General features: G+C 38.9%; 3 protein-coding genes and 1 long non-coding RNA gene across 8 annotated transcripts; 2 read left to right on the forward strand and 2 right to left on the reverse strand.

Moving 5' to 3' along the window:
• Positions 1 to 20692: 20692 nt before the first annotated feature.
• On the reverse strand, positions 20693 to 33170 carry NPY5R (neuropeptide Y receptor Y5). 4 transcript variants are annotated; one of them, XM_081564165.1, is made up of 2 exons: positions 32787 to 33170; positions 20693 to 22358 (listed from the first exon to the last, which is right to left on the reverse strand). In XM_081564165.1, the coding sequence occupies exon 2, from the start codon at positions 22347 to 22349 to the stop codon at positions 21009 to 21011; it is 1341 nt and encodes a 446-aa protein (XP_081420291.1). In that variant the 5' UTR covers positions 22350 to 22358; positions 32787 to 33170; the 3' UTR covers positions 20693 to 21008. The 4 variants fall into 4 exon arrangements, with proteins under 4 accessions (XP_081420291.1, XP_081420351.1, XP_081420464.1 ...); XM_081564225.1 differs by having other exon boundaries at positions 33006 to 33108; XM_081564338.1 differs by lacking the exon at positions 32787 to 33170 and adding an exon at positions 29892 to 29985.
• On the forward strand, positions 30800 to 38570 carry LOC145536089 (uncharacterized). The gene is made up of 2 exons (XM_081564680.1): positions 30800 to 34004; positions 35214 to 38570. The coding sequence occupies exon 1, from the start codon at positions 32259 to 32261 to the stop codon at positions 33015 to 33017; it is 759 nt and encodes a 252-aa protein (XP_081420806.1). The 5' UTR covers positions 30800 to 32258; the 3' UTR covers positions 33018 to 34004; positions 35214 to 38570.
• Positions 37588 to 48862, reverse strand: LOC145536126 (uncharacterized). The gene is made up of 4 exons (XR_014075662.1): positions 48655 to 48862; positions 47778 to 47883; positions 47159 to 47240; positions 37588 to 43032 (listed from the first exon to the last, which is right to left on the reverse strand). It is a non-coding gene; the product is annotated as an uncharacterized LOC145536126 (long non-coding RNA).
• Positions 47768 to 57634, forward strand: NPY1R (neuropeptide Y receptor Y1). Of its 2 annotated transcripts, none has more exons than XM_081564536.1 (3): positions 47768 to 48051; positions 54621 to 55470; positions 55577 to 57634. In XM_081564536.1, the coding sequence occupies exons 2-3, from the start codon at positions 54772 to 54774 to the stop codon at positions 56027 to 56029; spliced, it is 1152 nt and encodes a 383-aa protein (XP_081420662.1). In that variant the 5' UTR covers positions 47768 to 48051; positions 54621 to 54771; the 3' UTR covers positions 56030 to 57634. The 2 variants fall into 2 exon arrangements, with proteins under 2 accessions (XP_081420662.1, XP_081420570.1); XM_081564444.1 differs by lacking the exon at positions 47768 to 48051 and adding an exon at positions 48407 to 48526.
• The last annotated feature ends 14455 nt before the right edge of the window (positions 57635 to 72089 follow it).

A 72089-nucleotide genomic window follows, 5' to 3' on the forward strand; every position in this document is an offset into this window, starting at 1 on the left:
CCAGAAATAAACCATTGTATTTATGAGTGAGGGTACCAAAACAATTGATTCTGACAAGGGTAAAATCAAAACAATTCAATGGGGAAAGAATAGTCTTTATCAACAAATATTGCTGGGACAACTGGATATCCACATGCAAAACGATGAATTAGGACATTTGTCTTATAACATTTACAAAAATGAACTCAAAATGATCACAGAATAAAATACAAGACATAAAACTATCAAACTCCTAAAAGAAAACTTGGGAGTTAATGTTCATGATCCTGGGTTAGGCAATGATTTCTTAGACCCTACACCAAAAGAACAAGCAACAACAAAAACTATATACAGTAAATAATTTGTACTTCATTAGAATTAGAAAACTTTGTACTTCAAAGGATAGCATAAATAGGGTAAAAAAATAAATCACAGATGAAAAAAAGCGTTTGCAATTTCTATATAATATGAGAGACTTTTACTCTGCATATGTAAGGATTTTTTACAACTCAACAACAGATAGACAAATAACCCAATTAGAAAATTGACAAAGATTTGAGTAGACAAGTATCCAAAGAAGATATACAGCTGTCCAATGAGAACATGAAAAGATGCTTAATATCACTGGCCACTGTTGTTGTTCAGTCTTAGTCATGTCCGATTCTTTGCGACCCCATTGGACTGCAGCACGCCAGGTTTCCCTCTCCTTCACCATAGCCCAGCACTTGCTCAAACTTATCTCCACTGAGTCAGTGTTGCCATCCAACTGTCTGGTCCTCTGTTGTCCCTTTCTCCTCCTGCCTTCAACCTTTCTCAGCATCAGTGTCTTTTCTAATGAACTGACTCTTCACATCAAGGGGCCAAAGTATTGGAGTTTCAGCTTCAGCATCAGTCCTTCCAATGTATAGTTAGGATTTATTTCCTTTAGGATGGACTGGTTGGATCTCCCTGCAGCCCAAGGGACTCTCAAGAATCTTCTCCAAAACCACAGTTCAAAAGCATCAATTCTTCGGCGCTCAGCTTTCTTTATAGTCCAACTCTCACATCCATACATGACTACTAGAAAAACCATAGCTTTGACTATATGGACCTTTGTCAGCAAGGTAATGTCTCTGCTTTTTAATATTCTGTCTAGGTTTGTCATAGCTTTTCTTCCAAGGAGCAAGTGTCTTTTAATTTCATGGCTGCAGTCACCATCTGCAGTGGTTGTGAAGCTCAAGAAAATAAAGTCTGTCACTGTTTCCATTGTTTCCCCATCTATTTCCCATGAAGTGATGGGACTGGATGCCATGATCTTAGTTTTTTGAATGTTGAGTTTTAAGCCAGCTTTTTCACTCTCCTCTTTCACCTTTATCAAGAGGCTCTTTAGTTCTTCTTTGGTTTCTGACATAAGGGTGTTGTTATCTGCATATCTGAGGTTATTGATATTTCTCCCAGCAATCTGGATTCCAGCTTGCACTTCATCCAGTCCAGCATTTCTCATGATATGCTCTGCATGTAAGTTAAATGAGCAAGGTGACAATATACAGTCTTGATGTACTCCTTTCCCCAGTAGCTGAGACTGTAAAGCGTCTGCCTGCAATTCAGGAGATCTGGGTTCGATCCCCGGGTTGGGAAGATCCCCTGGTGAAGGAAATGGCAGCCCACTCCAGTACTCTTGCCTGGAAAATTCGTGGATGGAGGAGCCTGATATGCTACAATCCATGGGATCGCAAAGAGTCAGACACGACTGAGCAACTTCACTGGTTCACTGTACTCCTTTCCCAATTTAGAACCAGTCTGTTGTTCCATGTCCAGTTCTAACTATTGCTTCTTGATTTGCATACAGGTTTTACAGGAGGCAGGTAAGGTGGTCCAGTATCCCATCTCTTGAAGAATTTTCCAGTTTGTTGTGATCCACACAGACAAAGGCTTTAACATAGTCAATGAAGCAGAAGTAGATGTTTTAACAAATCAAAACTACAAAAATACCACTTCAAGCCAACAATCCAAGTGCTCATCAACACAGGAATTGATAAACAAAGTACTGTATACCAATACAAGGCAATGTTAATTGCCAATAAAAATGAATGAAGTACTGACACATGGTACCACATGGATGAACTCTGAAAATGTAAATTAATGAATTAAATCAATAAAAGACCATATATGATTCCATTTACATGAAAGGTCCAGAAAAAATAAATCTATAGAAACAGAAAATAAATTAGAGATTGCTGGAGGAAAAGAGGAGGGAGGCAATGGGGAGTGACTCCTATTGGGATTTAGGATGATGAAAATGTTCTAAAATTAGGTAGTGATGATGGTTGTACAACTTTGTGAATAACATAAAACCACCAAAATGGTAGACTTCTAAGGGTACATTTTAAAGATTGTTCATTATGTCTCAGTAAAACTATTACAAGAAAAACAAATGGGACCTAATTAAGCTTAAAAGCTTCTGTGCAACAAAGGAAACTGTAAGCAAGGTGAAAAGACAGTCCTCAGAATGGGAGAAAATAATAGCAAATGAAACAACTGACAAAGAATTAATCTCCAAAATATACAAGCAGCTCATGCAGCTCAATACCAGAAAAAGGAACAACCCAATCAAAAAGTGGGCACAAGACTTAAACAGACATTTCTCCAAAGAGGACATACAGATGGGTAATAAACACATGAAGAGATGCTTAACATCACTCGTTATTAGAGAAATGCACAAATCTAAACCACAATGAGATATTATCTCACACTGGCCATCATCAAAAAGTCTACAAACAATAAATGCTGGAGAAGGTGTGGAGAAAAGGGAACCGTCTTACACTGTTGGTGGGAATGCAAAGTAATACAACCATTATGGAGAACGATATGGAGATTCCTTAAAACACTAGGAATAAAATGACCATTCCACATAGCAATTCCACTACTGGGCATATATCCAAAGCAAACCACAATTGAAAAAGACACAAGTACCCCAATGTCCATTGCAGCACTATTTACAATTGTTAGGACAAGGAATCTCCTCTTCGTCACTCCAGCACGGTGCAGCTGTCTAGTCAAGGCTATGGTTTTTCCAGTAGTCATGTATGGATGTGAGAGTTGGACTATAAAGAAAGCTGAACACGGAAGAATTGATGCTTTTGAACTGTGGTGTAGGAGAAGACTCTTGAGAGTCCCTTGGACTGCAAGGAGATCCAACCAGCCCATCCTAAAGGAGATCAGTCCTGGGTGTTCATTGGAAGGACTGATGTTGAAGCTGAAACTCCAATAATTTGGCCACCTGATGTGAAGAAATGACTCATCTGAAAAGACCCTGATGCTGGGAGAGATTGAAGGTGGGAGAAGGGGACGATAGAGGATGAGATGGTTGGATGGCATCACCAACTCAATGGACATGAGTTTGAGTAAACTCTGGGATTTGGTGATGGACAGGGAGGCCTGGCGTGCTGAGGTTCATGGGGTCGCAAAGAGTCGGACACTACTGAGTGACTGAACTGAACTGAGGACAAGGAAGCAGCCTAGATGTCCACTGGCAGATGAATGGATAAGGAAGTTTTGGTACATATATGCAATGGAAAACTGCTCATCTATGAAAAGGAATGCATTTGAGTCAGTTATAATGAGGTGGATGAACCTAGAGCCTATTCTACAGAGTGAAGTAAGTCAGAAGGAGAATGACAGATACAATATATTAATGTATATACGTGGAATTTAGAAAGATGGTACCAATGTTTCTATATGCAGGGCAGCAAAGGAGACGCAGATGTAAAGAACAGACTTTTGTGCTCAGTGGAAGAAGAGGGTGGGAATATTTGAAAGAATTGCACTGAAACATATACATAACCATATGTAAAATAGATAATCAGTGTGAGTTTGATGCATGAAGCAGGATACACAAAACTGGTGCTCTGTGACAACCTGGAGGGTTAGGGTGGGGAGGGAGGTGGGAGGGGTATTCAGGGTGAAGGAGATATGTATACCTATGGCTGATTCATACTGATGTATGGCAAAAAACCATCACAATATTGTAAAGTAGTTATCCTCCAATTAAAAAAATAAATTAATTAAAAAAATAGATTTTTAGCTTAGTTTTGGAAAAATATAAAATGAGTATAATGCAGATGAGTTGACTTTTTTCCTATCAGGTAATTCAAAGCTTTCTGTGGCTACATAAATGACTCAGTGGAAGTATCAATTTCTGGTATTGATCACTGTAAAACTTTTATCACCCACCTAAGCAGTAGGAAGCCTTCTCCTTACCACTCCTTACGTTACCTGGCATAGTGTTCTTAGGTGAATAAACACAGCTACTTTGTCAGGATTCTAAGCAAATTTTTTAAAAAGTACACTTTCCAAAGCAAAAAAGGCACAACAAAATCAAGTAGGCATTACCTTTGGATTATCTCTCTCTCTAGGTCAGCCCTCTCTGATTCCTATTCCTTTAGATTTTATATGAAATTACTACAGCTTTTCAGTTCAGTTCAGTCGCTAAGTCATGTCCAATTCTTTGCAACCGCATGAACCAAAGCCTGCCAGGCCTCCCTGTCCATCACCAACTCCTGGAGTCCACCCAAACCCATGTCCATTGAGTCGGTGATGCCATCCAACCATCTCATCCTCTGTCATCCCCTTCTCCTTCTGCCCTCAATCTTTCCCAGCATCAGGGTCTTTTCAAATAAGTCAGCTCTTCACATCAGGTGGCCAAAGTATTGGAGTTTCAGCTTCAACATCAGTCCTTCCAACGAATACCCAGGACTGATCTCCTTTAGGATGGACTGGTTGGATCTCCTTGCATTCCAAGGGACTCTCAAGAGTCTTTTCCAACACCACAGTTCAAAAGCATCAATTCTTCCGTGTTCAGCTTTCTTTATAGTCCAACTCTCACATCCATACATGATCACTGGAAAAACCATAGCTTTGACTAGATGGACCTTTGTTGACAAAGTAATGTCTCTGCTTTTTAATATGCTCTCTAGGTTGGTCATAACTTTTCTTCCAAGGAGTAAGCGTCTTTTAATTTCATGGCTGCAATCACCATCTGCAGTGATTTTGGAGCTCAGAAAAATAGTCAGCCACTGTTTCCACTGTTTCCCCATCTATTTCCCATGAAGTGATGGGACCAGATGCCATGATCTTAGATTTCATCAGAGGCTCTTTAGTTCTCCTTCACTTTCTGCCATAAAGGTGGTGTCATCTACATATCTGAGGTTATTGATATTTCTCCCAGCAATCCTGATTCCAGCTCGTGCTTCCTCCAGCCCAGCATTTCTCATGATGTACTCTGCATATAAGTTAAATAAACAGGGTGACAATATACAGTCTTGACACACTCCTTTTCCTATTTGGAACCAGTCTGTTTTTCCATGTCCAGTTCTAACTGTTGCTTCCTGACCTGCATACAGGTTTATCAAGAGACAGGTCAGGTGGTCTGATATTCCCATGTCTTTCAAAATTTTCCACAGTTTATTGTGATCCACACAGTCAAAGGCTTTGGCATAGTCAATAAAGCAGAAATAGATGTTTTTCTGGTACTCTCTTGCTTTTTCGATGATCCATCGGATGTTGGCAATTTGATCTCTGGTTCTTCTGCCTTTTCTAAAACCAGCTTGAACATCTGGAAGTTCATGGTTCACATATTGCTGAAGCCTGGCTTGAAGAATTTTAAGCATTACTTTACTAGCGTGTAAGATGAGAGCAATTGTGCGGTAGTTTGAGCATTCTTTGGCATTGTCTTTCTTTGGGATTGGAATGAAAACTGACCTTTTCCAGTCCTGTGGCCACTGCTGAGTTTTCCATATTTGCTGGCATATTGAGTGCAGCACTTTCACAGCGTCATCTTTCAGGATTTGAAATAGCTCGACTGGAATTCCATCACCTCCACTAGCTTTGTTCGTAGTGACGCTTCCTAAGGCCCACTTGACTTCATATTCCAGAATGTCTGGCTCTAGGTGAGTGATCACATCATCATGGTTATCTGGGTTGTGAAGATCTTTTTTTGTGTAGTTCTTCTGTGTATTCTTGCCACCTCTTCTTAATATCTCCTGCTTCTGTTAGAACCATACCATTTCACAGCTTTTCAAATATTTGCAAATATGAAGAGAAAGATTCCAGCTATCTATGGATATCTAAAGTGATCTGTCCTATTGGAAGATAAGAAGGAAAGAAACTTGAATTTTGACTAACTAGGGGCAGAAAGAGTGGAGTACATTTCTTAAAGGATTTAGGAATGGAAGGACAAACCCAAATCTAGGTGTCTGCTGTTTAAACTCTGACTATCAATAAGGTGATCTGAAAAATGGCACTGTTTCTGGCAAAGATCATCCATGAAAATGGTCAGGTTCAAACAAGAAATAAATCTTTCCTTTATCATGTTCTAAGTCAAAGAAGGAATCTCTTTCTGATAAGAACCCTTAAAAAGATCATCAACATGAGGGCAGGGAAAAGCTATCACAGAAGATGTAGAAAAAGTTACAGAACAAAGAAAAAAATGAAGTGAAAGACGCTTGACTAACTCTAAGGAAAAAAGAAGTGAGACAGATTAAGTGGGGAAGAGGACTTCAAATCCGTTATTCTTGATGCAAGGAGCCTGAGGCAGCACACTTGAATGGAGAAAAAGAGCAAACAAAAAGCCCACAATTATGATGAGTCTATTTGCCCCTTTGTTTCCTATCTTTGGAATTGCCACCAAAACTCTTAGCTCGGCACTATGTACATATCCACAAGAAAAGTACTCGTAGAGACCACCAAAGCTGCTACCTAATATAATCTTTTTATGGTATTGTATTGTATTGCATTTTAGGAGCATGAAGATATTATTTTAAATGAACTTTAACAATATTCACTACATCTCTAGAGAGATTTAGGGTTTTTTATATCTAACACATAATACTTTCTTACTTTAAAATAAGTTGGTATAACTTCACCAATTAAAATGTTTTTTGATGATAGGTGCATTTTAAACTATAGATTTAAATGCAACTAAATGTTTATGATGTCAATAATATTGTAAAATTTCCTGCTTTCATAACCTGATTTTGGAACTGCTTCAATTTGCACTTCATATATTCAATTTTTTTAATAACAATACTTTTGTGCCTTTATTCTAAATGATTAAATATATTAGACATTTAGGTTTCCATTTATAGAGCATTTTACTCCAAAGCTGCAGCTTTTGTTTGGATACTCTTTATTCCTAATAAATCAAGTATCAAATAGACCCAGTTATTTTCTCATTTTAATAATGTTTTTATTAGGCTTAGAGACATCTTAGTGTGCCACATAAACTTTTAAAGTAGATAATGCAAACTTCTAAAGCTGCTGAGTAGCATCCTGAGACAGATTTGCAAAATTATCATCATGTTCCTCCTCATTAAGTTGTAGTTTAACTCAGTGTTCCTTCTGCTTCCTATGAAACAATGGTGTCTATTAACCTAAATCTAAGACTAAAACCAAAAATTTTATAATGGTCAAAGTACCACTGTGGTTTCGGGTGTCCAGCCAAGTGCTTTATCAACTGAATGACTGAGTCACCAGCATGCTCTTGCCTCAGCTACCAGCCTGAACTTGCTCTCAGAACTGATCTAATAAAAGAAAAGAGAGCAAATAAAACATATTATTTAAGCAAATATTTAAACAGCATCTATTTGTACCTTTAGTGATTTTTAATGGCCTCAAACACTTCATAAGTGCCATGAAGATTTACAGACGTAGTAAGGAACCCCTGGGTCCAATGCCGTGCCAGATAGCACTGTCCTTGAAGGTGAAGTTGCAAACAAAATCATTCACATTAAGAGCCAGAAAATTTTAAATTGTGTGACAGACCTACTGACTGAGTGCTCAGTCTTTCAGGTGTGTCTGACTCTTCGCAACTTCATGGACTGTGTCCTGCTAGGCTCCTCTCTCCATGGGATTTTGCAGGCAAGAATACTGGAGTGGGTTGCCATTTCCTTCTCCAGGAGATCCTCTCGACCCAGAAGGATCAAACCCGGGTCTCCTGCTTGGAAGGTGGATTCTTTACCACTGAGCCACCTGGGAAGTAAATGCATACAAACATATGTATATAAGGGATAAAGACATTATTCAAAGAAATTATTTGCTAAAATGTGTTTGATGGGGAATAAGTGGTAGATGCATAGATTACATAGACACAAACTTTCATCCAAAATCTGGGGTCAGATGTGTTTAGAAAAGTAAATATTAGAATATCTATACCATATATTATTTGCTACCACCAGTATGGTCTGAGGCAGCATTCCATAATAAAAATATTAATATTTCTGCAGGAAAATGTGTGGCTATATCTGTTAAATGGTATGTGTAAGGCTCATTACTAGTTTTATGTGGAGCTTAGATAATTTCACGTCAAAAATTGTAGATAAGAGTTTGTTGACATCTACTCCGGATGAAATACTAGGAAGAATTTTATTGCATAATCTATGAGAGTATAGTTCCAATATTTTGGTATTCATTTATCACTGTGAAATAATAATAAATATATATTTTGTCTCCTCTCTAGTTTCTGACACAGAGCTCCTTAATCCCTTGGAATTTCCTGCATAATAGAGACATCTTTTGTTCAAATGACACTATTTTTGGTGGGCTACTAGATAGCTTTGGGATGGGGCTAGTCACCAGAAAGACTATGACATAGTTAGAAATCATCTTCTGGGAGGGGGGTATGAGAGGCTGGAAACTGAATTGATGATTGATCATGCCTACATGAAGAAGTTCCATAAATTATCTCCATAAATCTGTAAATTCCCAGATTTGAAGAGCTTCTGGGTTAGTGAACATGTCCACATGCTGAGAGGATGGGGCACCCCAGCTCCAAGAGACAGATGCTCCTGCACTTAGGACCATCCTGGATCTCTTCCTATATACATAATAATGCCTCTTCATCGGGATACTCATCTGTATCTTTATAACATCTTTTAAAATTAACCAATAATTGTAAATAATGTCCCTAAGTTCTATTAGGCATTACAGAATCCTAACAAACTGAGGAAAGATTATGGTAACTCCAGATTTACAGTCCATTGACTGACAATTGGAGGTTTCTGACTGGTGTCTGAAATGGGGGCAACTTTGTGGGACTAGGTCCTTGCCTGCAGGATCTGCACTAATTCCAGGTTAGTGCAGAACTGAATAATTAGTGTCAGAATTGAATTGTAGGACACTCAACTTTTGTCCCAAGAGTTGGAGAATTGGCAGCTGATGTGAAAGAAAACCCCACATTTTGGTGTCAAAATCTGTGGGTAGAGAAACAGATTTTTAAAAAATCACTATCCTCAAAAACACTTCTAGGGTAAATTTGAAAATTGTGCAGGACTCTGGCCATCATACCGTGTGAAAAACTTACTTCTTAAATTGTTTCCTGAATACCTACTACCGTGAAGTTCTGGGTTTTAACTCCTTGTGAATGTGTCTCATTTACATTGAACTGTGTCTACAGCATGAGCCTGACTTATAAACAAATTATATGGAGTATAAGAATGATTAAACGCACTCAAGGTTATCTGGTTCAATATTGTACTGCCTAGCCCTTGACATTCCACCTCTTAGTAAACTTATTAATACTGAGAGAAAGAGAGAGAGAGATTTGAAATGCCATGAATGAGAATTCATTCTCATTAAAGTCTTTATCATTTGTGATTTAGAATGCACATAATGGAATTCCACATCTGATATAAATAAATAGCTTCTATTGGACCTTGTGGCTCAGCTGGTAAAGAATCCACCTGCAGTGCGGCAGACCTGAGTTAGATCCCTGGGTTGGGAAGATCCCCTGGAGAAGGGAAAGGCTACCCACTCCAGAATTCTGCCCCGAAGAATTCCATGGATTGTATAGTCCGTGGGGTTGCAAAGAATCGGACACAACTGAAAAATATTCACTTACTATTAGACCTGACCTTCCCACAGATAACAATTGCATATATTAGACAGCAAAAAAAAAAAAAGATGACCCAGAGACAACTTGAAGAGGCTTTCACCTGCCAAAGATGAAACTATTTGAGCTTCTTCCATAACGACAGTAAAGCCAATGAATCAGATCCCATCAATTGTGTTTAAATTCACAAGTTGATCACTTTTTGACAATCAGTAAGCCAAGAGGTAGTATCAAACATTCATCTTGCTTCCTGAGAAAATTGTACCTTTGGTTATCAAAATAATGCATAAAAAGAGAGTACCTTTTCATTAATCTATTTAACTAATACATGTAAAAGAAATGATAAAACTAAAATATCACCATTTTATATCCCTTTATATCCCTTATATCCCTTTATGTAGTCACTTCAGTCATGTCTGATTCTTTGCGAACCCATGGGCTATAGCCCTCCAGGCTCCTCTGTCCATGGGATTCTCCAGGCAAGAATACTGGAGTGGGTTGCCATGCCCTCTTCCAGGGAATCTTCCCAACCCAGGGATCGAACTCTCATTTCATGGGTTGCCTACACCTCAGGGTGGATCCTTTACCACTGAGCCACTAGGAAGCCTTATATCCCTTTAAAGTATCTATCTACATATATATATAGTCAACATATACTATACTTTACAGTATATAATATATATGTATGTGTGTGTGTGTGTGTGTGTGTACTGTATATATACACGTATATGGTGTTAGGAATATATGTGTTACATATGTGGTGTTAGGAAAAAAGAATGCTTAATGTCCTCTCTACAGATACACCCATACCTGCCCCCGCACACACATATTTAATGCCTATATATGCATATGCACACATACATATGCTTTATGCATCTATCTCTCTCTGTATATACATATATACACATTTGACCCTTGAACAACATGGGGGTTAGGGGAGCCAATACCCACATAGTCAAAAGTCTGCATGTAAATTTGGCTCCCCCAAACTTAACTATTCATAGGCTACTGTTGACTAGAAGTCTTACTGATAACATAATCAATTAACACATATTTTGAATGTTATATGTATTATATACTGTATTCTTACAATAAAGTAACCTACAGAAAAGAAAATAGTATTAAGAAAATCATAAGGAAGAGAAAATACATCTACAGTACTGTATTGTGTTTATTGACACCACAAGTTTACATTGTCCATTTACAAGATGAATTATCTGTTAATATTTTCTTGTATGATACAAAACACTGTAGATATTGTATGTATGAGTAACACTAGACATCAAAAATGAAAAGATGATGTGAAAAGAAATTCTTATGTATTTATAAGTATGAAGATTTATGTATTGATAATGAGGTAGCAGCAATATGGTTGTTTTGTGGTGACCTAGTGTAATCAATAAAATTGTTTCACAGTAGCCATCAGTGAAGACTACACGCTAATGAATAAATCATAAAATTTTGTAGCATGCAGTGTTATTCATATTCATTACAGTTTTAAAAAGCCTCATCTATGATGACAGTCTGAGATGCAAATTTTCCAAATAGAGACAGGCATATTGTATAGTAATGTAATTCTTTGAAAGCAAAGTTCCACATTATTAATCTTATATTAAATATCACTCACCTTATGCTTATGTAAGGGTACGTTATACACTTTAGTACCTCTTGCACACGATGTTCTACATGATACTTAGGCTATGATGATAACGATGACAGAAATGTCTCTTACAATTCTTGCTGTACAGCTATTAGATTTTCACATGAAGACACACACACAAAAGAGGCATGAAGATTAATTACTAATCAGTAAATGGTAGTGGATCACCATAAAGGTCTTCGTCCTCGTCATCTTCAGTAAGCTGAGGAGGAGGAGGAAGAGGAAGGGTTAGTCTCGCTGTCTCAGGGGCGGCAGAGGATGTAGAAGGGGATGCGGGTGTAACTTTGCAGAAATACATTGCAATCTATGTCTGATTTGTTTGCTTTTGTCATTTCTCTAAATGTATTTTTGCATTACTCTTCATCCTGTTTGTGACACCAGTTGTCTTGCTGTGCATACTGTTCATTGAACCCAGGGTAGGCAAGGGGCAAGTTAAGAGTCTGGAAGGAGACTCAAGGAGCTGTAGGAACTGCAGACACGTTTATTCTCTTTGGGCTGGCACAGAAGCTGTAGCAGCAGACATAACACAGCACAACATAGCCAAACACAACCTCTCTCCTGGCTGACGAAGCAGCCATAGCAGTATCCTCTCCCGGCTGACGCTGCAGCTGTAGCAGTAGACATGCTGTATTCTCTTCCCTCGTGGCTGACGCAGCGGACACAGCCCTGACACAGCAGTAATGTCACTGCTTTCTTAAGTGGAGCCCGTATATCCATACCACCCACAAAACCCGTGACCTAGTGAGTACCTTCGGAGAAGGCAATGGCACCCCACTCCAGTACTCTTGCCTGGAAAATCCCATGGGCGGAGGAGCCTGGTAGGCTGCAGTCCATGGGGTCGCGAAGAGTTGGACACGACTGAGCGACTTCACTTTCACTTTTCACTTTCATGCATTGGAGAAGGAAATGGCAACCCACCCCAGTGTTCTTGCCTGGAGAATCCCAGGGACAGAGGAGCCTGGTGGGCTGCCGTCCTTGGGCTCTCACAGAGTCGGGCACAACTGAAGCGACTTAGCAGCAATCATTATTTACAAAACGTGAGGTGGAAGAGCCTGAATATGCCATCTTGGCCAATTTGCTCTCTCCCCACAATTTCTCTACAGACTCCAATCCTTTTGCTATTTGCTTTGTTTCATAGAAGGGTCCATGTCATAGAAGAAGTCAAAAGGAGTCTAGGATAATTGGAACCATTCTGACAGTCTGATGCCAACTTGTTTCCTGGGACTGCTTCTTCTACATCCTCCTCCTCCTTGTCTGGCACTGTTTTGCAAGCACTTATCTCTGTCAAGTCATCTTCTGTTAATTTCTCTTGTGTGATGTCTATTAGCTCTTGAATTTCTCAAAGATCCATATCTTGAAAGCCCTCCCTCTTACCATTTTTTTTTGTGTGTGCCATATTCATAAACTCTCTCATGACTTCCTTGCTTGGCTCTATCAGAAATCCTATGAAGTCATGTACAATATCTGGATATAGATTTCTCCAGCAGGAATTTGTTGTTTCGGACTCAAGGGTGTTCACAGTTTTTACTATAACAACAATGGCAACTTTCATGGTGTAATCCTTCCTAGACTTCCACAATCTTCTATCAGAGTTCTCTTCTACAGTACTGAAAATCCTTTCCATAGATATTATATCTATGGAATATCCTTTCCATAGAGATCATAATGACCTGTTAAGGTCATTATCACCCTCTGATCTAAGGTCTGAGCAAAGATACTATGTTTAAGGGCAAGTAGACAGCTTCAGTGCCTTCATTCATGAACTTATGCAGTTTTGGGTGGCCAGAGACGTTGCCCAATATCAAAAGAACTTTAAAAATCAGTCCCTTTTGCTCAAGAGATATTTTCTGACTTTAGAGACAAAGCACCAATGGAACTACTTCAAAAAAAGTGTTCTCATTGTCCTGGCCTTCTTGTTGTCCAGCCTGAAGACTGGTGGCTGGTGTTTATCTTCTCCCTTCAAGGCTCAAAGATTAGCAGCTTTATAGATAAGGGCTGAAGTGATCATAAATCTAGCTTCATTTGCACAAAACAGTAGAGTAAGTTTACACCTTTCTGACTCAAACACTTCTCTCTTCTCTTGCTTACTAAAGAATATATTTTATGGCAATTTTTCCAGAAAAGGACCATTTTATCTGCATTAAAAACCTGTTCAGGCAGGTACCCTTTCTTCTCAATAATTGTCTTAATGTTATTTTGGAACTCATCGGCTGACTCTTGGTGTGCAGAAGTTTCTTCAGTTCAGTTCAGCCGCTCAGTCATGTCTGACTCTTTGTGACTCCATGGACTGCAGCACGCCAGGCTTCCCTGTCCATCACCAAGTCCCGGAGCTTGCTCAAACTCATGTCCATCTAGGCAGTGATGCCATCCAACCTTCTCATCCTCTGTCCTCCCCTTCTCCTCCTGCCTTCAATCTTTCCCAGCATCAGGGTCTTTTCCAATGAGTCAGTTCTTCACACTGGGTGGCCAAATATTGGAGTTTCAGCTTCAACTGGGATCTTGCTCCTGTTATCTTGACATTTTTAAAAGCAACTTCTTTTCTAAAATTATCAAACCATCCTTTACTGGCATTAAATTATCCCGCTTTAGATCGTTCACCTTTCTTTAGTTGTCATATAATGTTAGTCATGTTAGTTTAGAGGTGTGAATTTCTTATAGCAATCCTGTACCCACAAAAAAAGCTAATTTTATGGCTGCAGTTACTGTCTGTAGTGATTTTGGAGCCCAAGAAAATAAAACCTGTCACCACTTCCACTTTTTTCCTATTTGTCATGAAGTGATGGGCCCTGATGCCATGATCTTAGTCCTGTGACATAGACCACTGGCAAGGACCATCAAAGACTGCTGACTAACAGAAGCGGGAAGAGACAAGGAGAATTCACAACTTTCACTGGAACAGACACATTGATTTCACATTTTTAGTCTTCAGAACTGTCAGACAATAAGTTTCTGCTGTTTTAGGCCACCCAGCTTGTGGTACTTTATTAAGACATACTAACAAATGAATACATCTATCTATATATTATATAATTACTATATAATTCACCTTTTATTGTTCATATTGCTTACTAATGATCTCTATCAATCCACTGGTTCTCCCTCCCTCCTCACCAGAAGGCAAACATCAGACCAGAAGTGGTCTTTTTCATTGTTGTATACCAAATACCTAGAAGAGGTCTCGATAGACAGCAGGTATTCAATACATATCTGAATAGAATCATCCTCACATATGTTTCTTCATCATTTAACCATTTTAGATGCTCTTTGTGCATTTCCCTTTGGGCTTTTGATCTTTGGGCTTTCCTGGTGGCTCAGATGGTAAAGCGTCTGCCTGCATTGTAAGAGACTTGGGTTCAAGCCCTGGGTTGTGAAAATCCACTGGAGAAAGAAATGGCAACCCTCTCCAGTATTCTTTCCTGGAAAATTCCATGGATGGAGGAGCCTGGTAGGCTACAGTCCATGGGATCACAAAGAATTGCACATGACTGAGCAAGTTGACTTGTCCATTCCCCAGCTTTTTTTTTTTTTCCACTTAGTGCTTTATTATCCATAATAATGAGCAACATACCTAGCAGGAAAATTTAAATAACCATTAAAATGTAATTATCATCTTTTTCTTAATTGAATACTTTAAAATTATTGTTAAAATTTAGTGAGGGTGACTGTTTCTATTTTCATTTCATTTATTTTAGCCATGCTTTCTTTGTGGAGATGTTATAAAAAAAAGGCAATCAAGTCAAACACCAGGAGAGAAAAGGAAAAAAAAAATAAGCAACTCTTGAGCAACTGAGAGTAGACTGAACATAAAATGTTTAACTCACTAAGCAAGTCTCCATGGAGGAAATTATTATTCGTAATGCCTTTTAAAACCATTAATCCTCCCCTAATGACCTCTATCTAACAATCCATTCAAACTTATCAACTTTCAATTATCAAGAACATTCAGTCATTTATGGTTAGGGAAGATAAATGGCTTCCTTTGAGTTCAATAGTTTAAGAGCTTCAATAGATTAAGATTAAATTAATTAATCCTGTTTAACTAAACTCATCTATTAGGAACCATAAAATCTGTGGTTTGACAATTATTGTACATTTGCTAAATAAGTTACTCTAACAGGATAAACCCACCCTTATGGCAGAAAGCGAAAACTAAAGAGCCTCTTGATGAAAGTGAAAGAGGAAAGTGAAAAAGTTGGCTTAAAACTCAACATTCAGAAAACTAAGATCACAGCATCTGGTCCCATCATTTCATGGAAAATAGTTGGGGAAACAGTGGAAAGAGTGGCAGACTTTATCTTCTTGGGCTCCAAAATCACTGCATATGGTGACTGCAGCCATGAAATTAAAAGACACTTGCTCCTTGGAATAAAAGTTATGCCCAGCCTAGACAGCATATTAAAAAGCAGAGACATTACTTTACCAAAAAGGTCTGTCTAGTCAAAGCTATGGTTTTTCCAGTAGTCATGTATGGATGTGAGAGTTGGACTATAAAGAAAGCTGAGAGCTGAAGAATTGATGCTTTTGAACTGTAGTGTTGGAGAAGACTCTTGAGAGTCCCTTGGACTGCAAGGAGATCCAACCAGTCTATCCTAAAGGAAATCAGTCCTGAATATTCATTGGAAGGGCTGATGCTGAAGCTGAAACTCCAATACTTTGGCCACCTGATGCGAAAAACTGACTCATTTGAAAAGACCCTGATGCTGGGAAAGATTGAAGGTGGGAGGAGAAGGGGATGACAGAGGATGAGATGGTTGGATGGCATCACCAACTCAATGGACATGAGTTTGAGTAAACTCTGGGAGTTGGTGATTGACTGGGAGGCCTGGTGTGCTGCAGTCCATAGGGTTGCAAAATAGGACAGGGCTGAGAGACTGGACTGAGCTGAACAGGATAAAATACCTCCCTATGTTTTTATATTTGTCCTTATCAGCAAGTTTTCCCCCTTTTGACACTAGTGTTAAATTGATTGCCCTAATGAAAATGAAAGTAGCTATTTCTTTTAAATAAGAGGTCATTCTTCAACTGAGACTTTTTTGTTTTGGGTCTGGGGTGACACTATACCCTTGAGTTTAAGTATTTAGAAGGGAAAGCATTTTTTTTAAATGTAGACAATTTTAAAAATCTTTATTGAATATGTTACAGTATTGCCTCTGTTTTCTTGACTTTTTTTGGTCACAAGGCATGGGAGGTCTTAGCTGCTTGACCAGGGGTTGAACTCATACTCGCTCACTAGAAGGCAAAGTCTGCACCACTGGACCAATAGGGAAGTCCTGGGGGGAAGATTTTAAGTCACAAAAGCTTTCTTTTCCAAAAACCAACCTTGATATTCTGTACATAGTTTTACCACAAGCCACAGAGCAGAAAAAAATGAAGATTTTATTAGCAAGGGACATTCTTAGTAGGCAGAAAGAAGCAGAAGACCTTACAGTAAGAAGAAGGAAAGAGAAAAGAAAAGTGAACCAAAGTTTTCTCTGCTATCATGTCAACATTTATGACACTCATAACCCCAAACAGATTAGAGGGAAGCTAAAAGCAGAGCGGCTTGTACCTAGTTTTGTGTTAGAAAATCTAGAAAGGAACTGAAAGGCAGATGTTTTTTGTCACAACATGAGATGACATAACAGTGTGGATGGGGTGGCTTGTAGTGATTGGCAGAGAATGCCCTGGGAACCCCAGGCTGCCTTGTTTCTAGGTGAGCTATGTAGTCTGTGCCCAGCCACTAAGGCTGAAGAAGCTGAAGTAGAATGGTTCTCTGAAGACCTAAAATTCCATCTAGAACTAACACCAAAAGTAGGTGTCCTTTTCATTATAGGGAACTGGAATGCAAAAGGAGGAAGTCAAGAAGTACCTTGAGGAACAGGAAGGTTTGGCCTTGTAGAACAAAATGAAGCAGGGCAAAGACTGCCGGGAGCCAGCTCACGAGATCCCACCCATGACAGAGTCATGAGGAGAAGGACTGATTCAGCAGAGCTTCTCAGGCCTCAGGGATTCTCGGAAGGCTGCCTCAGCGCTCACCTTAAAGATGATATCTGTCTTTCTGATGTTTGCTATAATAAACCTCTTCTTATTTTCTGTGACTTAGGCAAAATGCCTTTCCTGATTCTCTTCTAAAATAGATCAGTCTGAAACCTCAATCAACAAGGCCCCTGAATGGTAGCTCCTTAATAAAATTATTTAGGATATAGAGTATTCTAATCCAAATTCCTCTTGCTAGCATATTAGTTTGTTTAATAAGTGTACCTGTGCCTTTGGAGCTAATGTGCATGACTGGTCCTTAACAATAAACAACATTGAGTGCCTCCACACAGAAAGCCCCAATGGGCACAGAGCCCTTCGTAGAAAAAAAGGCTTATTAGGAAATATAAGAGATATTGCTTTATGAAACTGTTACTTAGTCTATATTTACTCACTATGTTTTTGCTCTTAACATATTTAGCCTATATAATGAAAGCATAATGGTTAGAGATTTATATAAATAGAAGTTTAGCTTTAATACAAATAATAAAACGATTGTTAATTCAGCTGGTGATTTTGCTAAGCACTGACCTTGGCACTACATTGTTTTCAGCTTGCTGTGCCATGACTTTATGGGACCACATTCTTCTCTGTTAGGCTCAAGACATAAGATAGAGTACAGAAAACAGGTTTTACCTTGAAACTCTGAGTTTATGAATTCTTTCTTTGTCATAATCTGCTGTGCCTGTTTTCTTTAAAAAAATGTAACCCTGGTACTTTCTGTGCCCGATGCAAAAGTGTCCTGGCTGATCAACCCTTATCAATAAAAGAGTCACCAGATGTTAGCAGGCCTCCAGGCCAGAAGATGATGTAAACAACTTTAAACTTTTTGTAACTAAAAACACAAACAGTGTCCTGGTTCCAATAAGGGTCAAAAACTGCTGACCCATTAATTTGATTTGGCATGACTTTACACTTTACATTTGTTTCTATGTACAACTAAAAATATAAAAGCTGCCTTGAGAATAATAAAGTCGGAAGACACTTGGAAACACCAAGACTTGCTATGTCTTCTCATTCGTATCGCTGATGCTGTCCTTCCTGAGGGAACCCTGGGCCAGCTGGAGCAGGACTCCGGCAAAAGACTAACAGAGTTTTGCCAAGAGAGTGCTCTGATCATAATAAACATCTTCTTTCAACAACACAAGAAATAGCTCTACACATGGACATCATCAGAGGTCAATATCGAAATCAGATTGATTATATTCTTTGCAGCTGAAGATGGAGAAGCTCTATACAGTCAGGAAGAACAAGACTGGGAGCTGACTGTGGCTCAGATCATGAACTCCTCATTGCAAAATTCAGAAGAAAGTAGGGAAAACCACTAGGAAGCATTACTACAAACAAGGGTAGTGGAGGTAATGGAATTCCAGCTGAGTTATTTAAAATCCTAAACAGTGATGCTGTTGAAATGCTGCACTCAATATGCCAGCATATTTGGAGAACTCAGCAGTGGCCACAGGACTACAAAAGATCAGTTTTCATTCCAACCGCAAAGAAGGACAATACCAAAGAATGTTCAAACTACAGCACAATTGTGCTCATTTCACATGCTAACAAGGTAGTCCTTCAAGCTAGGCTATAACAGTACATGAACCGAGAACTTCCATATGTACAAATTGGACTTAGTAAAGGCAGAGAAGCCAGAAATCAAATTGCCAACATCTGCTGGATCACAGGAAAAGCAAGAGAAATCCAGAGGAACATTCTCTTTTGCTTCATTGATTGTGTTAAAGCCTTTGACTGTGTGGATCACAACTGTGGAAAATTCTTAAAGAGATGGGAATATCAGACCACCTTACCTGCCTCCTGAGAAACCTGTATGCAGGTCAAAAAGCAACAGTTAGCAATAGTAATAACCTCAGATAAGCAGATGATACCACCCTAGTGGGTGAAAGTAAAGAGGAACCTAAAGAGCCTCCTGATGGTGAAAGAGATAAGTGAAAAAGCTGACTTAAAACCCAACATTCAAAAAACTATGATCATGGCATCAGTCCCATCACTTCATGGCAAATAGATGGGGAAACAGTGGAAACAGTGACAAACTTTATTTTCTTGGTCTCTAAAATCACTGCAGATGGTGACTGCAGCCCTGAAATTAAAAAATGCTTGCTCTTTGGAAGAAAAGCTATGACAAAACTAGACAGGGTATTAAAAAGCAGAGACATTACTTTGCCGACAAAGGTCCATATAGTCAACGCTATGGTTTTTGCAGTAGTCATATACAGATGTGAGAGTTGAACCATACAGAAGGCTGAGTGCCAAAGAATTGATGCTTTCAAGCTGTGGTGCTGGAGAAGCCTCTTGAGAGTCTCTTAGATAGCAGGAGTTCTAATCAGTCAACCCTAAAGGAAATCAATCCTGAATGTTCATTGGAAGGACTGATGCTGAAGCTGAACCATCAATAGTTTGGACAATTGATATGAAGAGCCGACTCACTGGAAAAGCAAAACAAACACAACTCTTTCCCTGATGCTGAGAAAGATTGAGGGCAGGTGGAGAAGGGGTCAACAGAGGATGAGATGGTTGGATGGCATCACCAACTCAATGGACATGAGTTTGAGCAAACTCCTGGAGGTAGTGAAAGACAGGTAAGCCTTTCATGCAGCAGTCTATGGGGTTGCAAAGAGTTGGACATGACTTAGCGACTGAACAACAACTAGGATAATGAGGAATAAATTGATAACTTGAGCAATCATCAATGATAGAAAATAAATATTTTCCTGTAGCGGTTCCAAAACTGTACCCACTGTTGGCAATTAAATTTATGACTTAGGCCTATATCCATGGGGGAATTCCCTAGTGACTTAGCGATAAAGAATCCACCTGGCAATGCAGGAGATGGGGTTCCATCCATGGGTCAGGAAGATCCCCTGGAGAATGAAATAGCAACCCATCCAGTATTCTTGTGTGGGAAATCCCATGGACAGAGGAGCGTGTGGTCTCAATGAGTCAGATATGACTTAGTGACTAAACAAGAACAACAACATATATCTGTCATTTAGTTATGGTTTGCTGGACATACTAAAAGTTTTTGGTATTTTCAGAAGTAAAACATTAAGAAATCTTTGAGGTAAAAATGAAAACTAATAGATATTCCTCATATTTGAAATTAAATGTCAGGAAAAATAAGAATTTTTTTTACTTAAAATTTTGAACAAAAAATACTGAGATGGTTAAATACAATTTTTATTTTAAGCAAGAACTTACAATTCATTGGTTTACAGACATGCTGAAATGAAAGGTAATATAACTCTTTAACATGGAATTACAGACTGGATTGACAATGACTTTACACAACTAAATGAATTTATCTTATATAACACATTAAAAATTATCTTCTATATATTATAAACTGACATCCAAATCCACAGCTCTTATACATAAATTCCACATGTTAACACAATTTGTTGATTATAAATACATAGTTACTATGAGTATATTTTAGGTGATCACCACACTTTTTTTCTCCTTAGTAAACACTGAGAATTATGACATATGCAGACAGTGTATAAGAGACCTTAAGTCGGCTTTGATCCCATTATTAAGAAATCCATACAGAATTGGATTAAGACAACAGGACATCATGCCTAGCAAGTGACATATGCAATACACCAACTTGAAATGTCTGTTTGAAATCAGGTTATCATTAAAATCGGTCACCACGTGGAAAAGGTGTAGAGGCATCCAACTCACCGCAAACACTAGTATCAAGATAGTCAGTCTGTAGAAAACACTTCGAGATCTCTTTTTTATTCTCATGATAGACTGGTTTACTCTCATCTCATGAACATCTGAGTTTTCTTCTGGTTTCACCTCAAAGCAGGTGGGCACCCCAGGTATGAACTTACTGGATGAAGGGAGCTGACTCTTCCTGGAGCCCGCGTGTTCCAGAAGCCTTCCTGGCTGATTCTCCAGAGGCTGCCTGGCTGGGGCGGGCAGCACACAGGCCGTCTTCTTGCTGTACCGCCTTCTGTGCTTCCTGATGAATGAGTAGCTCAACTTCTGGCTGCTGGGGAGCTTCACTTGGGGCCCAATCTTTTGGGAAGTGTGGAGAGTTAAGTTGATCATCTCTTTTTCTTCCAGTTGGTTTTCTTTGTTGGACAATCCACAGCTTATACTCCTGCAGACACTAGTATGACTTACAGTTAGACAAACTAAGGGCAGAATATACTGAACAAGCAATAAAGAGATAGTGAAAGCAATTCGGTATGCATCAGAGGGCCACGACTCGACACATAGATACCTGTTGCTCAGCAATGCTGAGCCAAAGGTCTCCTGAAGTTCCACGAGGCTGTGAAACACTGGGAGAGGAGAACACATTGCAAAACCCAGTGTCCAGACAGTGGCGATCAGGAAATAGCCATGGTTAGCCGTTAAATGATTAGATACAGGATGTTTTATCATATGATACCTGACAATGGCGATGGATATTAAAATTAAAGTGGAAACCAGAACCGTCACACATTGAAGGAAAGGCATAATGTGACACATGACCCTGCCAAACATCCACTGATCCAGCAAGACTGAGGTCAGAGTGAAAGGTGAGCAAAACAGCACAACCAAGATATCAGAGAAGGCCAGGTTCCCTATGAGGAAGTTGACTGTAGTCTTCTGATTTCGCTTCTTCACGAGAGCCATCAAAATAAGTAGATTCCCCATAAAACCAAGAAGACTTACAAGTGTATAGAGTCCAATCAAAAAATACTGCAAGTCATCAACACTGCTTTTATAGTCATCCCAGACTGGGAAATCAGAATTTCGAAGGGCAGCAGTATTGTTCTCGCCAGCAAATGTCTTGTTATAATAAACCTTGAGCTCTGAATCCATATTATACTCCTGCTTGGAATAGAAAGACACTAGTTAGGAACTAAAAAAAACCATCATGACAACTATAAATTAATCCATTGAGAAGGAAACAAAATTTTACCATTTTCTCCTGTTACCTTATCAATTTACTAAGAAAGATTAGTGAAGTCTTTACCTGGCACCAAGTACAGTGTAAATATCAGCCATAACAATTATAGTAAGTTTAAATCTATCATCATCATTTCTATGATGTATTCTCACGTTAAAACAGTAGACCAAAAAAAAGGACTTTTTTTTCACTTATGTAGGCAAAATGTAAGGGAAGGAAAATGTGGATAAGAACTTCAAGATATCTAATTATAATAGCTAATTAATCCTTTTGTCTAGTGCAGATACATGTTGTAGTCATATAATCTTATCTTAAACATTTCTTTCTATCCTACATCAAGGTTAAACTTAAAAGTAACCTTCCCTAAACTATTCCTTGATCTATTCAATTGAATGTGATCTCCTTTGAATCCCCACATATTTCTGTTTATAGAGTCTGATACTATACGACACAATTTGCTTTGCACTGCAAGTATAATAAAAACCAGTTTATCTTATTTATGTATAAGCAATGGGAAAGCAGAAACTGTCCTTTACTCACTGTGATATCGACCATAAAACATGGTACAGTAACTTCATCATGGCCCCGTTAAGTAAATATATGTGGGAAAATGAAAAATTCAAACCAGAGTCTAATATCCCAAATATATCAAAGTCATAAAATCTTCAGATTTGAGCTTCTCAAGTGTAGATACACTATCTTAGGACCTACATGTACAGAGTAGGTACTCAATAAATGTTTATCATGTGATACTGTTGACTATGTGAACACAATCTTGACAGCAAAATCATCCTGTGATCAATTCCCAGTTCCCTGAGACCTGTAGATTATCATGAATTAAACCACTGCTGCTGGCATTTTTAAAAACAAAATTTACGTGTTTATTTTTTAATTTAGAAATGGAAAATAAATTTCAGCCTTTAAAAGATTGAATAAATTTATTTTGTTTAAGGAAGATATTATGGCATAAAGTTAAATGTAGAAGTGATACTAATATAACATCCCATAGATTTTGTCACCTCAAGGATATTAATAATATTAATACCACAATGATATTACTTATTTACTGTTACATATTACAGATTTGACATTATTGTCTAATGAAGTACACAACGACCTATAATATATCAAGAAGAGGCAAAAGGAAAACCTTCTCCCCTTTAAAAAAGCAAGCACTTCCCATTTTTTTCTAAACAAGAATATCCTACAAAATACTCAGGATAGCAACAGTTCATTAATTCTGATGAGTATACCTTGTAATAGAGATCGTGATATAGATAGACAGATATATGTATATGGATATATATGGAGATACATATATTTTAGATATATATATCTTAAAAAATCAGTGTATGTTTATCAATCGATTTCTAGATCTATAGTTGGGTAATTATGTTTAAAACTATAAAAATACATATATATTTAAACTAATAGTAAACAATTATCTTCTATTTATAAGGGATATATAGATCCTGGGCCAGTAAATTTCCAAAGGGCAAATCTTATTGTGCACATACCTTTGTCATAAATAACTTTTCAAGTATACATACAGCAATTTTCAAATAGCATGATATAAGCATTGTTGTGCTACGAGAAATTTAAAAGTTTGTTTCACAACTTCTATAACAAATTCTATATTATTAAATTTCTGAAGGCCAATTACATTCCTTTAAAGATGTGTGAAAGTCACTCAGTCGTGTCTGACTCTTTGTCCATGGAATTGTCTAGGTCAGAATACTGGAGTGGGCAGTCTTCCCTTCTCCAAGGGATCTTCCCAACCTAGGGATCGAACCAAGGTCTCCCATATTGCAGGCGGATTCTTTACCAGTTGAGCCACCAGGTAAGCCACTTTTAAAGATAAATGAATTCAAAAGTTCAGGATCTTATTCATTTATTCTTAGGTGTTAATCAATAATTTACGCTGATATTGTCTCAAGTTGAAAAAGATAACTGGTAGGTACGATAGTGACTCACCAGGCTTACTGAATCATCCCACTCATCATATTCCCAGTCAATGGATTTCCTGCAGCTCCCCTGGACAGGTCCATGAGCTTCTAATCAGAGCAGCCTGGATTGGTCTGCCTGCCTCATTTCCTGAACTCCAGTGACCCCCTGGCTCCATCTGGCTTCTTCACCATCCTATTTACACACATAGTCTGTACAGGCTGTTTGTTACTATGGTTCCTTTATACTCAGCTATTCTTCTCTGGATTCACTTTTTGAAAACAGTCCTTTTTAGTTGTACATCAGTAGCTGCTGATTGTCCCCCCTTCGACCAAGGCAAGGACAGAAGAGAAACTGGACAGTATACTCTATAATGGCTTTGTGTTTTCTAGGGACATGTAATTGTAGGATAAAACATCTTGAGAGTAAAAATTACTGTCCCAAATCTGCAGTAAGAGGATATGCAGCACTACTGGTAATGATAGAAGAATGTGGTGTGAGTCTAAAATTCAGAGTGCCTCTAGCGCATGGTCAATTCTCTCTGTGACACTCTGATGGAGAAAAGGGAAAATGTCTTAAGTATTTTCATGATTTTAATGATGCTTAATAGAGTATGAAGGATGACTCGTTTCTGTTATTTTAAAGCTGAGAAAATTAAACTGCTGCTGCTACTGCTAAGTCGCTTCAGTCATGTCTGACTCTGTGTGACCCCATAGAAGGCAGCCCACCAGGCTCTGCTGTCCCTGGGATTCTCCAGGCAAGAGAATATACTGGAGAATATACTGGAGAATATACTGGAGTGGGTTGCCATTTCCTTCTCTAGTGCATGAAAGGGAAAAGTGAAAGTGAAGTTGCTCAGTCGTGTCTGACTCTTAGCAACCCCATGGACTGCAGCCTACCAGGCTCCTTTGTCCATGGGATTTTCTAGGCAAGAGTACTGGAGTGGGGTGCCATTGCCTTCTCCAGAAAATTAAACTAATTAATCAATTTTAATCAATTTAGAAAAGTAGTTTAATTTTCTCAGCTTTAAAATGACAGAAATGAGTCATCCTGGGAATATGGACAAATTTAGCATAAAGTATGACTGGAATCAAGGTTACCGGGAGAAATATCAATAACCTCAGATATGCAGATGACACAACCCTTATGGCAGAAAGTGAAGAAGAACTAAAGAGCCTCTTGATGAAAGTGAAAGAGGAGAGTGAAAAGTTGGCTTAAAGCTCAACGTTCAGAAAACTAAGATCATGGCATCTGGTCTCATCACTTCATGAGAAATAGATGGGGAAACAGTGGAAACAGTGTCAGACCTTATTTTTGGGGGGCTCCAAAATCACTGCTGATGGTGATTGCAGCCATGAAATTAAAAGACGCTTACTCCTTGGAAGGAAGGTTATGACCAACCTAGATAGCATATTTAAAAACAGAGACATTACTTTGCCAACAGATGTCCATCTAGTCGAGGCTATAGTTTTTTCAGTGGTCATGTATGGATATGAGAGTTGGATGGTGAAGAAAGCCTAGCACCAAAGAATTGATGCTTTTGAACTGTGGTGTTGGAGAAGACTCTTGAGAGTCCCTTGGACTGCAAGGAGATCCAACCAGTCCATCCTAAAGGAGATCAGTCCTGGGTGTTCACTGGAAGGACTGATATTGAAGCTGAAACTCCAATACTTTGGCTACCTCATGGAAAGAGTTGACTCATTGGAAAAGACCCTAATGCTGGGAAGGATTGGGGGCAGGAGGAGAAGGGGACGACAGAGGATGAGATGGTTGGATGGCATCACTGACTCGATGGACATGGGTTTGGGTAAACTCCGGGAGTTGGTGATGGACAGGGAGGACTGGCGTGCTGTGATTCATGGGGTCACAAAGAGTCGGACACGACTGAGTGACTGAACTGAACTGAACTGATGACTATATGTGTATATATGTGTGTGCATGTGTGCTTAGTCATGTCTGACTCTTTGCAACCCCATGGCCCACCAGACTCCTCTGTCCATGGAAATTTCCAGGCAAGAATACTGGAGCAGGTTGCCATTTTCTCTTCCACAGAATCTTCCCAACTCAGGGATGGAACCTGGGTCTCCTTCATTGCAGGCAGATTCTTTACCATCTGAGCCATGGTTCTAGTGTATGTGTATATGTAAACATACATACATACATATATGTATATATGTATAAACATGTTCTATATATACAATAATATATACAGATATATTAATATATATTCATACATTGAGTACTGAATGTCCATTTACATTCTATATTCATATATATTTAATATTTGATGTATGAATATACAGAATATTGAATATATATGCATAGGTATGTATGTCTATTTACATATATACATATATTAGAACCACTGAAATTAGACAAGGTTTCAAAAAGACTCCAAAATGAAATGAAGAGTACCTACATAGACAATTGTGATAATTTACCACATTTCAACTTTAAATTATGATCAGGCCTCATTATAAAATGAGTCCTTCACTTTATTTCACTTATAGGGTGTTTTTACAAATTAAAGGTTTGTGGCAACCCTGCATAGAGCAAGTATATCAGCACCATTTTTCCAACAGCACATGCTCACTTTGTGTCTCTGTGTCACATTTGGTAATTCTCTCGATATTTTGAATTTTTCATTATTACTTGTTATGTTGATCTGTAATCAGGGATTGTTGATGCACTATTGTAATTGTTTTGGGACACCATGAACTGTATCCATATAAGATAATGACTTAATCCATACACATTGTCTGTTTTGACTGCTCCACTATCTGTTCCCCCACCTCTCTCCCTCTCCTCAGGCCTCCCTATTCTCTGAGACAGAACAATATTGAAATTAGGCCAATTGTTAATTCTACAATGGCCTCTAAGCTTTCAAGTGAAAGAAAGAGTTTCAAGCCTTTCACTTTAAATCAAAAGCACTGGGATGACCCAGAGGGATGGGATTGGGAGGGAGGTGGGAGGGGGGTTCAGGAAGGGGAACACATGTAAATCCATGGCTGATTCATATCAATGTATGGCAAAAACCACTACAATATTGTAAAGTAATTAGCCTCCGACTAAAATAAATAAATTTAAAAAATTAAAAAATAAAAATAAATAAATAAATCAAAACCTAGAAAAATTTAAGCTTAGTAAGCAAGGCATGTCGAAGGCCCAGATAGGCTGAAAGCTAGGTTTCTTGTGCTAAAGAGTTAGCCAACTTGTGAATCCAAAGGAGAAGTTCTTGAAGGAAATTAATAGTGCTAAAGTGCTACTCCAGTTAATACATGAATGATTAGTAAAGAAACTGTGTTATTGTAGATACAGAGGAAGTTTTAATGGTCTGGATGAAAGATCAAACCAGTGACATTCCCTTAAACCAAACCCTAATCCACAGCAAGGCTCTGCTGCTGCTGCTAAGTCGCTTCAGTCATGTCTGACTCTGTGAGACCCCATAGACGGCAGCCCATCAGGCTCCCCCGTCCCTGGGATTCTCCAGGCAAGAACGCTGGAGTGGGTTGCCATTTCCTTCTCCAATGCATGAAAGTGAAAAGTGAAAGTGAAGTTGCTCATCCGTGTCTGACTCTTCGCGACCCCATGGACTGCAGCCTACCAGGCTCCTCCGTCCATGGGATTTTCCAGGCAAGAGTACTGCAGTGGGTGTCATTGCCTTCTCCAGAGCAAGGCTCTAACTCTCTTCAGTTCTGTCAAGGCTAAGAGCAGTGGGTGTCATTGCCTTCTCCAGAGCAAGGCTCTAACTCTCTTCAGTTCTGTCAAGGCTAAGAGAGGTGAGGAAGCTGCAGAAAAAGAGTCTAAAGCTAGCAGAGATTGTTTCATGAGGTTTAAGAAAAGAAACCTTCTCTATAACATCAAAGTGCAAGGGGAAGCATCAAGTACTGATGTAGAAGCTGCAGCAAGTAACCCAGAAGATCTAGCTCATATAAACAATGAAGGTGGTTACACTTACGCTTATACACTTTTTCAATGTAGACAAAACAATCTTATATTGGAAGAAGATGCCCTCTAGGACTTCCATAGCTAGAGAGGACAAGTCAGTACCTGGCTTCAAAGCTTCAAAGGACAGGCTGACTCTCTTGTTAAGGGCTAATGCTCTAGTGACTTTAAATTGAGCCAACACATGTTTATTATTCAGAGAATACTGGGGCCCTTAAGAATTCTGCTCAGTCTACTCTCTCTGTGCTTAATAAATGGAACAATAAAACCTGTCCAATAGCATGTCTATTGACAACATGACCTACCAAATTTTTTAAGCCTGCTGTTGAGATCTACTGCTCAGAAAAAAAAAAGTTCCTATCAAAATATCACTGCACATTGACAATACAACTGGTCACCCAAAAGGCTGATGAGATGTAAGAGAACTCATGTTGTTTCCATGCCTGCTAACATGATATCCATTCCGCAGCCCACGGATCAAAGAGTAATTTCAACTTTCAAGTCTTATTACTTAAGATGGAGAATTTTGTAAAGCTATAGCTGCCATAGATAAGGATTCCTCTGATGGATTTGGGCAATGTCAGTTGAAAAACTTTTAGAAAGTATTCACCATTCTAGATACCATTAAGAATATTTGTGATTTATGAGAACAGTCAACATTTCAATATGAACAGGAGTTTGGAAGAAGTTGATTTCAACCATCATGATGACTATGAGGAGTCAAGACTTCAGTGGAGGAGGTAACTGCACATGTGGTGGAAATAACAAGTGGAGCCTGAAGAACTAACTGAATTGTTATAATCTCATGATAAAACTTTAAGGGGTGAGGAGTTGCTTCTTATGGATGAGCAAAGAAAATCATTTCTCAAGATGGAATATTCTCCCAGTGAAAATGTTGTGAAGGTTGTTGAAATGACAACAAAGATCAAATTAGAATATGACTTAAGTTTAGTTGATAAAACAGCAGCAGGGCTTGAGAGGACTGACTCCAACTTTGAAAGGAGTTCTACTACAGGTAAAATACTATTGAACAGCATTGTTTGCTACAGAGAAGTCATTCCTAAAAGATACAATTAATGGGACAAATTTCATTGTGTCTTACTTTAAAAAACTGCCACAGAATCACCAGTCCAGGTTCGATGCATGACACAGGGTGCTTGGGGCTGGTGCACTGGGATGACCCGGAGGGATGGGATGGGCAGGGAGGTGGGAGGGGGGATCTGGAAGGGGAAAACATGTACACCCATGGTGGATTCATGTCAATGTACGGCAAAACAAATACAATATTGTAAAGTTAAAAAATAGATAAATAAACTAATTTAAAAAAAAAAGAAAAACTGCCACAGCCACCCCAAATTCTCCATGGGGTTTGGAGAATCCCATGGACAGAGGAGCCTGGTAGGCTACAGTCCATAGGCTTGCAAAGAGTTGGACACAACTGAAGCTACCTAGCATGCATGCACACACATTGTTTTATTAAACATAATATTATTGCATGCTTAATAGACTATAGTGCAAACATAAGTTTTATATACACTGGAAAATGAAACAGTCATGTGACTTGCCTTGTTGTAATGGTCTGGAACCAAGTCTGCAATACGTCTGAGGTTTGCCCCGAAATATCTTCATTGATAAAGGCTACCTCATAAGAACACAAAACTGAAAAGGTAAAATATATTTATAACATTTTTACTTAAATGAAAAAGAAGTACATCAGGTTGTACAGTTGGTGGCTGGTACAATTTTATTATAATATATGCACATAAATATTGAACTCATTAAATAAGGAAAAAACCACTGTCTCATAATTAATCTGGAGAAGGAAATGGCAACCCACTACAGTACTCTTGCCTGGAAAATTTCCATGGACTGAGGAGCCTGGTAGGCTACAGTCCTTGGGGGTTACAAAGAATCAGACACAACTGAGCGACTTCACGTTCGTGTTCATAATTAATCAGATGAAAGAAATGTCATCCTGAATATTCACTGGACATGACAAAACTGAAGGCAACACTTCTATCCTTCTCCAAAAGACACTAATTTACACATAATTTAAAAGGGAGGCCTTTTTTGTTAATGAATAGCTAAGAAAGATCAGTTGTTCCTTTATTCATTCAACTAGCATTTATTGAACATCTAATATGCTAGGTGCTTTGCTAGGCTCTGGAAGAAGAAAGATAACTGATTCAAGGTACAATGTGAAGAATATTCTGAGAGATTAATTAAAGGTCTCTGATGAGTTGTTGCAGGTTGCAATTGTCTCATACACGAAAGGCCCTCGATGGATGAAAATAAATGAAAGAATGGCCTTCTCCTGATGTCTTTTTTTCACTACAGCTTGAACACTTGTATTTCTGGGGAATCCTATGAATATTTATTTGTACCTGCTGATAGATTAAATCATATTTTTTCCCTTATGCTTTCTCTCACGTTACATTCATTCATTCATTCACCATTCATTTATTCATTTTATTTTGCTGTGACCATATAGTTAAACTTTTTGTGCTCTTCCTGTAGTGCCACTCCACCCCGAGTACACACATAACAGCTAAGATCATGCTCGACAGTAAAGGAAACTTCTGTAAATTTTTTCTTGGATGGATAACTTCTCACAACTAAATAATGGATATTGAAAATAAGAGAAGGGGGCAAAGAGGGGATGTTAAACTGTTTCTCAAAGTGCCTCCTTGCTGCCTGGGAACATTTTGAACATCAGGAAAATTCTGTCTAATAAGATTCAAGTCTTCTGTTTCTTTACTTGAAAAAATTTATAGTATAGGAATAACTTTAAAATGAAAGGGGAAAAAGCATAGAGGGTTTCTTTCCTTAAACTTACCCCCTAATTTCTCTTTCTTCCTGAAAAGCACAATAAACAAGCCTATAATGGAAATGGAACTCTCTTCAATAATGATCTGCTTTTCAACAAGTGTTGTAATGAATGTTGTACAATTTTATGCAGCATAAATGTTCTACAGATAATAAAAATAATATTAAATGTGAACTTCTCTTCATCTTAGATCACTAGAGAAATTATGAAATAAAGAATGTTTTTAAAATGAAATATTATTTTAGAAGAAATCCGATATTGACTGTGTGAAACCTTTTTTCGTGGTGCCTAATTTTTGTTCACTCTTTTATACCCGGTTTTAACCCACCTCCCCTGCTCAGAATTCCCAGGCTGAAACATCAAACTTTTATCCTCATAGTAACAAGTGAAAGGAACAAAAGCTCCTGGTCCAACTGTGGTGAAGTGTTTTTTTAAAAAGCAGTATCTTGTAAAGACAATGTAATTTTGTTATGTTGTAATTGTTTATAAAAATTGATCTATAGATGACACCAAGACAAATGGAATCTTGTGAACAAGACTTTAACTATTTTGATAGATAGTTCTCAAAAAGAATGGGAGGAGCTGCATGGAACTCACAGGACATAGAAGGACTGAGCTTATACATTTAAATAAGGTCGCTTTGCTGTGATCTTTTCCTGCCTCATGGAAATGCACATCTTTCTTCTCAGAAAGATTACTAATCACACAAAAGAATAAAATACGTGCAATTTTTTCCCTCTAGCAATGATAAAATATCACCTATTGCCTACTTTGCTGTGATCCTGGGACAATGGCTATATTTCACGTTCTCAAATATCCCCATGATCTACTTTTAAGCTAGAATCTGGCAAAATGTGAATTGTAAAGAAATAGTGTTCCGCTCAGCTGATAAACACGCAGGCACGAGCCACCCTCTTTTCCCAATTCTAACATCAGAGTTTCTTTTCTTTTGAGAAATCTGAAATTTAAAATTGCATTTGGGAGGCAAATTTCGCTGAGGGCGCCTTAGGTGATTTCCACGATCTCCCAGCAAGTCTCTGGGCTTACATCCAACAGGGTGGTTCGGTCCCTTGAAAAGATAACTGAAAGGTCCTCAAGCTCGGGGATGAATTCCCAGCTTCGGAATTCGAGGCACTGGGATGTGTGGGGATACCTGCCCCCGGAGCGCAGACCCGGGCACGCCGCTGCCGGGTCCCGGGAGTCAGCGCACGGCGCTGCTGGTGCTCGGCGCCCGGGGCCCCCGCCTGGAGCCCCCCGGCACCCCAGACCCGAATATGCTGGGCTTCCCTGGGCTCGCCCTCTCCGAGAGCCGCGTCCTCCCTGCACCAGTGCCGGTGGGACCCTAGACAAGCTCTTTCCGCTTAGCTCTGCTCGCCCACGCCCCGACCAACGGACTCGCACGGAAGCGCCGCCGAATCCTTCCCTCTCCCTCCGTGCCCCAGAGGCGCCCGCTCCCCAGCTTGGACCCCTGATTGCAACCGCGGCCCTACAGGCACCTCGGAGCGCCTCGGCTCCCGGGATCGCGGCCGTTGCTGCTCCCGGCGGCGGCAGGGACTGCGAGCGCCAGAGGAAGCGACCGCTCCCGCAGAGCTGCCCGGCCCTGCACCCCGAACCCGCCCGGGGCGCCCCCTACCTTCGGATCGGGGTGGGGGAGAGGAGGCACCCCCGGGCACCCCGTCTCCCGGGTAGGGCCCGCCAAGGCCGTGCAGGGAAGAGGGGCTCGAGGCCGCCGTGGGCGCGGCAGCTCCGTAGCTCGGGCTTCCCGAGAACTCTTCAAGGCCCAGGTTTTCTCCTTGCTCGAAACAGAAAAATAATAAAAACCCAAAGCCAGAAGACCGCCGCTCTCTCGCACCTTCCAGAGTGAGGCGGGGAGGCGTCTGGGCGGGGGTCGCCTAACCTTCGCGGGCGCGGGGTTGCGGAGGCACCGGGAAGAACAGGGCCAGCTTCCTCCCCGGCGCGGCGCGGGCGACGCGTGGGCGCCCGGCGGGGAGGCTGCCGCCGAACCCTCGCTTCCACGAGCTGCGCCTGGCAGCTACAGACGACGGGGAGGGAAAGAGTTGGCATAGGTTAAAAAGATCAGGCAAACAAAACTTGTCCTCCGTTTGTGCTCAACCTGATTTCCGTCCTCAAGATGTCCAAATCTGTATCCCTCCTGTAGGTTTGCCTTATTTTTGGTTATCAGTTGTCAGGAGCCTATGGTTTCTCTGTGTGAGAGGGTGTGTGTGTGCGTGCGCCTATGGTTTCTCTGTGTGAGAGGGTGTGTGTGTGTGTATGAGAGAGAGAGAGAGAGATTAAGGATGAACCGGTAATAAATCCCTGTGTCCCTGTCCTTTGAAGTAAAAGTCTTTTCTTTTAGGCTACCAGATCTCCTCTGAGTCTCTAAAGGCTGCTTCAGAGCTAATAATTAGGAATGTGAAGATGTAGAAATAAAGAAGAGCTGTTGGACTGGGGAACTGGTAACAATTTAGAATAAATGGACCACATGGCGGAATCACTAAGTCCCTGAAAGATACAGACAAAGGGCTGACACATTCCTAAGTTGTTTTTATAGGAAGCAGATCCCCACCAGAAGAAAATTTATGACCGTAAGAATATAGACGCTGGACTGTTTGAAACCAGAAGGTTGATGATGCTTGAAACTTAATATTGATGGCAACCAAGTCAAGAATCATGCATAAGCTGGTCACTCACCCAGCAGCACTCCCTTTCACACTGCTTTTAAAACCCTCTCCCTGAAAGCCATCTGGGATTTGATTTTGAGCTGCCCATTCTCCTTGCCTGGCACCTGCAACAAACACTGCAAGTTCCTTCACCACAACCTAGTGTCAGTAGACTGGCTTTACTTGCTAGGGTGAGCAGAATCAAGTTTTCTTCTGTAACAGGGAGAGGGTCATATGTCTTTGACCATAGCTAGGTCTGAGAAGGGGTGTGCTTATTGTAGACTTTAAAACTGAAAGCTGCTATGTGATAGTCACAGTATCCCATGTCTAGTGATGAGTGCAATCCCGTGGGAACAGCACACTCTAAACTGGAGAGGATTGTATCCCTTGGGAGCAATGTTACTTGTAAATCTAATTTCTGGGGGCATTAAATATTAGCTACTTACCCCAGAAGTCGGAGAAAAAAATTCCTGTGCCCCTTTTCTGCTGAATTTTAGTATTTGATACTCAGGGGACCTGTACAGACTGTTGATGCAGCAGCCAGAGCCATCCAAGAGCTCAAGTATATAAACGTCCTATTTCATCTGTCATCATTTTAACACAACAGGCATTCTGAGAACGCCCATAGACTTGTGTAGTGGCTGAAAGGAAAGATGAGAAGTGTCAAAAAACTATGCCTGGGAAGAAAAGAAAGCTTGTAAACTCCAGCTTCTATACAGTATAGTGCCATACCTGCCATGTAAATTTCTACCCTTCTATCCCCTGTACAGTTACAATACATGCCTACTTCTGGGGCACATGGGCTTTAAAACAACTTCCAAAAGAGGCCCCTTGTGACTATTGTCTGGAAGGGGGGAATGTCCCCCCTCTCACTTTTGGAGTCCTTGTGGCTGAACTAATGATAAAATGGACACAAGGTAGACTAACAGGAGAAAAAGAAGCATATTTTAATTCATTTGCATAGAGAACTCGTAGAAATGAGACCTCAGAAGTGGCCAAGGCAGGCAGCTTTTACATTTTTTAGACAAACAATAAATTTGTGAGAAATTGACAGGACAAGTGAGTTTAGGCTTTGGGTGCGTAACTAGTAAGGCATCTAAATAGAGTTTGTGCTCGGGGTAGTAAATACAAGAAATAACGTGGTTTGTTTATACAGGCTTCTCTGCCCAAATTTCCTATCTCTGGTGATAAAGGTGTCTTTCTGCCTCCACAGGCAGGGAGAGGACCTGTCACAGGTGAGATTTATTTCTTGATTCCAGAGAGACAGAAAGAAGAGTTAGAGTGTCTCTCTCACACTGGTCTTTTTTTTTTTTAAGAATTTTTTTGATGAGGACCATTTTAAGAATCTATTGAATCTGTTGTAATATTGTTTCTGTTTTATGTTTTGGTTTTTTGACCAGGAGTCGTGCGGGATCCTAGCTCCCCTACCAGGGATCAAACCTTCACCCCCTGCACTGGAAGGCGAAGTCTTAACCACTGGACCACCAGGGAAGCCTCACATCGGTCATTTCAGTTCAGTTCAGTCGCTCAGTCGTGTCTGACTCTTTGCGACCCCATGAATTGCAGCAGGCCAGGCCTCTCTGTCCATCACCAACTCCCGGAGTCTACCCAAACCCATGACCATCGAGTCGGTTATGCCATCCAACCATCTCATCCTCTGTCATCCCCTTCTCCTCCCGCCCCCAATCCTACCCAGCATTAGGGTCTTTTCCAATGAGTCAACACTTCGCATGAGGTGGCCAAAGTATTGGAGTTTCAGCTTCAACATCAGTCCTTCCAATGAACACCCAGGACTGATCTCCTTTAGGATGGACTGATTGGATCTCCTTGCAGTCCAAGGGACTCTCAAGAGTCTTCTCCAACACCACAGTTCAAAAGCATCAATTCTTCGGCGCTCAGCTTTCTTCACCATCCAACTCTCACATCCATACCTGACCACTGGAAAAACCATAGCCTTGACTAGACGGACTTTTGTTGGCAAAGTAATGTCTCTGCTTTTAAATATGCTATCTAGGTTGGCCATAACCTTCTTTCCAAGGAGTAAGCGTCTTTTAATTTCATGGCTGCAATCACCATCAGCAGTGATTTTGGAGCCCCCAAAAATAAAGTCTGGCACTGTTTCCACTGTTTCCCCATCTATTTCCCATGAAGTGATGGGACCAGATGCCATGATCTTAGTTTTCTGAACATTGAGCTTTAAGCCAACTTTTTCACTCTCCTCTTTCACCTTCATCAAGAGGCTCTTTAGTTCTTCTTCACTTTCTGCCATAAGGGTGGTGTCATCCTCATATCTGAGGTTATTGATATTTCTCCCGGCAATCTTGATTCCAGCTTGTGTTTCTTCCAGCCCAGCGTTTCTCATGATGTTCTCTGCATATAAGTTAAATAAGCAGGGTGACAATATACAGCCTTGACGTACTCCTTTTCCTATTTGGAACCAGTCTGTTGTTCCATGTCCAGTTCTAGCTGTTGCTTCCTGACCTGCATACAGGTTTCTCAAGAGACAGGTCAGGTGGTCTGGTATTCCCATCTCTTTCAGAATTTTCCACAATTTATTGTGATCCACACAGTCAAAGGCTTTGGCATAGTCAATAAAGCAGAAATAGATGTTTTTCTGGAACTCTCTTGCTTTTTTGATGATCCAGCAGATATTGACAATTTGATCTCTGGTTCCTCTGCCTTTTCTAAAACCAGCTTGAACATCTGGAAGTTCACGGTTCACGTATTGCTGAAGCCTGGCTTGGAGAATTTTGAGCATTACTTTACTAGCATGTGAGATGAGTGCAATTGTGCTGTAGTTTGAGCATTCTTTGGCATTGCCTTTCTTTGGGATTGGAACGAAGACTGACCTCTTCCAGTCCTGTGGCCACTGCTGAGTTTTCCAAATTTGCTGGCATATTGAGTGCAGCACTTTCACAGCATCACCTTTGAGGATTTGAAATAGCTCAACTGGAATTCCATCACCTCCACTAGCTTTGTTCGTAGTGATGCTTTCTAAGGCCCACTTGACTTCACATTCCAGGATGTCTGGCTCTAGGTGAGTGATCACACCATCATGATTATCTGGGTCATGAAGATCTTTTTTGTACAGTTCTTCTGTGTATTCTTGCCACCTCTTCTTAATATCTTCTGCTTCTGTTAGGTCCATACCATTTCTGTCCTTTATCGAACCTATCTTTGCATGAAATGTTCCTTTGGTATCTCTAATTTTCTTGAAGAGATCTTTAGTCTTTCCCAATCTGTTGTTTTCCTCTATTTCCTTGCACTGATCACTGAGGAAGGCTTTTTTATCTCTCCTTGCTATTCTTTGGAACTCTGCATTCAGATGGGAATATCTTTCCTTTTCTCCTTTGCTTTTCGCTTCTCTTCTCTTCCCGGCTATCTGTAAGGCCTCCTCAGACAGCCATTTTGCTTTTTTGCATTTCTTTTCCATGGGGATTTTCTTGATCCCTGTCTCCTGTACAATGTCATGAACCTCTGTCCATAGTTCATCAGGCACTCTGTCTATCAGGTCTAGTCCCTTAAATCTATTTGTCACTTCCACTGTATACTCATAAGGGATTTGATCTAGATGATACCTGAATGGTCTAGTGGTTTTCCCTACTTTCTTCATTTAAGTAACTTTAATTAGAGGTAACAAACATGCCATCTTGGCATATTTTGATGTGGCCCACCATGAGCCCTAACACTATCTTCCAAAAACAAATATATCTGGTCTATGCAATAAGCTTTTGTATGTTTAAAAAAAAATTGTATTTTGTTATTTTCCACAAATTTCTGTTTTTTTCTTTTGATGATATGAACCTTTAGGTTGGAAGTAATTATTAGAGTAAAAACAAAAGGGCAACATGTCTTAGAGATGCAGATTTTGTTGAAGCCACCATTTCTGTTCTCACCACATGCACAAACATGCAACCCTCAAAAAGAGAGTCAGAATTTCTTCTTGAAATACACATTTGCCATTCATCATTAGAAATCCTTTCTTTTGAAAAGAATTGTCAATTTGTAAAATTTCAACAATATGTTACATAAAGAAGAAAATATGAAGATAACTGTGCTTTTATTTTCAAATTTCCCAGGAAGGATTGAAGATGAATCATTATAATTCTGTAGAGTATAATAGTGTAATTTTGTTTCTATTTGACGGATTGTCATTCAAACAGAGGAAGTATCAATACTACCCCTGGGAACAGACATAGTAATGTCCACCTCTGTTCTATGTATTTTTCCCACTCACTATTTGCAAAATGCTCATTTGGGGAATTAAGTTGGCTTTTATGTGTGTTACAAAATTAAACTGGCCATTTTCCAGTTCTCATGGTTCTTTATCAGTTATGGAAGGAAGCATATCTATAAAGCTAAAAGTTAAAATTGCTCGGGAACTTGTAAGACAAATTATTGAATAATAAAACACTCCAGACAATGCCTGGGGTAACTTTTCTCTGAGGAACGTATGTTGTTTTTATCAAAGTTATTGCTGCTTTTTAATAACAGCTACCATTTGTGGAGACTAGTTACTGAAGTGCTTTGATATAATCTCAAATGATATGTGATCTCAAATATTAGTTATAGTGGGAGTAAATAAATGAAGGAAAATATTATTTTAGTTGTATTTTTTTCTCTGAGAATTTTTGTTATATTCACTAAGGGTAAATGTTTCTTTGTCCACTGTTTCTATCGTGATAAATTTAAATCTTTAATCCTTAAAAGTTGTGGAAAGGGCCATTTTGGTGTATTAAAAACATTTTTATGATGCTCACTGATGCATTGATTTCTTTGGAGTCATAGTAGATTGTCATTTAATCAATATTCAGGACTTAAAACAAGGATCTAACTTATAATTGTGAAATACATGCAATTTAACTAACGAAAACTAGATTTTTTAAAAAGTTACTCCAAAGTATTTACATGCATAGAGTTGTTTTCTCAGGGAATTCAATTATAACTTTGGGGTGCTAAAAGGAAACTATGAACATTTCATAGTCTTCTGATGAGCACTGTGCTACTTAAGTAAGCAAAACTCTTTCTTTTTGATGCCCTAATAGTTAAAGCACTAAATATAAATCAGTGACTGATGCTAGTTTTTTTCTTAAAGTAATTTTTCATGTTGAAAACACCTACATACTTACATGTGACACACATTCATATAGTTATATAATCATATATCACCTATGTATTTGTATAATCATCATTTGTCAAAATACCTGGATTGTAGCTAGGTTTTATCCCAAATTAATCATGTGGCTTTAGACATACAATTTTATCTGTTTATTCTTTACTTTTTTGTCTGTAAAACAAAATATTTTGACTAGTAGATCTGGAACTTCCTTTCATTAGGCAAGAAGTTAGCTGAGAGCAAGGAGAGGTGTCCCTTCAGCTAAACATCCAATAGCCACCTAACCCCACCCTCACCGAGCAATTTACTAGCCCCGCCCCTAATATACCCCGGTCAGTACTCCAAAGTAGTCAGGAGGCTGGAAAAATTCCTCACAGGCCTTCTGGCAGGACCTTCCCTACTCTGGGACATGCCCACACTTCACACTATCACATACTAAAGTAACCTTCGGTGGCCATTGGATTTATTAACTGCTGATAAATATTCCATGAATACATACATCTAGTTATAACAGACTGAGTTATGGGAAGGCCATGCTGCAGTAGAGCATCTTGTTATATAACCTTCAACTGTCAATCAAGACTGCCAATGAACAACTCCCTGGATTAGGCAAATGGCCTTAAAATCTCTGTACCCCAGCTCTTCAGGGCCATTGCCTCCCTTGGCGAGACCCACCTCTCTCTTGAGGTGTTCTTCTGTTCTTTCTTTCCTTATTGTCAATAAACTTTCTTGCAACAGGTAAGAACTTGGGTTTTTTGTATCCTTACGGAGAACCAAAGCCCATGGAGGAGGTCTCCACTAACACTTTGAGCTCTGAATACCTATGCCATTAACAAACACACATTACAAATATATGGGTAGAAAAATAGCTTTTTTGGATCTGCAGAAAAATCTGATGGTCATAAACATTATTTGTTTCCCCTTCATATTGGGTAAGGGGGAAGAAAAAGAAGAAAGAAATATTGTTGATAAAATTTCCTATTCTTTTTGTACCTTCTCTACCCTGCAACTGGTAATAACTTATAGTAGTATTTAATTCATTCTTAAAAGTTGTGGTGTTTCTTAAAGCAAATTATTCTATATCTAATTACATTATTTAAGAATTTCATTACAAAAAATATAAAAAAATGAGGACATGGATTCCTTTAGAGACACAATATTCCATCAAGAAAATTCACAAATAGGTCATATATTCTTCCCTTTTGTAGGTTAAAACCCCTCACAAAAAGTGTTGATAAATATCACCTCAATATTATTTTAAGATAAATTTCCATTTCTTAGTGAATTTTCATGGCTAAAATATTAAATCTAGTTTTAAGTCTAAATATAGCTTTGTTGTATTTAAGTGGAAATGAAAAGGAAATAGTTTATTTATTTATTTTTGGTATGTCAGTTTATTTTTAAGTCTTTAAAAAGAATGTTTAGAGAATGATTCAAAGCATAAGCTCAGAATCAAAAGTGGATATGGTTGAATGCTCTTCAAAAATGTATCTGTTACCATCTTCTTACTTTTATGCTCATGGATAATCCAGCTTTTAAAAGTATATTATTCAGCAAGTAGAAAAAGGTATGAAACATTTTCGTTACTAGACATTATATTCATTTTCAAAGGCAGCGAGGTCCATTACTCAAGCCTACATTGAATGGGGAAAGCAGAATTCAAGATTTAGGAAAATCAAAAAGTATAAGAAGAATCAAGAAGAGTCTAGCAATCATATGTAAAAAATGTATACATGTATGATTCATATGTATAAAAATGATAATAATCATCATAGGTACAAATGCTAAAGATATTTTTTAATGTTTGAGATGAACAAGTGGACTTGATTTGTGATATTCATAATTTATATAGTCCTATCCTATTTTTCATTCTTCTATCCCTCAACAAAACTGTTTTCAGTATCTTATGATACATCAGATATTACTCTAGACTCTAAGCTTCAAGAAGTGGAAGAAAAAAAAAAAAGAGTTACTGCCATCCAGAGATTACAGTTTAGCTGTAGATCTGTGGAATAGTGGAATATATAACTGTCTGCAATATATGTGTTTGAAATAAACTCAGAGTGCAGTAGGAATAAAAATAGGAATATAAATACAAATTCAGCCCATGGTGGGAACCTGTAGAGATGGGAGATAGATCTAAGAGAGGGCTTTGCAGTTGAGAAGATACTTGGACTGAAGTTGAAAGAATTGGTGAAAGTTAAACCAGCAGATGGAGGGGATGGGCAAGTAAGAAGTAGGGGAGAAAACACAAAGGTGATAAACAGTGACATTCAGAGACCTGAAGACAAAGTTTGGGAAGGGGGCAGAGGATCATACTGAAAACATTTATTCAAAAGAACATTGTTTGCACTTTTCTTGAAGGATCTGGAGAGCAACTAGATGATTTCAGCTGAGAAGTTTTATCACTGAACTGCTGTGACAACAGCTGGTGGCACAAGGGCCATTCAGTAGAGAATTGACTAGAGCTTAATGGATGTAAAAGAACACATTTGAGAGATATCATGCTGTGAAATCAAGGGTAATGTGTGACCAGTTGCCAACTGACCCATCGCATTTGAGACCAGTTGAATCTGAGTGTGTGTAAGAAAGGGAAATGCCAGGAATGACCCTCAGGTTCTGGCTTGAGGAGCAGAGATGATGGCACTGGTTTGGATCATGTCCACTAGCTGTGCAGCACATCTGCCAAGGAGGCCTGGGAAAGGTCTGCACTTCACAGGGAGGACAGAGAGTCATTGATAGCAGAGGATATGACTATGCTTCAATGTGAAAAAAATACAGATTAAGAGCTCTGTTAAATTTGGGAATCTCAGAGCTGATTAGGGGAGAGACAGTAGCAGGAAAAGCATGGCTCACAAGTTTTATTTGGTTGGTCTTGAACAGGCTTGCATGCCAGGGAAGTTTCTCTCAACAAGACACCTCCCAGAGATAGCAGTGTGGGCTACCACTCAGGAGGATGGGACAAGGAGACCCCTGGGGAGAAGAAGAAAATAGAGAGTGGTTTAGAGACATTTGGAAAATGCCACTCACCAGCAAGATGGGGAGACTTGGGTCAGAAAGCTCTGACGGGCAGCATCAGATGAGTGTGTTTCATCACTGCAGGATTTGCAATTCATGGTTAGCAGATGTTGAGTGCAGTTTCACAGAGTATATAAAGTAGGTAGGCTCTAAATAGCTAAAAATATGTTTATTTGGACTTTATTAAAACAATTAGATGTGTGAGAATTTGAGATTGTGCGGTCTGGCATTGGTGTCTTGGTCTGCTGTGAATAAGTAAACAGTATGGGGACCATTTTAGGCTAATACTCAGGGGCCATCACTGGCTCATTGATATAACAGGTTCCTAGGGAGAAAGACACCTAAGAAGGAGATGGAGATGCAAATCCTGGGGAAGAAGGCTGACAAATAGCAAGTAAGGAAAGAGAACCATCTGAAGTGTACTTAGTAAAGCCAAAGGAGAATAAAAGTCCAGGAGAGGATGGTCAAACGAGACAAATGCATATAAAGGAAGTCTGAATTCTGTCCCCTGGTGTAGTCATTGATGACACAGGCAAAAGCAGGTTCCAGTGGGCCACTTGAGGCACAGTGAGAAGACCTGAGTGAAAGGGTTCATTCCTGGAGGAGTGGCCAAGAGCGACAAGGCAGCTAGAGAATCTCTGACAGAGGTGGACAAGGGCAAGGAGTTGTTTTTGTTTTAAGTGTTGAGTCAAGAAAAGTGAGCTGTTGAACAAACTGGTGTTTTTGGTTATGTTATTGTTCTGTAACAAGTTTCTCAGAACTTAATAGGAAAACAACAACTCATGGGATCTATGCTTATGGATTAAGTCAGTCAGCATCTCAGGAGAGGACAATGGCGATAGCTTGTCTGTGACATGGTATTTGGGGCATCATCTGGGAAAATTCAGTGGGTTGGTATGACTTAATGTCTGGAGTCTGGATAAGCTAGGCTGGAGGACCCACTGCCAAAATGAAGGATGTGAAAGAAAATAAATACCCTATGATAGATAGTGTTATTTCCTCTTTTTTGCCATCACATCTTCTTTATCCATTCTTCTGTCAGTGGACATTCAGGTTGCTTCCATGTCCTGGCTGTTGTAAATATGCTGCAATAAACATTGGGGTGCATAAGATTTTCTCCAGATACATCCCCAGGAGTGAGATTGCAGGATCATCTGATAACTCAATTTTTACAACATGGATGGACGTAGAGTTGATTATACTAAGTGAAGAAAGGCAGACAGAGAAAGCCAAATCTGATGATACCACTTATATATGAATCTTAAAATTTATGCAGATGAACTTATTTACAACTCAGAAATAGACTCACAGAAATAGAAAGTGAATTTATGCTTACCAAAGGGGAAAGAGGAGCAGGGACAAATTAGGAGTTTGAGGTTAACATATACTCACTACTTGATATAAGATAAATAACCAACAAGGCTTTACCGTATAGAACAAGGAACTATACTCAATGTTTTGTAATAACCTACAAGGAAAAGAATCTCTCTCTAGGACTCTTTGCGACCCCATGGACTGTAGCCCACCAGGCTCCTCTGTGCATGGGATTTCCCAGGCAAGAATACTGGAGTGGGGTGCCATTTCCTTCTCTAGGAGATATTCCTGACCCAGGGATGGAAGCTGTGTCTCCTACCTCTCCTGCACTGACTGGTAGGCTCTTTACCACTAGCGCCACCTGAGAAGGCAATGGCACCCCACTCCAGTACTCTTGCCTGGAAAGTCCCATGGACAGAGGAGCCTGGTAGGCTGCAGTCCAAGAGATCGAGGAGTCGGACACGACTGAGCGACTTCACTTTCACTTTTCACTTTCATGCATTGGAGAAGGAAATGGCAACCCACTCCAGTGTTCTTGCCTGGAGAATCCCAGGGACTGCGGAGCCTGGTGGGCTGCTGTCTATGGGGTCTCACAGAGTCGGACACGACTGAAGCGACTTAGCAGCAGCAGCAGCGCCACCTGGGAAGCCCTCATAAGGAAAATAATCTGTTTCTCTCTCTATATATATACACAGACACATATAATTGAGGGCTTCCCTTATAGCTCAGTTGGTAAAGAATCCACCTGCAACACAGGAGACCCCGGTTTGATTCAATTAAAAAAATACCCTAGTGGCTTTTACTCCCTTCAGAAAGAAGGGGTAGTCCACTGAGGCTGAGGGTAAGAGGTAGCAGGCTGGAGGAGAGGGGTGGCGAATTGAAATAGCTTCTAAGAGGAGAGGAATTGGGAGTCCCCAAGCCTGAGAATTTCTGAGTAATATTTAAGGCTCAACTGAGATTTTGAAGTTGTTGTTGCAATACTCTGCACAGTTGAGTTATTTCCTGCAATATACAGTACTAGTGGGGAGTGGTGGCTATGCAGTTTCCTAGGGTAAGAAGGGTTGGGTTATATCACAGACCATACTTGGATATAAATCTCATTCTAGATTTATTGATATGTGTACCTGAGGAAAGAAAAGCTCTAGCTAGACCTTAAACAAAGGGGTGAATGAGGAATAGTTATCCTAGCAAAGTGATACCGGGAACTTTTCATACCACCTCTGTGCCCATTTGTCATATTATTTAAATGCATATAAATGAATCTTTCTCCTATTTTGGGGAAAAACTGCCCAATCTCAAGATGGGAATTAGCTTTACTTCATGGGGCCAAATCTGATCTTCTGATGCGCTGTGTTGAGAAGCAGTCTAATGCCAAGCCTGAGATTTCAGAGCTGGGGTGGGGTGCAGTGGGGTGGGGCGAGATGAACAGAGACCTTTGTCATGATGATGGAAGGTCAGTGGTGGTATTCATCCTAGCCCTTCTCTCTAGCTATACCTACTCCTGTTTGAAAGAAGATATGAAGGGAGTGGTAGTGATTACAATAAAAATGATAGTAGTGCAATGACAAAGCTCTTTTCATTATACCATGTAATACATACATAGCATTGTACTTTTGTAAAATAACATTACACATTTGTTGAATGTTTAAAGAGTGTCTGACAGGACAAAATCTGCAGAAAAATGTTCAAATATTTACTAAGTAATTTTAAGATCATTGTCAGATAAGATCTATTTTGACAGAGTTTTATAACAAATGCTCTAAATTTGTAGCCTACTTCCTTGAGTACATTCCCATTTCAAATCAAGAGGAAATCTATGACTAGTATTTGGTTTCTTCTATACTATGAAGATAATTGAATTGTCTATATACTTGCATAGTAACATTTTAATTAAATTGTCACTTCTTCCTGTTAATTCTCTCAAAAAGATAGCTGAATAAAGTGATTGTATAGATCATTTATATTAACCAATTTAGTCAAAGTTCTTTACCTACTATATTTTATTGGTTCAAAGATGAAGACTTTAAAAAATATTTTAATACTCTGAGATTTAATTACAATTGATTGTATGTCATTTCTTTACTAGAAGCATTTTTTCTTTCTTGGTGGTCCATAAAATAAGATTGCAACTTACATTCTATGACATCATAATTCTAAGAAAAGCAGTAGGTAAGTCACAGAAAGAAGGAAAAATTGGCATCTAATAATTCATAGAATAATGAACTGATTCACCAACATACTTCATAGTAAGTTCTATCCAAGTGGAATTTTCTTCTAATCGATATTACCTACATTCTAATTTTCACATGTAGTATTAATTCCTATCAAGATTTTTCTGTTGACACAACATTGTTAGTCAACCACACTTCAACAAAATTAAATAAACAATATTTTTCTGAATGATGTTGGGATAATTTTCATGTATCAAGACCTAACAACATTTCAGGAACTTTAACCCTTATAGCAGAAATTCATCAGGCAGCCGATAAAGTAATTACAGTGGGTAAATTCCAGAGTGAATATAGTGACAGACTTTTACCTAGCCAAGTAGTGAATCATGGAATTTAAAGCATCAGACCATAAAGTTCTTCCAAGTTTTAAATGATAAAACTAAGATCTACAGAGATCTAAGGTGTAGATCCTATGCTTCTGTTTAAATGATAGAACAAGACTGTTGCCTGAGAGAACATGAGAATAAGTCACTAATTTAATTCTCCCAGTCATGATTTATAGATCTGGCTGTTGTGAAATTTCATAAGATGCAAAAAATTCTCTCTCTCTATCAAAGGTTAGGTTTTACCTAGCTTTAATCTCAAGTAGGAAAGTATGCAACTGACTGTTCACTTAATAGTACAAAGAAAAGATCCTTAACACTCATACTTTTTAATCTTTTTGAGGAATTCAGATTATTGTTTAACACATTTTCTGAGCAACTCATACTATTTTGCTCATTTCAGATCTTCTATAAGATTACATTAAAAGAGGATCTTATTATACTGTGCTTATAAGTTTTTTATTTCACATAGTGCAAAGTCTTTAATAAATGATATTCTTAGAAAACTGTATCAATCTGTTTTCATTCAGAGTTTCAAATCCTCCCTTTGTATCACAAAATTTGAAATGGAAAAAAGTCTTTGAGACCAACAATTTTTCAAAGATTAGTATTTGACATTAATGTCTCAAGAATGCAGCTTTATAAATTGGCCTTAGTGGGGACACTTTATAAAAACTTAAGAAGATGACTAAATACAATGGACACTGTAGTTTGGGCACTCTTGCAGACATGCTTTTATTAGTATTCCTGGAAAATGCAGAAAGGAAATTGTCTAATGACTTCAAATTATATTCTTAAATCTAAAATATTTGCTGATATAGAAAATTTGAACACAAAAATGTATTCTTTTTAGAGAATTAAATTATTTCATTTATAATTCTTGCAGCAGAGTAAAAACAGCCAATTTGATGATGAGGAGCTGGGGTGACTTTGTTTCTATGAACAGAATGTGACTTAAGGGATGGAGTAAACAGAGAGTGAATAGAAACCTAAATGAGTTATTTCTCTTTAAACAATTGAAGCTGTTAAAGTGTCTTATATTTTCAACCTTAGTTTAGAAAAAAGAAAGTATATATGCAATTTTACTATTCTTTAATCATTAGTGGGTTTTTTAAAAATATGAGCATATGTATTGTTATAGTACATTTATTACCTGATGGTGGTATTTTGATTCTTGATCGTAATCCCTTTCCAACGTTATAAAAATACAGTGCTCAGTCATGCATGACTGTGCCCCCATGGACTGTAGCTCACCAGGCTCCTCTGTCCATGGAATTTTCCAGATAAGATACTGGAGTAGGTTGCCATTTCCTATTCAGGGGATCTTAACCCAGGGATCTTACCTGTGTCTCTTTTCTCTCCTGCATTGGTAGGCGAATTCTTTACCACTAGGGCCACTTGAGAAGTCCCCTTATAAAAATATACCTGATGACAAATATTTTAGAAACCTTTTTTGAGGGGGAGGAACTATAGAGATTATGTACAACACTACTTATATAAATAATGAGATATAATTTCTATTGGACTTTAAATAGTATTTAATCAGTCTAACAATTAGAAAAATAAAACGTTTTCCAACAAAGTTTAAGTAATTCCATTTGTCTTGGAATTTTGTTCTGTGTTTAGTTTGAAAGCAGATTGCAATCATAGTTGTTATAGTAAGAAAGCTTGCATGTATCTCCTAGGCAGTGTCCTGTATCTTTATTAGGAAGACTTTTTATTATTTAACAGTTTGATTTGGAAGAAGTTGTAGTCATCTACATCAATAAACAGTGTGGGTGTGTGAGAGAGACAACTTTGGCTTTTCCAAGTACACTAGAACTATGTAAAACATCTGAGATCAGTGTATCACATTAGCCTGAATCATCAGGCACCAGGATGACTTTGCTCCATCAGTGCACTCTATGTACATTCTATTGTTTTATTATTTGATAGCGTTCCGCACGGTAGTAGATTAAGTACCTAGGAAACGGCACTGACTCTTTCTGACCCGCAGAATGTTCCATTCCTCATGCTCCCCGAAAGGAGTAGCTTCATGCTGGGAACACATCTGAGTCAACGCGTTTTCCTAATGGAAAAAAAAGAAAACCTTCAAAAAAAGCTAGTCGATCTTATCTGAGATTTGCTACTTGTGCTTTTTTAAGGTCTTCTCTTTGTTCACTGTTAAAAAAAAAACAAAACAAACAAAAAAAACCTTCTGGTCTGGAGTAAGAAACATCCGAACATCACAAGAGAGGTGAGAGACACGGGAGCGGCGCAGTCGGGATGGGCTTAGTGCCCACTTCCCCGGAGCTGGGTTTCTCTCGGCTTCCCGCACAGCCTCGGCCGCGAGGTGGCACCGACCGCCAGCGACGGCGCGCGGGCGGGACCTCAGCCTGCGCCGCGCCTCCCTGCCCGCCCCTCCGAGCGCGCTCCCCTGGCCGGGGCGCGCGGACAGACAGTGCACGCGGTTCTCCGCGCTGCCTCTCAGATTCCCCTCGAGCCTCCGGCGAGACCGCGGAGAGGGGTGCGGAGGGCTGCGGCCCACCCGGGGCTGTCACGTGTCCAGGACTAGGTGGAGCTCAGCTTCAGAGGCGGCTCTTTCCTCCCCCACTGATCTTTAGGATTTGTGCCGGAGAAACACCCGCGATCTTTCCACTCTACTCCGTTCCCTTCCGCGACCGTCCTTTTCGCTTTAATAAACGAGCCAAAAGACGGATCCAGCAGAGAGGGTAAGTTTCAAGTGTACACTTTAGAAGGGACTGACTTTTGAGAAATCTCTCCCTAATGAGATGAAGGATAAGAGAGAAAGGAAAGGCTTGGGAGTCCCAAAATGAGGAGCCGCGGGCGCACAGGCAACCTTCGGTTCAGTCCCGCGCAGGCGGTAGCGAGATGCTCCCTACCACGCCACCCGGGACCGCCGCGGTGTGGGGTGGACGTCGGTGACCCAGGTTCTGTTCGGGGTCCGAGTGCCCCTCCTCTGGCCATAGTGAGACTGCGTCCCCCTTCCTTCGCTGTGTTTGACATCTTTCCCGAGCCTCCGCCGGGCGGCTGCGCTGGGCTTTTGCAAAGGAACGCGCCGCTGGGACAGCAGGAGGAGCAAGGCTTGCGGGTCCGCCTTGGCCCCGCGTTCCGTGCGCTTCCGCGGGGAGCCGCCCCGGGCCAGGTGGGCGCCCAGCGCGCTGCCTGGGTGGAGCCCTACCCCCGGGAGCCGGCCTCTCCGGTCTGGCGCCGCGCACTGAGAGACACCCTGTTCCCTACTTCCGAGTTTCCAGCACCCAACTCTTGAGCTCCTTTTACACTGGTGGTGCTGGTGGAGCACCACTGGGTAGGAAATTGTGGATGAACTGGAGATGGGGGTGGCCAAAGTGGTCCCCTGGTCTCCAGGTAGACTGGAGAGGGGAGAATGTTTTAAGGACTGATACCGGGTTCGATCTCTGGGTGGGTAAGATCTCCTGAGAAGGGAATGGCTGCTCACCCCAGTGTTTTTGCCTGGAGAATTCAATGGACTGAGGAGCCTGGTGGGCTACAGTCCATGGGGTCGCAAAGAGTCCGATGGGACTGAGCAACTAACACGTCGACTTTTCACAATGGGCCAGAGAGAACTGAGTGTGGGCTCTGCTTGTTTGTTTCTGGTTGTTGTGGATGTTTTCTGCTTCGCCAGTCTCATCGTTATTGGTAGAGACATCTTCAGACAAATGGAAGGCAAGTGTGTGTGTATGTGTGTGAGTGAGTGTGGCGGAGAGGGAGGGGGTGGAAGTGTTAGGAATGAGGACAGTTTGGGGCAATTCACGTCGTTACACAATATGAAAAAGGTGGGCGCGTAAGCGTGCCGACAGGAATTTTGATTTAACACATCCTATTTGTTCTTTGATAACTCAGGAAAATCTAGGGGAGGGGAAAGTGAGGGAATGTATTTTGACATTCCTTTATTATTATTATTTTTTCTTTTCTTTTTTTAAAGGGCTTGAAAGCCCTTGGTGGGATTTGCCTTCCCACCAAGACCCCAGGGAAAGCATAACTTGCCAGGTGGCACACAGGCAGGGGGAAGCACAGAGCTTGCCTGGCTCTGCCTGAACGGGAAACCCCAGCAACAGTGTTGCTTCCCCAGTGAGAGCAGAAAGCTGTCTGCCGGGTTGCATACCCATGACCAAAGACCTACTGCTTTTCGGTGGATGACTACTGCTTTATTAGTCTTTCCTTATTGTTATAAGGCAGCTGTCTGTTGAGCAAGCCCTCCCGGAAGGGAAAAAAACAGAATTATGTAACTCATGTTCATGAACTAGCAATAACTTTGGTTATTAACAAAGTTAATTTGGTAAATAACAAGGCTGATACTTCTTTTCCAAAAACTAGGGAGTTGAGGAGCCAGTTTTGAATAAATGATAAAATGTATCTGCAGCAGGTTATGACCAGAGAGCTGTTTTCTCAGGTTGTAACAGCTCTAGAAACAGCAAACCCTAAAGGCCAGTACCCTAACTGGAATGGAGAAACATTTCCATTTGGAAGGGGGCTAATTTGTCAACTGATGATATATGTAGTGTGTTTGTTTTTTCCCTAGAAGCATGACATATTGAGATTTAACAACCATTCATTTTTATTTTGCAGTGTCTTTAGGTCCCTACTTCATTTTACAGGTGTATATTGAAATCATAAATATTAAATCATTTTCTTTTTCAAAGATGATGTATGTAAATTCTCAATATTGTTATTTTTTGACAATTATCATCCTTGAGATTATGTTTCGGTAGGCTGAAGATACACATTTTATCTAATGCAGAACAATTTTACACAAGTGGAATGACATGCACTTAGCAAAGGAGTCTTTTGAATACTCTAAAAAAAAATAGTTTTCATTTTCTATGTAGCTAAAGTAACTTCTACTTAATAAGAAAACTGCTATTCCTCAATGGGTATGTCTAGCTAATATAATTTCAAAGGGGTATAAATTTCAAATATAAATTCAAAGATCATTTCAAAGACTGGAGTTTCAGTAGATTTAACCTAAATTCATCTGCAAGAAAGCTTTGTAGCCCATAAACTATAATAATTTAATAAGTGTTTGCATTAAGTCCCATATGTAGTGACTTTTGTCAAAGTCAAAATAAATTTTAACTTAGATATAGACATAAAATAGATATAAACTTTGTATTTTTCTCTGTTTTTACTGCAAACATCTTGGTGCCTCCATAACCTGTTGCCTGGATTAATGTACTAGCCTCTAAATGAACCTATCTACTTCTCTTTCCTGTCTTAAGTCCTTGAAAACAACAGCTAGAGTAAGAATTTTAAAACGCTATCATAGGACTTCACGTCTTTTCCAGAAACTCTCCAGCGAGTCCTCCTCTTTTCTCAGAGACAAGTCAAATACTATCCATGGAGTAACACTCTGCAGAGTCTGTTTCTCTTCTACTTACCCTCCAACTACTGCCCCACAGTCCCTCCCTTCCTTGTTTCACTTCTCATCTACTTGTACCACACACACTCCAGTCGTAATGGGCTGCTTCCCCGAGACGTCTGCCTGGCGTCCTCCCTCACTGTGGGGTCTCAGCTCATACGCCTTCTTCTCATGCAGTCAGACGCCTTCCAAGCCACCCAGTAGCAATGCCCTCCCAACAATCCCAGGCCCCCTGCCTTGCTTTGTTCTTCTCCACTGCACTTTGTGTACTGTCTCTTTTACTGATTTATTTTTTCATGTCTTTCTCTGCCCATAAGACTAGAAACCCAGTGGGAAGGTCACTGTTGTTTCCATGAAAACCATGTCTGACACAAAATTGTGTCCAATAAATATTTCTTGGATGAATAATGAATTCTCTTTCAGAAACAATTCCTTGTTAAATTTTTCACGAAGTGGAACATCCCCCACACCTGACCTAGTAAAATGATTCTTTTAACTAGCATCCATTTTGCATATAAAAGAACTATGATAGTGTAGACAAGGAAGTCACCTCCATATCAGCAAAGAAAGAATGCTGGGCCATCAAGCCACCAGCCACTGCAGCTGCCCTGGACTGTGTACCCTGAGGGAATTCACACAGGAAAGAACTGGATACTGGCCCTGACAGTGTTTCAGTGAGCCCAAAATCTTGTATCTTCCCACACATAGAAAAGCATTAAATTTGTTAACTTCAGGTGTCTTGTTTTATTTAATTAACAGTAATATTTTGATGTTCCAACTACCTGGTTTTTGTTGCAAAAACTCCTATATATGCTGGCTCCTCCCTTACCTCTCTGGAGCAGTCCCTCAGAATGATCTGAGAGGGTGTCTACGGGGCTTAAGTCCTCAGTGTGTCCACCAAATAAAACATAATTCTCAGCTTTTAGGTCATGCATTTTTTCCAGTCAACAATAGAATTCAGCTATTGATGGTAGTATTAACTCACATAAAAGCTTTCCATCCAATTATCTACTACTTCATCAGCCATTTTTATTCTAAAGCTGATATTTGCAAGGTATTACGAAATACACATAATATCTACCTCAAGAGATAATATTACAATTGAGAGGAGCCAGTTAAGATTCAAGGGACTATATATTGCTTTGAAAGATGGGTAGAATTTGGATGGATGATGAGGAGCAGCAGAGGCAAAGGTGCAGAAGCTATAGCAGGCTGGTGCCCGTGTTAACTGTGAAGGGGCTGGCCCTGCTGGGACAGAGCATGCCCTGTGGGGTTGTTAGACCAGGAGTGAAGGACAGGACAGAGGTGTTCAGGTGTCAGGCCAGCCCAGGAAGCGCAGTGATCGCTGTGTCACCTGGTCCTGTGTGCTGACAGGGAGCCGTGCGGAGTTAGAGGATGCAGTTTCCTGCCATACTAGTTCTACCAATAAAGAAAAAGTCAGATAACTGAGCAGTAATGTTAAATATCTTGCTAGCAACTGAAGTATGATGCAAAATTTTCTTGTATTCCTAAGAGAGTAGCACTGAAGTATATACACTACCATGTGTAAAACAGCTAGTAGGAAGTTGCTGTATAGCACAGGGAGCTCAGCCTGCTGCTCTGTAATGATCTAGAGGTGTGGGATGGGGAGGGGGTGGGCAGAGAGGCTCAAGAGGGAGAGAATATATGTATACATGTGACTGATTCACGTTGTTGTACAGCAGAAACCAACACAACATTGGAAAGCAATTATCCTCCACTTAAAAATTGTTTTTCTTGAATTCTTAAGTTCAAAATTTCCAAATAATCTTTAGATTAGCACTTGCTTCCTCTCGGTTCATTTTCAGACACTGAGAGACACAGATATCCTCTCTCTTTGGTATTCTTAAGGAAAAGCGTGATACCAGGGAAGTTCAGGAGTCTTTCCAGGCTGCTGACAGAAGAGAGACTTTCTATAACATTTACACTTGATATCATTCCACTGCCTTTCCTAGCCCTTATACTTTCATTCTCATTACATGGTAGAAACCTTTACTTTTACTCTTCAGTTTTATAAGTTGTGGTTTTATAACAGACAACACCTCATATTCTAGAAAGCAAAAGCACTCAAGGAAAGATTCAATAGTGGCACCACTTAAAAGGCAAAAGCATATTTTATTCATGAAATTTCTTATTTCCTTTTCAATGGAAGTAAATCTGCATGATTTTCTTTATTGTTCTCACAGAAGAAAGAAAAGAACCTTCAATTCCCTTTCTTAACACAGGCACAATGGCTTGTTAATTAACATAAGAAACCCCATCTCATATATTCACTTAGTGAACTAAGAGAAATTGGAGATTTTTTTTTTTTAAAGGAGGTTTTAAGGTCTACAAGACTGTTGTCTGTGATTTGTTTTGTTGGTAAGAAAAGAGTATTCCTATTACAAAATGCTGTGAAAAGTCAAAAGTACAACTAAAATTTACATCTCAGCCTTGTATCTGTATACAGTCTAGTAGAGAGGGAAGATATTTACATGAACAAAACCTTAGAAATCCATAGAAAGCTTCTGACATGTTATTCAAATTATTGAATCTTTAAGTCAAAAATAGCTTCAGAGTTACCCCAGTTGAATCCCCTACACACCATGAGACCTTTCCCAGCCTTTCTAGTAGCAGTTACAAATTATGTGTAGGGAGCAGTTTGCAGGCAGTTTGTTCCATTTGATTAAACTCTTGTTCCTCATAATGATGTGAAATATTTTTAATATAATCCACTTCCCTTGGTCCTTCTTCTAACTTGAGTGGACATAATATGCTGAACCAGAAGCCATGGACCCAATGCTATCCATTCAAATGGGAGAAGATGTGTGTATGATTCCTAGGAAGTCTTTTCTGGATTAAACATCTCCTGTTCTTTCAGCAGTCCTTCATAGACAAAGTTTCTTGATGGTTCACTGAATTGATCATTTTCTTAAGGTACTTGTGCCAAATAGTCCTCTCTAACAGTTCGGTGTATGATGGGGCTATTGCTATCAATACAATTTGATAATTTCTTTTTTAGAATAAGAGAAAGAATTAGATACCTTTTTTTTGTTTTCCTTTGTTAGTTTCATATCTTTTTCCCATGTTCTAACCTGTGCATTGTTTTTTTATACATTAATATTCCTACAATGTTTAGGAATGTGCTGATGGTCCTTTATGTAAAACTTATATGCGGGAGATTTATACATACTTTACTAATGCACAGACCACTACATTTTCCTGAAACTCGATACATAAGTACATTCAGTTAAAAGTATTAGTAGTTTTTTCAAATTGTTTGCACCATTTCTACTATTTAAAAAAGATGTATATATAGAATACATTTTGTTTATTTCAGTGTCTTCACTTTAAATTGTACTATGAGTGAGAACTTGTTGCGACTGCCCTCAATAAAATTAATAAAACAATTGGTCATTTTCTCTTTACAGATTGTTCAGTTCAAGGGAATGAAGAATTCAGAATAATTTTGATAAATGGATTTCAATATAGAGAATAAAAATAAGTTGAGTCTTTGACCTGCTTTGAAGAAACATACTGTCCATTTGTCTAAAGTCGTCTATAACAGCCAAACCAGTCAAAATGAATTCAACACCATTTTCTCAGGTGGAAAATCATTCAATCTATTATAACTTCTCAGAGAAGAATTCCCGGCTTTTGGCTTTTGAAAATGATGATTGTCATCTACCCTTGGCCATGATATTCACGTTAGCACTTGCTTACGGAGCTGTGATCATTCTTGGGGTCTCTGGAAACCTGGCTTTGATCATCATCATCTTGAAACAAAAAGAGATGAGAAATGTCACCAACATCCTGATTGTGAACCTTTCCTTCTCAGACTTGCTTGTGGCCATCATGTGTCTTCCCTTCACATTTGTCTACACGCTGATGGACCACTGGGTTTTTGGCAAGGCAATGTGCAAGTTGAATCCTTTTGTGCAGTGCGTTTCCATCACCGTGTCCATCTTCTCTCTGGTCCTTATAGCCGTGGAGCGGCACCAGCTGATTATCAATCCTCGGGGTTGGAGACCAAGTAATAGACATGCATATGTAGGTATCGCTGTCATCTGGGTCCTTGCTGTGGCTTCTTCTCTGCCCTTCCTGATCTATCAAGTCTTGACAGATGAGCCATTCCAAAATGTGACCCTTGATGCGTTCAAGGACAAATACGTCTGCTTTGATAAATTTCCATCAGACTCTCACCGGCTGTCTTACACCACTCTCCTCTTGGTGCTGCAGTACTTTGGCCCACTCTGTTTTATATTTATTTGCTACTTCAAGGTAGGAAAACATTTTCCCCTACCATTTTCATTTTTACCTTCTTTCCCTAGGAGTATTCATTCAATGAATGGTTCTATTTGAATTCTTTATTTTTTCCCTCCTGTAGATATACGTACGCTTAAAAAGAAGGAACAACATGATGGACAAGATGAGAGACAATAAGTACAGGTCCAGTGAGACCAAAAGAATCAACGTCATGCTGCTGTCCATCGTGGTGGCATTTGCTGTCTGCTGGCTGCCTCTCACCATCTTCAACACTGTGTTTGACTGGAACCATCAGATCATTGCTACCTGCAACCATAATCTGTTATTCCTTCTCTGCCACCTCACAGCCATGATCTCCACTTGTGTCAACCCCATATTTTATGGCTTCCTGAACAAAAATTTCCAGAGAGACCTGCAGTTCTTCTTTAACTTTTGTTATTTCCGGTCTCGGGATGACGACTATGAGACCATCGCCATGTCCACCATGCACACGGATGTTTCTAAGACATCTCTGAAGCAAGCAAGCCCAGTCGCACTTAAAAAGATCCACACTGATGATAATGAAAAAATCTGAACCTGCCATAGCATTTGGTCCTAAATGATTGATATCTGCTTAAAAACAAGCACAACCTGAACAGACTTTCATTACCTTATGGAATGGGATTGAAATCATTTAAGGAAGATCAAGATTTTCTTATGTTGCTTTTTACTGCTTTTGTAGTCGCTGTCATAATTATATCTGGAACAAAATGTGTGGGCTTTAGAATCTTTTGGCAATAGCTTTGACCAGACATCTTTGAAGTGCTTTTTTGTAAACTTATGCATAGAGTAGAAAGGCTTTTATATTGTATTTATTAGAAAGAAATTTCTTTCATATATTTGTATAAACTGACTTAAGATGCACTGTACCCGATGTTCTCTCTCCATTGAGCCACCCTGGCTTGGTGAGATTGTTGGTAGATAGGACAGTCCCGCTTAGATGAATCTGATTGTCAATAGATTGGGCAGTCCTGTGCAGGATACACATCCCTTCAGCCTGTTATAGGTGACAGCTTGCAAAAGCAGCATTCAAGATGTGAATGCCTAGTCTGAGGTCATTCAGAAGTGACTTGCATTGTTTTTGAGATTTTAAGACAGGATTTAGTTTGCTCCTAATTGATTATCACTTCAGATGAAAAAATGCATTTAAAAATACTCAGTGGGTGAGTATCCACCACTCAGTGGTGAAAATCATGGGGAATTGGGTCACCCACAAGAATTAAGTGGGAAACCAGTTCCCTAACCTCAAAACTATTTTGGTTCCTGACAACCAAAGGATTTCAGAGTTTAACAAGTAAATTAGTATTGCTGCATGGAGTTGGAATATATTTATTTGAATGAATGGTCAAGAGGCTTCCATTCTTCATGGACTGTTCAGTGTTTGTTAAGATTTCTGGCATAAATAAATATATATGTAACTTAAAAGCATTTATTTCCAGCTTATAATATATATGACTACAAAGTGTATTTTCTATACATAGTTACTCATTTTTAACGTTCAATGGCCATATATATTTCAAAGGCACCAAGGTGAACAGTGTTGAAAGATTGTCCACCTTGCCTAGAAAGGGTAAGTACCAGAACACTGAGGACACTTCTTGTAGCTCATGTTAACTTGTGTGAACTGTGTGCCTTGTGGAGTCTTACCAATCAGGCACTGTGTACCGAGGCGTTTTGTCACGTTAATATATTGATACTTCATTTCATGTACCCTGTAATCATGATTGAGCCTCAGAATCATTGGGAGAAGAGATATTTTAAAAAATAAGCATATCTTTGATGTATTATACAAAATATTAAATGTGTCTGATTTTAGAAGGGCAGACATTTTCTTTACTAAAATTGTTTCTGCGTTTTCTGAACAGTCTCTTTTGTGTCTCTCTTTAGCTTCATTTATTTTTTCTTTTTTGGTCCCTTGTCTTCCCTCCTGTGAAGCATCCTCTATCTGCTTGCCAATAAAGCGTTTTCTACCTTGTGATATAACCCTTGGTGGTCCAGCCTCTCCCTGGCTTCCTGAAGCTTAATGAAGACAGCGACTATTTTATATGACTCTGTGTCCCAGTGTATTCAGCAAAGCGCAAGCAAGTACACAGAGGGTTTTTAAAAAATTTTCTGAAAAATGAATAAATGATGGTCCAAATCCTTCTTTCTCATTTGTTATTGAATTGACTTAACATGCTGAAATTTTGGACTCCTCCTAAGTTCATTTTTACCATGGAAGTGTTTTCTCTTTTATTATATCATTTTCCTTTCTAAACTAGCCAAAATGATATTTTAGAAACTTATGTGATTTGTCTTGTAAGACAAATATCAGTGTTTTCATTGAATGTTAATATAAATTCAAATTATAACCGAAGAATGACTTTTAGTTAACTGAAAAAAAGAAAAAAAATTCTAAAACCATCATTTAATGCATAATGAAAAGCATCATCTTTCCTTACCAAAACCTGAAATTTGATACTAACTGGTGTTTTCTGCTTTGGGGGACAAATGGGAGATTTTGTCTTTGTCTACTTAGGTACTATGGAAACAAATAGCTGCTTGAGAACAGCCTGAATATGCAGGTGCTTTTTTGTCAGCATATTTGCTGAGATGCCATTTCTAGAATCTTCATTCAGCTGTATAGGCTGCTCATTCTTTAGCTTTTCATAAATAATAAACTAAATACCAAATTCTTCTCTTTCATCCAAAGATATCCATGAGCTAGTAGTAAAGTCTAGAATCAACCACAGATCCATTGTGATTCAAGAAGAAATAAACATTCATGTTAAATACAAATCACTGAGTTTTCTTAAACTCAAGAACAAAAATCAATTGCTGGTTTAGTACAAGAGCATAATTATAATGAATCTTATATAAAATAGGAAGAAAATGATAATAGCTAGGGTTTCAAGCACTTAGCCTAAGCAAGTAGTATATCTAGTACCTGTGAGGTTGTGTGACTGGTGTGACCACTTCACAGAAGAGGCAACCAAAGCTCAAGCTGAGATATTTGAGCCTCACACACTGAGCAGCAGATGCAGCAGAAACCAGACTAGGGTCTGTCCAGTGCTATCAAACCCATCAATGTGCTGAACCTATGATAGAGCTTTAGGAAGTGATTTCTCTTTCCCTCCTTACAAGTAACATTATTAAGGCATAACAATATCATTCACCTTCTTTCTGAATTGACGTGGAAGAGTGGAGAGAATATGGCCATGACGATTATTTGTATCCAAAATTCCCTTCTGAGAGAATTCCATTTAAAATGGAACTGGTTATTCATACCACCTTTATGTCTTTACTGTTGACTGGATATTGTCATTCCCTTCTCTACTCCACAAATTTCCAAGACATATATGTGCAGGCACATTTTACCATACTTTCAACATTTGACAAGCAAGTAAATATTTATTTTAACAAGGTATTTTTCCATGAACAGTACAAGTGGCAGAAAGAAGTGAATTTAAGCTGGGGTCCCAGGGATAACTGGCCTTGTTCAGTGAGTTTAGAGGTACTGCTAGGCCTTTTTTTTACAGCCAGGATTGTTTTTCTCAGCAATTAGAGATTCTCCTGGAATGTAGTTTCTCAGTGAAGCATGAATTCTTTCACAGTCTCCCTATTTTCTTCATCTACTTATCCCTGTGGTCCATCAAACAACACATTACACTTAAGAATTGGAGCCCATGAGAATGAGAGCATAGCTTTCTAGGGAAAGTGGATAAGATTTCTCAAATTTCATTTAATGATTCCTTTATTAATATATTTGTGTGTGTGTGTGTGTGTACATGCAACACATTGTATGGATATGAATATATATATTATATATATATAACATATATTTCTACAATGGGCTTATTTTCATTGTTATTTATTTTTTAATTTCTAATAAAAATGATCACATACATGGCACTTATCTCAAATCATTCTATAAAGCACCACTAATGCTTTCCTCACATATCTGAAGATAAAACTGAGGCATGGAGATGTTATGTAACTCATCCAATGTTGCTCAGCTGGTAAATGACAGCCAGGATTCTAATCCGGGCAGTTTGGCTTCTGATGATGAGCCTTTGACCTACACTGAGAATGTTTCCCACATGCCAGATTCTGCCTGATTCCCCCACCTCTGCATCCCCTATCTTTCCATTCCTGACCTGTATCTCTAGTCCACACTGGCCTTAATCCTTCACAACATTAGAAAGGCAAAAGTTAGATATTTTCAAAGCCATCCTCAGAGCTAATACACATTCCTAATTATGGTGATTCAAGCCCAGTTGCAGAGCTGAGACACAGATCTCCCTCACCCAAGGATTATCAATACAAATCTGCTTTCATTTTCTCCAGGTCTTGATCTCTTCTGCCCTCCTGATCTATACAACCCCTAGTCTTTCTGGTCTCCCAGCTTGAGTCATCTTCTAGGATCATTTTACCAATAAGCAGGTAGAGTTGAAGCCTGACTAATTTCCGCCAATCTTCCTCTTTGTACCCTATGGCATCATCATATAGGGTCTCATGAGTGGAGTCTTGTTACAAGGACTGTACCTACATGACTCCTAAATCTTGAATCCTGCCTAGGAGACAACGTGAACAACCGTCAATTAAAACTGCTGACCAAGGTGAACAGTATTTTATTAAACCTGTTTTTTTAAATTAAATCTTCAGTATTTTATATTGAAGCAGTTTTGATGGAAGTTTACAACTGCTCCTTCACTAAGCAGAATTACATCATGAACTGTGACTTCTGACATATTTTTAAAGCAATTATATTTTATTATACTTTTATTCTTTTGTCAAAAGTAGCCTTGCCTAAAGTTCTGTTTGTTTTAGCATCAGAAATGAAAACTGTGAGGGTCATTTGGATTTCTGGGAAATCTTTTTCTTTATTGTTTATTGAGATATAATTGGCATACTATAAAAGCAACTATTTAGAAGTACTTTCCACTGGTCTTTTGTATATTCACAGAGTTGTGCAATCAATGTCACTATATGATTCCGGTTTTTGTTCCATCACTCCAAAAAGAAACCCTAACATCTGGTCTCCAGTCTGGCAAGTAAGAAGCTTAGAAGTTGTCACCTTGTCCTAAGAAGTAAAATACCAAGCAACTGAAAACCAGAAATTCTCTCTCTCCATCAGAGGAATGAGGTCACAGAACAAACTGCTGGACCCAAATTGAAGGGACAAGCAGATACAGAGAATCACAAGTTACTGGAGAAGAAACTTCTACTGGAAGCAGTACTGGGGCAAAAAAACTTGAACTCTAATGGAGCCTTAGAGTGGACAGGGCTTCCCTAGCAGCGGACAGGGCTTCTCTAGCAGCGGACAGGGCTCAGCTGGTAAAGAATCTGCCTGCAGTGTGGGAGACCTAGGCTCTATCCCTGGGTTAGGAAGATCCCCTGGAGAAGGGAACGGCTACCCACTCCAGTATTCTGGCCTGGAGAATTCCATGGACTGTATAGTCCATGGGGTTGCAGAGTCAGACACTACTGAGCGACTTTCACTTTCACTTTAGAGTAGACAAGTCTGATAGTTAAAAACTCCAGTCATATGGGAGGGGAGAGGCATGCTGTGTTGTTTACCTTCAGGAGCTTAACTGCACTTTTACAGTGAATATTGGAGAAAAATCCTCTTGTGCTTCTAGCAGTAGTTGAGGAAGAGGAACCATTTTAAAACATGCCAGAGCATTCTATACTTCATAACAAGGCCTGCTTTTTAGGAGAATTATTTTATCAAAGCCTAACCTGCTGGATTTTTATCAGAGTCTAACTGGCCTGGGGGAAGGGTAACACCCACTTCCAATTACCTTTAGTCTCCCATAGTAGAGATGGGATATACCCAACACCAGGCAAATGTAAGCACCTACCTCTCCTAAGAGGGGAGAACAACCTGAGAAGAGCTTGTTAAGTTCACAGTTCAGAGACTCACTCAAAGAGTGAGACCTAATTTTAGGACAGTTGAGTACATCCCCTCTCCTCACAGTTTACCATTACATCATTAAAGGCTGTTTACTAGTTACTTTTACCCATAATGTCCAGTTGTTAAGAAAAAATTACAAAACATACTTGAAATAAAAAAACAGTTTGAAGAGACAGTGCAAGCAACAGAGCCAGACTCAAACATGGCAAGAATATTGATATTGTCAGACTGGCATTCAAAGTAACTATTATAATGAATATGTTAAGGGATATAATGAATAAAATAGACATCATGCAAGAACACATGGTCTGTGTAAGCAGAGAGGTGGAAATTCTAAGAAAGCTTAAAAAAGGAATGCCAGAGATAATTAACACTGTAAGAGAAAAGAAGAATACCTTTAAAGGTTTCATTACTAGACTGGACACAGATGAGGAAAGCATCTCTAAGCTTGAGAGTAAGTCAATAGAAATGTCCAACATTGAAGAGCAAAGAGAAAAAAAGACAAAATAAGCAAGGAAACAAACAAAAAAATCAGAACAGAATATCCAGGAAATGTGGGACAATTACAAAAGGTAAAACCTATGTATAATGGGAATACCAAAAACAGAATAAGAGAAAATATAACAGAAGAAATATTTGAAACAATAATGAGGGAGAATTTCTTCAAAATTAATGTCAGACACCAAACCACAGACCTGGGAAATGTGAAAACTACCGAGGAGGAAAAATGCTAAGAAACACACACATACAATGCTATACCTAAGTATATCATATTCAAATTAAAAGTTCTTCCTGCTTTTGATTTGAATATGAGATAGGTCATAGAAAAAATGATAGGTCATAAACTCAGGTCTGTATAAATAATGGAAGAACAGCAGAGAAGAAGTAAGCAATTATAAAATAAAAGCTTTTGTTTTTCTTATTCTAACAAATAGCAGTCTGTTAAAAAGAGTAATAGCAACAATAATAGCACTAATGTATATCTATATAAACATACAAAATCATTTACACAGTTGCAGTTATTATTTTATCTACATATGTAAACATGCATGATTGAGTACATATCAGTATATATCCTTATGCATGAACACATTTATGTATAAGTAAAGTGAGTGACAACAATGTTACAAGGAACAGGAGGGAGGAATTAAGATTATTTTGTTATTATCACCACATGAACAAAAGATTAAAGAAAACACATGATCATTTCAATAGATGCAGGAAAAGTGTTTGATAAAATTCAACATCCATTCATGATAAAAATTCTTACCAAACTGAATATGGAAGGTACATATCTCAACATAATAATAGCCAATGTAATATTCAACAGTGAAAAGCTGAAAGCCTTCTTGCTAAAATCTGGAACAAGACAAGGATACCAACTCTCACTACTTCTATTTAATATAGTACTGGAAGTGCTAGCCATAGCATTCAGACAAGAAAAAGAAATAAAGTTATCCAACTCGGAAGGGAAGAGATAAAATTGTCATTATATGCTGATGGCATGATATTCTAAAGACTTCAGGCTTTAGAAAACCCTAAAAACTTCACACAAAACTATTAGAACTGATAAATGAATTCAGCAAAGTAGCAGGATACAAAATTAACATACAGAAATTGGTTGTATTACTTTATACCCAATGAAATATCAGAAAGAGAAAGTAAAAAAGAAAATTGCTATTATAAGATACTTTAACTACTTACAAAGTGGCATAGTGCTATTTGAGTGTGGAATTGGATTAGTTGTAAACGTATATTACAAACACTAGGGCAATCATTTTGTAAAAGTTTAAAAATGTAGTATAAACAATATGCTAAGAAAAAAAGAGAAAATTGAGTCATACAGAATGCTCAATTAAATCCAGAAATGACAGTAAAAGAGTGGAAGAATAAAATAAAAACAAAGAATGAGAGAAACAAATAGAAAACAGTAAAAAGTATAGTGGATATTAACTATATCAATAATCACTTTAAATGTCAGTGGTCTAAATATACCCATTAAAAAGCAGAGATTGCCAGAACAGATTAAAAAAGAACACAAGGTCCAATTATATGTTGTCTACAAGAAACCAATTTTAAATAGAAAGATAATTTAGGTTAAAAGTAAGAGAATGGTAACAAAAAACAAATGGGCTAAGGACTTGACTAGACATTTCTCTAAAGAGAAAATACCAACTGAAAAAAATTAAGCAATAAATGCCTGAAAAGATGCTTAATATTACTAGTCATTAGGAAAATACAGACAAAACCTACAATAAATACCACCTAATATCATTAGGAGGGTTACTATAAAATAATAATGATAATAAAGTGTAGACAAGCATGTGAAGAAATTGGAGCCCTTATGCACTGTTAGTGGAAATATAAATAGCTGCTGTGGAAAACAGTGTGGTCGTTCCTAAACTAATTAGAAATAGAACTACTATATGAGACAGTATCCCATTAGTGGATATATACTCAAAAGAATTGAAAACAGGGTCTAAAAAAATATTTGTACTCTTATGTTCATAGCAGAATTACTCACAATAGCTAAATCATGGAAGCAATGCAAGTGTCCATTGACAGATGGATAAATAAGCAAAATGTGATATATACATACGTATATATATATATGTATGTATGTATATACATACATATATATATATATATAATGAACTATTATTCAGCCTTGTAAAGGAAGGACATCCTGACATGTGCTATCATATGTATGAACCTTGAAGACATAATGCTAAGTGAAATGAATCAGTCATAAAAGCACAAATACTGTGTGATTCCATTCATATGAGTTTAGGGTAATAAAAATCATAGACACAAAAAGTAGAATGGTGGTTCCCTGGGCTGGGGGAGAAGGCAATTAAAAATTATTGTTTAATGGGTACAGAGTTTCAGTTTTGCAAGATGAAAAGAGTTCTGGTGATAGTGGTGATGATTGCACAATAGTATGAGTGTACTTAATGGCATTAAACTGTACATGGAAAAGAGGTTAAGATAGTAAATTTTATACTATGTGTTCAGTTCAGTTCAGTCACTCAGTCATGTCTGACTCTTTGTGACCCCATGAAGCATAGCACGCCAGGCCAGTCTGTCCGTCACCAACTCCCGGAGTCCACCCAAACTTACGTCCATCGAGTCGATCATGCCATCCAGCCATCTCATCCTCCGTCATCCCTTTCTCCTCCTGCCCTCAATCTTTCACAGCATCAGGGTCTTTTCCAATGAGTTATCTCTTCACATCAGGTGGCCAAAGTATTGGAGTTTCAGCTTCAACATCAGTCCTTCCAATGAACACCCAGGACTGATCTTCTTTAGGATGGACTGGTTGGATCTCGTTGCATTCCAAGGGACTCTCAAGAGTCTTCTCCAACACCACAGTTCAAAAGCATCAATTCTTCGGCACTCAGCTTTCTTTATAGTCCAACTCTCACATCCATACATGACCACTGGAAAAACCACAGCCTTGACTAAATGGACCTTTGTTGACAAAGTAATGTCTCTGCTTTCTAACATGTTATCTAGGTTGGTCACAACTTTCCTTCCAAGGAGCAAGTGTCTTTTAATTTCATTGCTGCAATCACCATCTGTAGTGATTTTGGAGCCCCCAAAAATAAAGTCTGACACTGTTTCCACTGTGTCCCCATCTATTTTGCCATGAAGTGGCATCTAAGATGCCATGATCTTAGTTTACTGAATGTTGAGCTTTAAGCCAACTTTTTCATTCTGCTCTCTCACTTTCATCAAGAGGCTCTTTAGTTCTTCTTCACTTTCTGCCATAAGGGTGGTGTCATCTGCATATCTGAGGTTATTGCTATTTCTCCCAGCAATCTTGATTCCAGCTTGTGTTTCCTGCAGCCCAGCGTTTCTCACATTGTACTCTGCATATAAGTTAAATAAGCAGAGTGACAATATACAGCCTTGACGGACTCCTTTTCATCTTTGAAACCAGTCTGTTGTTCCATGTCCAGTTCTAACTGTTGCTTCCTGACCTGCATGCAGGTTTCTCAAGAGGCAGGTCAGGTGGTCTGGTATTCCCGTCTCTTTCAGAATTTTCCACAGGTTATTGTGATCCACACAGTCAAAGGCTTTGGCATAGTCAATAAAGCAGAAATAGATGTTTTTCTGGAACTCTCTTGGCTTTTCAATGATCCAGTGGATGTTGGTAATTTGATCTCTGGTTCCTCTGCCTTTTCTAAAACCAGCTTGAACATCTGGAAGTTCACGGTTCACGTATTGCTTGAAGCCTGGCTTGGAGAATTTTAACCATTACTTTACTAGGGTGTGAGATGAGTGCAATTGTGTGGTAGTTTGAGCATTCTTTGGCATTGCCTTTCTTTGGGATTGGAATGAAAACTGACCTTTTCCAGTCCTGTGGCCACTGCTGAGTTTTCCATATTTGCTAGCATATTGAGTGCAGCATTTTCACAGTGTCATCTTTCAGGATGTAAGTAGTAGCTCAACTGGAATTTCATTACCTCCACTAGCTTTGTTCATAGTGATGCTTCCTAAGGTCCACTTGGCTTCACATTCCAGGATGTCTGGCTCTAGGGGAGTGATAACACCATCATGATTATCTGGGTTGTGAAGATCTTTTTTGTACAGTTCTTCTGTGTATTCTTGATACCTCTTCTTAATATCTTCTGCTTTTGTTAGATCCCTATCATTTCTGTCCTTTATTGAGCCCATCGTTGCATAAAATGTTCTCTTGGTATCTCTAATTTTCTTAAAGAGATCTCTAGTCTTTCCCACTCTATTGTTTTCCTCTATTTCTTTGCATTGATCACTGAGGAAGGCTTTTGTATCTCTCCTTGCTATTCTTTGGAACTCTGCATTCAAATGGGTATATCTTTCCTTTTCTCCTTTGCTTTTTGCTTCCCTTCTTTTCACAGCTATCTGTAAGGCCTCCTCAGACAGCCATTTTGCCTTTTTTCATTTCTTTTCCTTGAGGATGGACTTGACTCCTGTATCCTGTACAATGTCACGAACCTCCGTCCATAGTTCATCAGGCATTCTGTCTATCAGATCTAGTCCTTTAAATCTATTTCTCACTTCCACTGCATAGTCATAAGGGATTGTATTTAGATCATATCTGAATGATCCAGTGGTTTTCCCCACTTTCTTCAATTTAAGCCTGAATTTGGCAATAAGGAGTTCATGATCTGAGCCACAGTCAGCTCCCAGTCTTGTTTTTGCTGACTGCACAGAGCTTCTCCATCTTTGCTGCAAAGAATATAGTCAATCTGATTTCGGTGTCAACCATCTGATGATGTCCATGCGTAGAGTCTTCTCTTGTGTTGGTGGAAGAGGGTGTTTGCTATGACCAGTGTGTTCTCTTGGCAGAACTCTATTAGCCTTTGCCCTGCTTCATTGTGTAATCCAAGGCCAAATTTGCCTGTTACTCCAGGTGTTTCTTGACTTCCTACTTTTGCATTCCAGTCCCCTATATAATGAAAAGGACATCTTTTTTGGGGTGTTAGTTCTAGAAGGTCTTTTTGGTCTTCATAGAACTGTTCAACTTCAGCTTCTTCGGCCTTACTGGTCAGGGCATAGACTTGAATTACTGTGATATTGTATTTTATCACAATAAAAAAGTGGAATAAAAGTGAAAGATGGAGAAGGTGTGTATCATAAACCATGTTGACACTAATCAAAAGAAAGCAGACATAACTATATTAATTTCAAAACAGAGCATACATGAGAGCAAGGAAAGTTATGAGGGCTATGGAGATGCATTTCATAATAATAATTATGTAGCATGCATTATTACATGAAATAATACTATCTCCTAGAAGATTTAATGATCTTTGATGTTCACACACCTAACAAAGTATGTGAGGCAAAAATGTATAGAACTCCAAGGAGAAACTATATCTATTATTATAGTTGGATACTTAAAGACTCTTCTGTCAGGAATGGATAGATATAGTAGGCAAAAAGTCATTTAGAACTTCGGTGAACTTAACAGCACCATTGATCAAGTGGATTAAATTGCCATCTATTGACTACTTTTTCTAATAACAGCAGGCTACAAATTCTTTAAAAGCTCATGTAGAACATTCACCAAGATATACCACATTCTAGGCTATGCAAAAACAAGCAAAAAATCTTAGCAAATTTAAAACAATCAGAACTCATACAATGTCTGCTCTGAGATCAAAATGGAATTAAGCTAGACATCAATAGTAGAAACATAGCTGGAAAATCCCAAAATACTTGGAGGTTAAACAAAATAGTTCAAAGTAACACACAATTAAAGAAGAAATATCAAAAGAAAAAATATATGTATTGAAGTAAATGACAGTGAAAGTACAGCTTATCAAAATTTTTGCAAAGCAGTGAAAGCAATGTTTACAGAAAAAAAATTATGACATTGAATGTATGTATTTAAAAAATAGAAACATCTAAAATTAATAGTATAATCCTTCACCCTATGCACTTGAAAAAGAAGGGCAAATAAATCCAAAATAAGCATAAGAATAAAAAATTAAAATTAGAGCAGAATTCAATGAAATTGAAAACAGGGAATCAATAAGGAAAGTAAATAAAGCTGAAAGCTCATTCTTTGAAAAAAATAATAAGGTTGATAAGACTATAGTCAGGCTAAGTAAGAACAAAAGAGAGGATACAAATTACTAATGTTAGAAATAAAAGAGATTGAATAGCTACACATCTTACAGATATTGAAAGGAGAAAAAGAATATTACAAACAGCTCAAGCGCACAAATTTGCTAACCTAGTTCAAATGGACAAATACTTGAAAGACACAATTAGTCAAAGCTCCCAAAAGAAGAAATAGACAGTATGAATATACCTGTATCTATTAAAGAAATTGAATCAACAGCTAAAAAACTTCCAAAACAGAAAGGACCAGGCGCAGATGAATTCACTAGTGAATTCTATTGAAAATTCAAGTTTGAAATTACACTACATCTATGCAATGTCTTTCAGAAGATAGGAGCAGAGAGAATACCTTCTAATTAATTCTACAAAACTATCATTGCCAAATACCAAAATGAGATACAGTCATTACAAGAAAAGAAAAGTACATATCAATATATCTTATGAAAATAGATTCACAAAGGAAACTATAAACAAGGTGAAAAGACAGCCTTCAGAATGGGAGAAAATAATAGCAAATGAAGCAGCAGACAAACAATTAATCTCAAAAATATACAAGCAACTTCTGCAGCTGAATTCCCGAAAAATAAACGACCCAATCAAAAAATGGGCCAAAGAACTAAACAGACATTTCTCCAAAGAAGACATACAGATGGCTAACAAACACATGAAAAGATGCTCAACATCACTCATTATTAGAGAAATGCAAATCAAAACCACAATGAGGTATCATTTCACACCAGTCAGAATGGCTGCTATCCAAAAGTCTACAAGCAATAAATGCTGGAGAGGGTGTGGAGAAAAGGGAACCCTCTTACACTGTTGGTGGGAATGCAAACTATTACAGCCACTATGGAGAACAGTGTGGAGATTCCTTAAAAAACTGGGAATAGAACTGCCATATGACCCAGCAATCCCACTGCTGGGCATATACACCGAGGAAACCAGAATTGAAAGAGACACGTGTACCCCAATGTTCATCGCAGCACTGTTTACAATAGCCAGGACATGGAAGCAACCTAGATGTCCATCAGCAGACGAATGGATAAGGAAGCTGTGGTACATATACACAATGGAATATTACTCAGCCATTAAAAAAATACATTTGAATCGGTTCTACAGAGATGGATGAAACTGGAGCCCATTATACAGAGTGAAGTAAGCCAGAAAGAAAAACACCAATACAGTATACTAATGCATATATATGGAATTTGAAAGATGGTAACGATAACCCTATATGCGAGACAGAATAAGAGACACAGATGCATGGAACAATTTTATGGACTCTGAGGGAGAAGGTAAGGGTGGGACGTTCTGGGAGAATAGCATTGAAACATGTATATTATCATATGTGAAACAGAACACCATTCCATGTTCGATGCATGTGACAAGGGCTCAGGGCCGGGGCAATGGGATGATCCAGAAGGATGGGATGGGGAGGGAGGTGGGTGGGGGGTCCAGGAAGGGGAACACATGTAAACCCATGGCTGATTCATGTCAATGTATGGCAAAAACTATTACAATATTGTAAAGTAATTAGCCCCCAACTAAAATAAATAAATTTATAAAAAAATAAAAAGAAAAAGAAAAAGAAAAAAGAAAAAAAGAAAATAGATTCAAAAATCCTAAAATATTTTAGCAAATTGAATCAAAGTATAAAAAGAACATTTCACCAGGATCAGCTGGATTTTACCCCAAGTATGCAAGGCTGATTCAGTATTTAAAAATCAATTAATATAATCCATCACATCAATAAGATAAAAAACATAAGTATCATATCAATTGATATAGAAAAAAATATCTGACAATACCCAACACTTATTCACAATAAAAACTCAGCAAACTAGGAATAGAGATTCCTCAATTTAATAAAGAATATCCACATACAAACCTATAGTTAAAATCAAGCTTAATGATGAGAAACCCGAAGCCTTCTCATGTAGGTGTAGAACAAGGCAAGGATGTTCCTTCTCACCACTTCTTTTTAACATAGCATTGGAAAAGAAAGTGCTAGTTGCTCAGTCTTGTCCCATTCTTTGCGACACCATGGACTATAGCCCACCAGGCCCCCTGTCCGTGGAATTTTCCAGGTAAGAATACTACAGTGCACTGCCATTTCTTACTCTAGGGGCTCTCCTGACACAGAGATTGAACATGGGTCTCTTGCATCTCCTGCATGGCAGGCAGATTCTTTACTGTCTGAGCCACCAGCGAAGACCCATTTGTACAGTATTGGAAGTCCTAGCTAAAGTGATAAGACAAGAAAAGGAAATTTAGGGCATTATTGATTCAGTTCAGTCGCTCAGTTGTGTCTGACTCTTTGCAACCCCATGGACTGTAGCCCGCCAGGCCTCCCTGTTCATCACCGACTCCCAGAGTTTACTCAAACTCATGTCCACTGAGTCAGTGATGCCATCCAACCATCTCATTCTCTGTCTTTCCCTTCTCTTTTCGCCTTCAATCTTTCCAGTGAGTCAGTTCTTCGCATCAGGTGGCCAAAGTATTGGAGTTTCAGCTTCAGCATCAGTCCTTCCAATAAATATTCAGGACTGATTACCTTTAGGATGGACTGGTTGGATCTCCTTGCAGTATTGCATTATTGATTGGGAAAGAAGAAATAGGACTGTTTTTGTTTGCAGGTGATGTCATCATTTACGTAGAAATACAAAAGAGTCAATCAAACAACTTTTGGAATCTAATAATCAGATGTGACAAGATTGCAGGATATAAGGAAGCATACAAGTCAATTGCTTTCCTGTATATTAAGTTGGCCAAAAGAGATGTTCATTTTTTTCCATAAGATGGCTCTAGTAGTACATAGTTGTCTCTAACTTCAATAAAAAAAAAATTGTTAGATTGTATTGTGACAGCTATAATACCAATATTAATTTTAAAATCTTATCAAAAATGAGGAATTTTTGTGTGTTGTTTTTCAGTTGCTAAGTTGTGTCTGACTATTTGAGACCCTATGGACTGCAGCACACTTGGCCTCCCTGTCCTTTACTGCCTCCCAGTGTTTGCCCAGATTCATGCCAGTTGAGTTGGTGATGCCATCTAATCATCTCATCCTCTGCTGCCCTCTTCTCCTTTTGCCTTCAATCCTTCCCAGTATCAGGGTCTTTTCGGATGAGTCAGCTCTTCTCATCAAGTGGCCAAAGTATTGGAGCTTCAGCTTCAGCATCACCCCTTCCAATTAATATTCAGGGATGATTTCCTTTACGATTGACTACTTTGATCTCCTTGCAGTCCAAGGGACTCTCAAGAGTCTTCTCCAGCACCACAATTTGAAAGAATCAGTTCTTTATGGTCCAGTTCTCACATCCATACATGACTACTGGAAAAACCATAGCTTTGACTATACAGACCTTTGCTGGCAAAGTGATGTCTCTGCTTTTCAATACATTGTCTAGGTTTGTCATACTTTTCCTTCCAAGGAGCAGGCTTTTTTTAATTTCATGGCTACAGTCACCATCTGCAGTGATTTTGGAGCCCAGGAAAAGAAAAATCTGTCAACTGCTTCCACTTTTTCCCCTTCTGTTTGCCATAAAGTGATGGGACCACATGCTGTGATCTCAAGTTTTTTGAATATTGAATTTTAAGCCAACTTTTTCACTCTCCTCTTTCACCCTCATCAAAAGGCTTTTTCATCAAGTGAAAATTTCCTCTTCATTTTCTGCCATTAGAGTGGTATCATCTGCAAATATAAGGCTGTTAATATTTCTCCCAGCAATCTTGATTCCAGGTTGTGATTCATCCATCCGAGCATTTTGCATGATGTACTCTGCATATAAATTAAATAAGTAGGGTGGCAATATACAGCCTTGATGTTCTCCTTTCAAAAATTTGAACCAGTCTGTTGTTCCATGTAAGGTTCTAATTGTTGCTTCTTGGCCCACATACAGATTTCTCAGGAAGCAGGTAAGGTGGTCTGGTATTCCCATCTCTTTAAGAATTTTCCACAGTTTGTTGTGATCCACACTGTCAAAGGCTTTAGCATAGTCAATGAAGCAGAAGTAGATGCTTTTTCTGGAATTCTCTAGCTTTTTCTATGATCCATTGAATGTTGGAAATTTGATCTCTGGTTCCT

This window comes from Giraffa tippelskirchi, chromosome 1 (assembly GCF_054371585.1).
Source record: "Giraffa tippelskirchi isolate mGirTip1 chromosome 1, T2T-mGirTip1v1.2.pri, whole genome shotgun sequence".
Taxonomy (NCBI): Eukaryota; Metazoa; Chordata; class Mammalia; order Artiodactyla; family Giraffidae; genus Giraffa; species Giraffa tippelskirchi.

What these genes read in the sequence shown, in the direction of transcription:
- NPY5R (XM_081564165.1), bottom strand. Translation starts at nt 22,349, where the DNA reads ATGGATTCAGAGCTCAAGGTTTATTATAACAAGACATTTGCTGGCGAG.
- LOC145536089 (XM_081564680.1), top strand. Translation starts at nt 32,259, where the DNA reads ATGAATTCCCAGCTTCGGAATTCGAGGCACTGGGATGTGTGGGGATAC.
- NPY1R (XM_081564536.1), top strand. Translation starts at nt 54,772, where the DNA reads ATGAATTCAACACCATTTTCTCAGGTGGAAAATCATTCAATCTATTAT. An exon ending in TATTTATTTGCTACTTCAAG is followed by an intron (nt 55,471 to 55,576) that starts GTAGGAAAACAT and finishes TCCCTCCTGTAG; the next exon opens with ATATACGTACGCTTAAAAAG.